Below are 72,089 nucleotides of genomic sequence, written 5' to 3'. Positions count from 1 at the left end.
AAATCATAAAATGTGTGGCAGACCTGGCAAATTCATCTGTTGTGCATTGGTGATGGAGCCATTGTCATCACCGTTGCAATATTTCTCAATTTCTTTTCATAACAATCAAATACTCCCTCTATCCAATTTTACTTATCACATATTGAATTGGCACCCCAATTAAGGAGTCAAAAATAAAATAGAAAAAGTATCATATTATGCCTAATTATTGTTAATTACCGAATGATCGAAATTAATTAAAGCTTACCAAAAAAAATGTGTAGCTAACTAATTAAGTAATGTGTTCCAACAATTCACATATTCCCCATAAAAAAATACTCATTCCGTTCACTTTTACTCGTCCACTTTGGACTTTTCACGCTATTTAAGAAAAAAAAAAAAAAGCGCATAATTTACCAATTTACCCATATTAATTGGTGCATATTTTTATTGGATTTGAATAAATGATTTGAAGTGAGTATTTAATACTGTGGGTAAAAGAGGAAGAGAAAAGTTATCTTATCTTGATATGCGAAAAATAACAAGTAAAAATAAAAATTTATTTTTGAAATAGTGGACAAGTAAAAATAAACGGAGGAAATATTAAAGAAAAGACTAAAGAGTGGAGCCTCGGGAAAAGCCAAGTTTGACTAGTATAATTCCAAAGTGTTAGAAAAAGAAATTGAAAATTTTGACTTATTAGCACAAAGGATAAAATAGGAAAAAATAGTAAATTATCTCTTGATTTTCTAAAGTGTATAAGTGAAATTCGATAACTATTTTTAGTATAGTAGACAAGTAAACTTGAACGGAGGGAGTACTAGTACTAAAATTTCCTATGAAATCTCCAAATAACCTGTCTTTATGTAATTTGTATTTCTTCAATTGAGAAATAAACTCATTCAAATCTGATCTTGGAAAACGAATTTATTCTGAAACTCCACTTAATTAAAATTTCTAGAATGTTTGGTTATTAGACTTAATAAAGTGAGACTGAAATAAGAAACACAATTAAATAAGAACCAATACAAATGTGATCCAGACCTTTAGATTGCCATTATGATCCCAACCTTTTCTTGAAAAGGTAAAGAAAATATGCACTCTCTCTCCAAATCCCAAAATCCACGGCAATTTTTATTTTCAAATCCCTTTATTTGAACTCCGAAGTTAAAGGGATATATAATAAGAGAAGTATAGAAGAAAACTCTGGAATTCATTAGGGTTTTTAATTTTTGTATAAACGCTCATTTCTCCTCAGTACCATTAGCATACATGGGATCCATTGCCAATGAAGATGAAGGTTTTATCTATACATAGAATATCATGCATATTCTATTTCTTTAGTAAGCATGAACTACTTACATCTGTTTCTTTCTTTTTGGTCTCTGTGTAAAGTCCATGCAGGATACAACATCTGTTTGTATGTAGATATTGGCTATAGTATACTTCGGATCTCTCCACCTTTAATCACGAAATAATGGTTTTCTAAAATCTAGTTCGTGCAAGTTTACATGTTAAGGCTGACACCGGCATTTGTATGTCGTTAATTACATCTGTATGGTACGTTGTTAAAATTCTTAGAAAAATAGCACTAAGTGCAGTGTTTAATTTTTGTGGGTTTCCTTTTATTAAGAGACTGTATATTTGTTTGTTTATAATTGTTATTAGATGGAACTCCATAAAGCTTATCCCTTTTGTTTGGTGTGCAATATATATAAATGAGAAGAGGTGACGGTTGAAGTTAGAGATGCTGAGCTGGTTTCAAGATTTTTTATTATATTTGTTGATGTTGATCTCATCTTATGATTTTGTTCAAAAGGCATGATTCCTATGTTATGATTCCATACATGTTTCCATAACCTTCTTACTTCCAAAAGTTAGAAGTTCATGATTCTTAAAAGCTTCTTATGATACTAAAGATGAGATGTTTTCTGTGATGAACATGATGATGATGATCTTAATTCTAGAAATTTCAAAGCTTATGATTGTAATGCTATTATGAGAATTTTGAGCTTATTTCATGATTATCTCGATTTTATTCATTGTTGTTGATCTCACCTTATAATAATTGTTCCTTCAAGGTGAGATATAGCGATGATGATTGCTCCATAATAGAAATCAAAGGTTACCGACCTTACGTCACTCTGATAGAGTCGTAGCTTTTATTTGTCTCTCATGCATGCTTTATATATATATATATATATATATATATATATATGTATAAAAAAAGTTTTTTTTCAAAAGGCTAAGCATGCATGACACCCGCCTTATGAGACATCCAGATATATAGGTTATCTCTCTTATTCCATGTTACCTTTCATATCTATATTATGTTGTTATTCATGCCTCACATACTCGGTACATTATTCGTACTGACATCCCTTCTTGTGGATGCTGCGCTCATGCCCGCAGGTAGGCAGGGAGACGGATCAAACCCGTAAGTGTTCTATCAGTGAATTCTCAGGAGCACTGCACTTACTTCGGAGCTGCAGTCTATTTGGTATTGGTCCTTATGATCATTTGTATTCTATGTAGAGGCTCGTAGACGTATGTGTACAGTTAGATATTTTATAGCTCCACCGGGTCATATTATTGTACAATATATTGGTAGCCTTGTCGGCTGGTGATGACGAGCATAATTGTTGATGACTATATAGAGATGTGCCATTATGTTATGGTATGCGTCCTTACAAGTTATGACAACCATGAGCTACCTTTGGAGTCTACCCAGAAATGATTATGAGAGGTATGCTTAGAGGTACTCGGTAGGTTAGCTCTGGGTGCCCATCATAGCCCCCAGGTTGGGTCGTGACAATAACTCAATCGTATTAAATCAAACCGCATATCCTTAGCACTGCGTACAAATTTAATTGTTATCTATTTTTAGGGTAAATAGTTTGGCACCCACGGTGGGGCCTAGGATAATAGTGGTGGTTTAATACGGGTTCTGATAACACTCGATATTTTTACACTTGTTCTTTGAAGTTTGATTTCAGGTCTACTCGATATGTTAGACTCTCATTCTGTCAATTTTCACGCTGAATCAAGCCACCACGAGGAAAACGACAATGGGGTACCTAACAACAACGTGCCCCTAGTCGATCCTGACAAGATCGGATCATCAGTGGGTGACGTACCAGTAGATGAGGATAATGGAGCCACGCTGCAACAGCTCCGGAACCAGTTGGACATGGCTATGGCCCAATTGCAAGCCTAGCAGGTGGTTATAGCACAACTGCAAAATCAAAATCGAGCACCCGATGCTACTCTATCTGAATAGACTGAGGGAATTGAAGAAAGGCACATTGCTGGGAACAACGGGCCCGGAAAAAATGTCGAGCTGATAAGAATGCTCGAAAAACTGACGAAACGAGTAGAATCTGAGGAAAAGAAGATAGAGGCGAACGACAAGAAGGTGGAAAACTATAACACGAGGATCAACCAAATTCCTGGGGCACCCCCGGTATTAAAGGACCAAACTCAAAAAAGATTGTTCAAATGTCTTTCCCACCAGTGCAGTGCCAAAGCCGATCCCAAAGAGGTTTCGCATGCCCGATATCCTAAAGTATAATAGGACCACTGACCCAAACGAGCATGTGACTACATATACATGTGCTATTAAAGGCAATGACCTAGCCGAGGACGAGAGGGAGTCGGTACTACTTAAGAAGTTCGGGGAAACCCTGTTCAAGGGAGCAATGATATGGTATCACAACTTACCCGAGCATTCGATTGACTCATTCACTATGCTTCCAAATGCTTTTGTCAAAGCTCATGCCAAAGCCATAAGGTTGAAACCAAGAAATCAGACTTGTTCAACGTCAAACAGTGAGATGATGAAACCCTCTATGAGTTTATGGCCTGATTTTAAATTGAGCGTATAGATCTGCCCCCGGCTACAGACGATTGGGCCGTTCAAGCATTTACCCAGGGACTCAACCCAACAAGCTCGATCACATCTTTGGAGTTGAAGCAAAATCTAGTGGAATACTTGGCAATCGCTTGGGCCAACGTGCACAACAGGAACCAATCGAAGATCAGGGTTGAGGATGATAAGATTTTGAGAACTGCATCGGGGTCGTGGCGTCCCAGCAGAGTGAACGATCGATCAAGGAGAACGATCGATCGAGAACCAAGACCATCACATAATAGATATTAGCCTTATCCACCTGAATGAAGGGGTAATATGCGCAACGGTGAATCAGGCAAAGCTGATAGAAGAAATGATCGCAGCCCGAGTAATCGAGGATTGATTAACAGGAATGCTGTCGATAGATCATCGGGAAATAAAGAAGCCTCGAGATTGTCCGAGTACAATTTCTGCATCGCTGTGGCGACCATAGCAGCGGCCGTCATCCGCAACAGGGAAACAAGGCATCTGAGGCCAATTCAGTCCGACCTGGATAAATGGTATAAGAGACTAATTTACAAGTACCATCACACCCACGATTATTGAACCGAAGACTGTTGACAACTAAGAGAGGAGGTCGTTCGTCTGTTTAATCTAGGCCATCTTTGGGAATTCCTGTGAACGGGCCAAAACCCATTTCAAGAACGTGGACGCCAACAAGCAAGATAGACAAGAAGAGCCTCACAAGTTGATCCACATGATTATGGGGAGAGCGGACATTTCCCAAGGGCTGGTAATGAAGCGCACTAAAGTTTCCATAACAAGAGAGAAGCGTATTCGGAGTTATGACCCCGACGATCCTATCTCGTTCAATGACGAGGATATAGAAGGCATCGTTCAGCCTCATAACGATGCACTGGTAATATATGTCCTTGTTAATAAATTTAGAATTAAATGTGTGCTGATTGATCCAGGTAGCTCAGCTAACATCATCCGATAGAGAGTCATCGAGCATCTGGGACTACTAGACCATATTGTGCCAGCAGTCCGAGTTCTCAACGGATTCGATGTTACACCCCGCACTTTCAGAAAATGAGAATGACATGTACATCACCGTAGCAACGAAGCATCGGAGATGTCCCATGATGTTTTGGAAGATACAGGCCATGGGAAGTATGTAACAACAAAATAAAAAGACAAATTACGATCTCGTAAGTCGTAATCGGGAAAGAGTATTTTGAAACACGAGAACATGGCCATTATTAGTATAATAAGTGATAAATATCATGTATGGAGAGTTTCGGAATATTTCGAGATCGAGCGAATTGAAGAAAATAAGTTCGACAAAAATTTGAGAAATGCTGGAAAGATTTTTAGTCGGATTTGGAGGGGTATATATCCATGTATATTTGGAGTTTTAAGGCGTTTCAAAAGCCTAAAATGAAGTTCATCGAGTCTAGTTTGTAATTCAACAAACCTCTTGTTGATAAGACCTCGGAGTAGAGAATTATAGACGTTACAAACTGAACTGTCGCGCAGAAACAGCACTGCTACAGTACCGCTACAGTACTGCAGCAGTACTGTAGCTACAGTACCGCCGACCCAATTATAAAAAGGGGTTAAAACCCCATTTTTCTTCATAAAAACCTTCCAAAATGCTCTGAAAATTTCCAGAAAATTCTACACAAAAAGGGGGCTTAAATCTCTCATAAAATTGAGGATTTTGAATGAAATTTGAAGCTACGAAGTACTAATCGAAGTCCGGGCAACGCATAGTCACAAATATGATTTCATTTTGGAGTTGGAGTGGCTTGTAAACGAGTAAATTTTGAAGATTTGGCTACCTTCATGAAAAACAAGGTATGAATTGTTGAATCTCTATCTCTATCAATATGAATTAAGAAATAATGGCAAGAATAAGGTGATAGTTTGTTGTATTGATGTTGTTGATTTGTGGGTTGAGATTTGAAGAGAAATTGAATGAAAATACACACACACACACACACACATATATATATATATATATATATATATATATATATATATATATATATATCTTGTAGGATGTTAGTATTAATTTAAACTTCTTTATGGAATAATTTGATATGGGAAATGATTTTTATTGATGTTGGTATTGTTATTGTTATTCTTATGAAGTTGGGAGGATTTTGGGTGGAATGATATATTAGTGGGCTATTTTGAAAATTGTGTTGAATTGATTATTGAAGTTATAGCATGGTTATTGGTTGGGTTGTTGTTGAATTGGGCCGAGCCATATTCTCGGGGGTGGCATATTTACAGGGGAAATGCTGCCGAAATTTCGGCAGACAAAGTGTTACCTTAAAGAATCAACTTCTAAAGGCTCTAATCAAGTTTTGGTAAACATGACCAATTTGTAGATTTTGGCGGATTTGCGACTTGAATTCAGGATAGCATACGGAGCGGCAAGAGGTATGTAAGGCTTCACCCTTCATTCTATGGCATGTCTTAGGCATACTAGGCTGGATACGAGCCTCAAGGACAACTCCATTCTCCGGAATCCGCACCTAAAGTTTCCCCTTTTTCTTTCAGTAGAATTGAACTAAAAAGTGTGCAAATGATGGAAAGACCTCTCAAACCCCTAGAACTTGCATAAGTGGGACCCGATTACCCTAGGACCCTCACAAGTAATGACATGACACGTAATATATGTAAATCATATACGTCACCCCATCCGGCCCGAGGTGGGCCCGCTACGCTCGGATTTTTCCTTGCAGTCTTGCTTGACTTACTTGAAGTGAATCCAAAGGGAACCTTTGATCCCGATTTCGTTACCAAATGATAAATACTATGACTCCTCTAACGAGGGCACTTCCATGACGATAATGATAACAATGATGTTAGATAAGAGAATATGCCTATGATACGTACTACCGGAACGACTCTATGACTAAGATGACTAAGCTAAGTATCTTATGTAAACATGAAAATGATAAACTAATTTTTGAATCTTATTTATATTTCCTAGCTATGACTTTATTTTCTAAAAGATTTCAAAGTCTATGAACTGTCATCTATGATGCCCCGATTTCATTCTACGTTTACTTTAATATTATTCCCCGTTGGTAGTCTCACCTTAAAATACTCGTTCCTTCAAGGTGAGACAAAGCGATCACGAGTATTCTATAATATAATCGGAGGTCACTGACCATTACGTCACTCCGATGACTACATGATTCTTCTTTGGGCTTTCCTGCGTGCCTATGAGACATATGTATATAGGATACGTAAATGCATATAAGACATGTAAATGTATGTAAGATATGTGTATATATTTTTAAAACATGCACATGACGAAAGAGCTAGAGTGCTATAGACGCTGATACATGCACATGATACACGTATATGTATATGATAAAAGCACCAGAGCGCTATAGACGCTGATGTACCTACACGACACACGTATATGTATATGATAAAAGAGCTAGAGCACTATAGACGCTGATATATGTACATGATATATGCATGTGTATACGGGGAAAATGGAGGTAAGGGCAGAGCGTTATGAACGCATATCCACCTGATCAGTTGGCATTACATGATATGATATCGTCCCGGACGCGGGATGTGTATATTTATGGTTAAATGGATCGGCTGCCGACGCCTCGGCAATATGAGATGTCCTATTTTATATGTATATGTATATGAACAAGGAAAGATTCTTAAAGGAAAGCTAAGTACGCATAGCACCTGCCAAGGGTATATATATATACAGGTTATGTTTCTACCTCAGGACATGTGCTATTATTCTCTTATGTCGTTATTTCCGTTTTATACTTTCTGTATGCTACTATTCATGCCTTACATACTCGGTACACTATTCATACTGACGTCCCTTCTTGTGGACGCTGCGTTTCATGCCGCGCAGGTTAGCAGACAGGAGGATTTGATCCTTAGGAGCCTTACCAGCAGTGTTGACAGCGCTCCAGTTATTCCGGAGTCTCACTTCTGCGGTACTATTTTGTGTATGTATATTCGGGCACGGCAGCACCCGACCCTTTCTATGTATAAGTGTACTATGTCTAGAGGCTCGTAGACAGATATGTACAGTCAGTTAAGTACAGTTAGGTATATGGTGTTTTGGCATGCTAATGTTGATGTATAAGTGATAACGAAGTTTATTAGTCTATGTTCAGAATGACGCCGCTAATGTTAATGTTCAAAAAACAAATGGCTCTATTTACATGGCTTGCTAAGAGGTAAAGGTAAAACGATAGACAAGGGGTGCTCGGTACAAGTATCGGGTACTCGTCACGGCCCCTAGTCGGGTCGTGACAAACATGGCCGGCGAAACGATGAAGGGTGAGATCAATTTACCAATCAACACAGTGGGGACCATGCAGGAAACCAAATTTTATGTGATAGAGGGAGATATGGCATACAATGCATTATTTGGAAGACCATGAATTCACAACATGAGAGCAGTGCCCTCGACTCTGCACCAAGCGCTAACTTCCCGACCCCGGAGGGGATCAAAACCGTTTATGGTGAGTAGCAAGCCGCAAAGGAAATGTTCACGATCGAAGAAGCGGTTGCGACAGCTAAGGCTCCAGTATTGAAGGACGAAAAGTCGGACAAAGAAGAAGAAACCAAATAGCAATCACAGGCCCCGATCCTAGTGTCCTCGAAAGACTGGGATCGGAACAGGCCAGATGAAGAGATCGACTTTGGAGTCGCGAGGTCTTTCGTGGTACTCGATGATTCAGATGCCACTAAATCCACGATCGAAGAACTTGAGCAAGTCATATTGTTTATTCATCTACCTGACAGAAAGGTATACTTGGGCACGGGGTTGACCCCCGAGCTCAGGGAAAAATTATTGAATTTCTTAAAAATAACTCCGATTGTTTTACCTGGTCCCATTTAGACATGACAGGTATCCCACCAAACGTGAAAATGCACAAGCTGAGTCTGGACTCAAGTTTCCCTCCAGTTAAACAAAAGATAAGGCCGCAACCTGAGGTCAAGCATGCGTGAGTCAAAGACGAGGTATCGAAACTCCTTAAAATAGGATCCATTCGGGAGGTTAAATACCCTGACTAGTTAGCCAATGTTGTAGTAGTACCTAAAAAGGGAAACAAATTTAGAATGTGCATAGACTACAAAGATTTAAATAAGGCATGCCCGAAGGATTCATTTCCTTTGCCCAGCATTGATCGCATCATCGACGCTACGGCAGGCCAGGAGACATTGAGTTTCTCGATGCCTACTCCGGGTACAATCAAATGCAGATGGACCCGGAGGATCGAGAAAAAACCTCTTTTGTGACCAGGCTTGGCATATATTGCTATAATGTAATGCCCTTCGGCCTAAAAAATACCGGTGCCACCTATCAGCGGTTAGTCAACCGCGTGTTCGAATATCAAATAGGAAAATCAATGGAAGTTTGTATAGCTGACATGGTTGTTAAGTCCTTGCAAGCAGAGGACCATTTAAAGTATTTGTAGAAAACTTTAGACATACTAAGAAAGTATAACATGAAGCTGAACCCCAAAAAATGTGCCTTCGTTGTCGGCTCGGGTAAGTTTCTCGGGTTCATGGTATCGAATCGAGGGATCGAAATCAACCCGGACAAAATAAAGGCAATTGAAGATATCACCATAATAAATGATATCAAGGGGGTGAAAAGGTTGACAGGGCGGATAGCTTCCCTGAGCCGATTCATCTCCCGATCCTCGAACAAAAGTCATCGGTTTTTCTCATTGTTGAAGAAAAAGACCGATTTCACCTGGACCCCCGAGTGTCAGAAGGCCTTAGCAGAACTCAAAAAGTACTTATCGAGCCTACCTTTGCTACACACACTAAAGGCAAATGAGCAGTTGTATCTATACTTGGCGGTGTTCGAGATAGCGGTAAGTGGTGTCCTGGTTCGAAAGGAAGAAGGTACACAATACCCAGTTTATTATGTGAGCAGGACCTTAGGTGACGCGAAAACCCGATACCCACACTTAGAAAAGCGAGCATTGGCTTTATTGAGTGCATCTAGAAAATTAAAGTCGTACTTTCAATGTCATCCGATATGTGTCGTAACATCATACCCATTAAGAAATGTCATGCATAAACCCGAAATCTCAGGCCGATTAGCAAAATGGGCTATCGAGATTAGCAGGTACGACACTGAATATAGACTACGAACCACTATCAAATCCCAAATACTAGCGGACTTCGTGGCTGACTTCACACCGGCCATGATCCCCGAGGTCGATAAAGAATTACTCCTTACCTCGGGGACTAGTTTGGGGGTCTGGACCCCATACACAGACGATGCTTCCAATGTGAAGGGGTCCGAATTAGCGATCGTTCTCAAACCACCCTCTGGTGACGTAATAAGACAATTTATTAGATCTGCTAATTTGACTAACAACGAAGCTGAGTATGAGGCTACGATTGCAGGTTTAGAACTAGCTAAGGGCTTAGGAGCCTAAATCATTGAGGCCAAGTGCGACTCCCTCTTGGTGGTCAATCAAGTGAATGGCACATTCGAAGTCAAGGACGATCGAATGCAGAGGTATTTAGAAAAACTACAAGTGGTCTTTCGTCAATTTAAGGAATGGACGTTGGAACATGTGCCTTGGGACCAAAATAATACGGCTGATGCCCTGGCAAATGAGTGAATAGTGTCATTGTGAAATATTAGTTGGATTGAATTATGAATATTGGTATGTTGTGATTGTAAATACGTTATGAATGACATTTAGAATGTGGAATAAGTATTATATTTTAGAAAATGCGATAATGAGCCACGACCATGATTATGGAGAAAATGAAGAGAAATTGTGAAATGCGGATAGTGTAGACGAATGATGATTGTTGTCTATTATTTTGTGAATATTGTTATGGTTGTTTGGGAGTTGATATAGAATATGGGAAAAGTTGTATAAACAAAGGAAATGCTGCCCAAATCTTCCTAGAAATAGTAATCACGTTTAAGTAATCGATTGGCTAACGTTCGTGCGACTTCTCTTGAAGGTAGAAACGTGGGCATCAAAGGACAACAAGCAAGTGATATATTAGTTAAACGACAAAGGTATGTGAGGCTAGCCCTTTCTTTCTAAGGCATGAATCTTATGGCATGAATTTCCTCCTTCTTCACGAATTTCCTATCTTCAAGAAAAAAACTAAGAGCCCTTGTTCATGATGCTATATACAACCTATTGATGTCGTTATTTTATACACTCACCTTATATGCTAATCTCTTCAAGGTGAGCCAGACTGTCAATGAATGCTCCATAATGAAATCGGGGGATCACGACCTTATGTCACCTCGATAAAGAATAACTATCCTTGAGCTATTATGAATGCATTATGATAATAGTATTATAGGCCTATGATATGCACATGATGATGATATTACACCGTTCCTATATGGCCGGGAAGACACTGCTAAGGCAGGCAGACACCGCTAAGGCGGGCGGACATACATACCACTATAGTGGGGAGCTTATACCCCGGACGCAGGCTTATACGTTACACACCGTACCTATATGGACGGGAAACTTACACACCGTACCTATATGGACGGGCAGCTTATTCATTATTGCATACATGAGATGATGGTGATTATGAGTGAGTCAGCATGTGCTATTTCTTCTATAAGTTACAGTCATATACAATTGCTCTTTATTGATGCTTCATTTATCTCATTGATGTATCATTATTGTTTACGCTTCTCAGACTTAGTACAATATTCGTACTGACGTCCGTTTTTTTTGGACACTGTGTTCATGCCCACAAGTAGACAGAGAGGCGATCCAGACTCGTAGGAGCTATAAGCTGATTTAAATAGCACTCCATTTTCCGGAGGTGCCATGGATTATTCTTTTGGTATATATGTATATGCATGTTTTGGGCACGACGGGGTCCTGTCCCGTCCTTATGTCTAGCACTCCAGTAGAGGCTCGTAGATACGCAGTGTGGGTTATATGGTCTCGCAAGGTCACTACTGTATATGTGCATATATGTGTATATTATCATTTTGATAGCCGAGAGGCTTATGTATATAAAAGTACTTATGTTCTCAAATGGAAAAAAAAAATTCTTATAATTTGCGTATCAATTTGGTAAAAGAGCATTATATGAGTATGATTAGTAATAGAACGAGCGGTGCTCGGTGGTTAGCCTCGGGTACCCTTGGCGGCCCCTAGTCGGGTCGTGACAAAAATGGTATCAGAGTAGTTCAGTCCTTGGAAGTGTCTCCGAGCTGTGTCTAGTAGAGTCTTGTTTATGGTGTGTTGCGCGCCACACTAATAAACAGGAGGCTACAGGGACCATCTTTCATCTTAAGTGATCGTGCGATAGAGCTGTGTTATAAGATTATCCCCTCCCTAACGGTGTGTTATAATTTCAGCAAAGCTGATGAAAGGAAAAGCTACGGCAGCCCAGAAGGGCAAGATAGTGGTTGAAGAAGGGCATGAACGAGAGTCGTCTATAGATATGGAAGAGGGTGAACCCCAGAAAAAGGCCCCACCTCGGTTTTCCCATATTTCGCCTACTTTAGAGGATCATAGGGGAGCCTTAATTTTAGCTCAAGCACCCCCGTTCCTCCACCAAATACCTCGGGCCAAGAGATAAGACAGGTTCTTTTACTGACTCAATTGTTAGCCGCTCAAGCTCAGCGGCAAGATGTGGGCCACGATAACAGTGGTTGGAGAAAGGGAGCTAATTCTTCAAGGTTTGATCATGAGTTTAGGGGTGCTCCGAGGCAACAATTCTTTAGGCACTCAGTTCATTCGACAAGTGGTGCTCCTCCGCAGTTTCTTAGACCCATATTTGATGGACCTACTTATTCAAGGTCACCCCAGAGTCTCAGAGTTTCCAGTTCTCGGATTCGGAGTGGTTCTAGTCAGATGAGATCCTCGGTACCGCGATGTACTCAGTGTCGCAAGTTACATTTTGGACCATGCCGTTCGGGCTCGGATGTTTGTTATACCTGTGCTCGGCCAGGCCATATTATGCGCGATTGCCCATGGAGGCGTGGTAGAGATAAGGTTCGACCTATGGGGTTAGTAGCTGGCTCTTCATCATTGATACGCCCCCCAAGGCCAAGGCCACAGATGTCAGTAGATGGTGATAGAGACCAAAGAGGAACATTCAGTCCAAGTGGATCCCAACATCATATCCATGCGTTAGCTGAGCGATAGGATCCTGAGTCTTCCCCTGATATTATTCCAGGTATATTGTTAGTATCCTCTTATGATATGTGTGCATCGATTGATTCGGATCCTATGCTTTCATGTATCACCCCCGTTGTGATGATTATGTTGAGGAGAAAATCTGAGCCAATCCGACAATTTGAGATGGCTACATTTGGTAGTAACTTAGTGATAGCCAAGATTGTGAGATACGAGTAAGCTGATTGACAGGGAGTGAATATAAATAATATGTGTATGTATATAGATATTGGAATCTTAGACTGAGTGTGCAGGCACAACTTATGAGACAAGCACTATTATTTATACCCTTTAATGGTAAGTGATCTTGTGTTGTTCGTTTACGTATTATGTGTGTTCCGATGTATGTCCCATTGAGACATCGGATGTGTTTTCTGGGCTATGTGCAGATTTGGGATTGTTATGTTTACAAGAGAAACTCTGTCGAATTTTTTTCTAGAATCTAAAGGAGATAAGATATAAGTCTGTAATATGTCCTGGCAGGAAAAGATGTTGTGCAACAAGGTAATGGCAGGACGAGATTAAGTTAGGAATATCATCAACAACTACAAGAGATGAGTTAAATACTATTGAATTGATAGTAATGACAATTATAAGACCAACATTGATACGGTAAAGAGAAATGCTAGACTAAATTCGGGAGATCGGTAGTGCTAAAACACGGCATAGGAGAGGAATGATAACTCTAATAGGGTGCGATACTGGAGTATTGATTGGATGGATAAGCACGAGTAAGATACGATAAGTTTATTAGCAAAATAAAGTAACAGCATGACTGAGGCAGGGGTATGAAATACGAAGGGGTATAACGAATGTAAATCCATTGGTAAAACAACTTATATGGTAAGTGTAATAGGGATAATTAGAAAGAGTAACAGGTTGAGTATGCTTATTTCGCAAGGTTTATTCTATTTTACGAGTAAGCTTGCGAACGAGGTAAGGAAGTGGCACTCTATAACGTTGATTATGATCAAGATATAATGAGAGCGTGGCAAGAACTGTAATACAATGTAAGTAAAGTATAGTGAGGAAACGACTAAAGATGTGACATGTTCTATATGAATAAAGAATGAATGCAAGTGTGAAACCAACAAGCGAGCCATGGGGCAGTAGATGAGAAAGCTTAAAATACCTTGTTAGGGGAAAGTCCAGCATAGGGATTCCTCAATGATAGAAATAATAGCCAGCAAAAAGGGGGAGGTCAACTTGAAAAAGAAATCGGAAAGAAGTGGTATGGCAAAGTAGTAGTAGTTTGTGATTGGTATAGTCGAGAGTATGAGTGATATCTTTAGCTGAATGTAAAAGACCAAGACTACAGAAAGATGAATAACGAAATAGGACGATTATCAGAAGGAGGATCAACACAGTGAGGGTGAGAGGGGATGATCAGGATGAACAGAAGAAGCCTCGAAAGCAAAAAGAATGGATTGTACAGAGGCAGTATATTCTAAAAGGCAAAGTGGTACTAAGTTAGGAATAGAGTTCCTCATGCGAAGAATAAAGGATTAACCATAAAAGGGGAAGGAAATAAGATTAATTGAGGAGGAAGGAATGTAAAGGAATAAGAATGAGAATAGAGAGAAAAGGAAATATACGAAGTACGCGCACTTAAGAAAAATGTATCTCCTACGAATATCATGTACCAAGTTAGAACGAGTAAAGTATATGAAGTAAAAAGTTGAAAAGAAAAAGATGATTATGAGTTATGAGTTTACTGTACGACAATAAAGCGATAGAGTAAAGCTATCATCAATGACAAGTATACTACGATTATCATTGGTTTTGAAATCAGTGTTGAGTGCAAAACAAGATTAAAAGAATATGAGGCATAAGGGGTATTAGGGGCGTATGAGACTTAGGCCCTGGAAAACAAAGATGACGTTACAAGTGAATTTTGAGCGCCGAAGAAGAGGGCAACTGACATTAGATGGCTGGTATGGATAACTATACCTACTACTAATGTGAGCATCCCTATGGGGCGGAAAGTTGTTAATTGGAGCGGATTTAGATATTGACTTATAACTACCAAATGAGCTAAGTAAAACACATTCTTGTTCGGATTGCTATGCCGGTTGTATTACTTGGTTACAAAAAAACTGCAAGATGAGTATGTTAAGGCCTCCCACCTGAATTATCGTACCTATAAATTATGGGAAACGGCATAAATGAGATGTAGTATAGTAAGGGATACATGAATTCAAGCTTTGAAGGTAAGGCAGCGGATTTGAGAATGGTACAAGTAAAACCCTTAAAGGGGGGAAGCGAGCAAGGAAAATACGAGTGTAGAAATTGAAACGATGAACACGATGATGTGATAGATATAGACTCTAAAACAAAAGTGAGAGTTATGCAGGAATGAGTCTAATAACCAGTAAATAAACGGACACGAATTGAGCGGACATCTGTGACTGTACGAGAAACCATTCGCGAAGACCTTGAGCCCCGTGATATTGAGAGTAAATAACTCAAGGGATATTGTAAAAGATGGCGATACTATATTAGAATAGAAGAAAAGGTACTAGCGGTAAAGTCATTGTTACTAATATTGCTACTTATAAGCGACAATTAAGAAAGAGACCTAAGGTTTTCTATGGTAGAGCATAAGATATGAAAATCAAGGAAAAAAATAAAGGAAGGAAGAAAGCACGACGAGATAAGTTGCTACGGATAGACAAAAGACTTTTGAGTGTGAATGATCACCGAGCCTAGTCATAGTCGGGTACGCGAAACACTGAACCTTTGTAGTCGGGCATGCTATGTAAATGATGTGAATATGAATATGACCATGGATACGATATGTAAATGAGTACGATTATGAATACGGATGCAGATATGGACACATGTACCTATATAGATGTGTATGTACACAAATCACGCAAGAACAATTATGTAACTTGCAAGTAATTATATGTCACCAATGAAACCAAGTGGGTACTTAAAAAGAGGAGTAAGAGGTAAACAAGAATAGTGTGGTCACGACACCCCCGGGTCAGTTGAAGGAAAATATATGGTAAATTGAGTTGAAATGTTGAGTTGGGATTATTGTTAGGGATAAATAAGACAATTACTTTGAATATGACAATAGGTACATGTTATACGCTTACTACAGTAACCCTGGGATGTAACAACTTACGAATGCAATAAGATCACTGAATGAAAGGGAAGCTTAGTCCCCGATGCATTAGGCCTTATGAGATTGTAGGCAAAATAGGCAAGATGGCTTATGAGTTAGATCTACCATCCATGCCTTGATGCTTCGTAAATATGTTAGAAATCCTACTAGGATCATGCCAGTAAATGATGTTCAAGTAAAAGAAAAGTTGACCTATGAAAAGGTACCCATTGCCACATTAGATAGGCAAGTACGAAGACTTCAAAATAAAGAAGTGGCCTCAGTTAAGGTCTTATGGTAGAATAACAACCGAGAAGAATGACTTGGGAAGCGGAAGAGAAAATGAAATCCACATATCCGCACTTATTCCAATCCCCTGAAGAGATTCAAGATGAAACACTAACATTATAAGGTATGTATGCTTACTTTTCATGCTTCTGGTCGTGTGTGGCCATAAATATATTGTTATTGTGTTGTGGCCCTGTGAGGCAATATTATTATGGGTTGTTGTGACAGGACGGTAGTGCCATGTTACAGGGGAAACTCTGGCTAAATTTTCGTAGGAATCCCGAGTATTTAACATTCGAGGACGAATGTTCCAAAAGGGGGGAAGAGTGTTACACCTTGGAAAATTTCGCGCTACCAAGGTCGTAGCCAGCGTAGTACGGGCCTGAGGAAGAGCAAAGTTATGCGAGGATTAAGGATAAAGGTTATATTATAAGAGTGTACTAATGGTATACATATGACATTTGGAGACCATATGGGTTGAATTGATTCATATGTCACTTGTCGAAAAGCCCTCGTTGCTGTAAGCTAAGTGGGGCCCACACACCAGAGTTGAGGAAGTATGACGAGATATAAGAGTAGTACATGAAAAGTTGAGGAAGTCCTAAGAAGGACCCATAAGCCAAATATGGGCATAAGCCACCCAAAAGGACGATTTAAGGAAACACTTTCGGATGATCTGACTTGGAGGGGCCAAAACACCATTATAAATTTGGAATTTGGAAAAACACTAAGAATTACAGTTGTAGCTAATTTAAAGATATTTCCAACCATATGTCGTGGGCCCTCACACGATATCGGGATCAAGAGTTATGACCTTTTTACTGAACGAAATGATGAGAACAACTTCGGAAGGAACTGTGAGTTCCACGACCACAACCACGGGTCGTGAAACTTTCCACGGACCGTATACTGGTCCGTTGAATGCCCAGCAGATATGAGGATTTCCTGGTGGTGATCCACAACCTGATCCACGAACCATACAATATTCCACGGACCGTGGAAGTGTCCGTGGAAGTCCCGACAGCCTGAACTAAGTTCAACTATCTAATGAAGTTCCCACATCATCTATTCCATTTCCACACTATTCTATCTCTCTCAAGGCTTCTAGAAAATTCCACACTCTTCATCCACAAGAACTCAAGAAATATTGGTGATTAATTTCATCAAACCAACAAGAATCAAGTGGAAGAAACACATTAAAGTTCATCCAAGTCAAGGAATTCCTATGGAAGTGAGTTAGGGTTTTGGAGCAACAAGAGAAGTTTCACTCAAGGGTTGTTCATCTATCATTTAAGGTGTGTTTTATGACCATTCCATGTTGTTTAAGGTATTGGAAGGCTAAGACACTTGAATTGTAGAAAGATATAGAAAAATGGGTTACAAATGAGTGAATAGTGTCATTGTGAAATAGTAGTTGGATTGAATTATGAATATTGGTATGTTGTGATTGTAAATACGTTATGAATGACATTTAGAATGTGGAATAAGTATTATATGTGAGAAAATGCAATAATGAGCCATGACCATGATTATGGAGAAAATGAAGAGAAATTGTGAAATGCGGATAGTGTAGACGAATGATGATTGTTGTCTATTATTTTGTGAATGTTGTTATGGTTGTTTGGGAGTTGATATAGAATATGGGAAAAGTTGTATAAACAAAGGAAATGCTGCCCAAATCTTCCTAGAAATAGTAATCACGTTTAAGTAATCGATTGGCTAACGTTCATGCGACTTCTCTTGAAGGTAGAAATGTGGGCATCAAAGGAGAACAAGCATGTGATATATTAGTTAAACGACAAAGGTATGTGAGGCTAGTCCTTTCTTTCTAAGGCATGAATCTTATGTCATGAATTTCCTCCTTCTTCACGAATTTCCCATCTTCAAGAAAACTAAGAGCCCTTGTTCATGAATAGCCATATGACATAAGAGATACATTGTGAGTACGATAACGATGATGATAAGTTTGAGTCTAACGAATCTAGAATCCATGATACGATGATCCTATAAAGCTAATGATGCTATCTACAACCCATTGATGTCTTTATTGTATACACTCACCTTATATGCTAATCCCTTCAAGGTGAGGCAGAATGTCAACGAATGCTCCATAATGAAATCGGGGGATCACGACCTTATATCACCTCGATAAAGTATAACTATCCTTGAGCTATTATGCATGCATTATGATAATAGTATTATAGGCCTATGATATGCACATGATGATGATATTACACCGTGCCTATATGGCCGGGCAGACACCGCTAAGGCAGGCAGACACCGCTAAGGCGGGCAGACATACACACCACTATAGTGGGCAACTTATACCCCGGACGCTGGAGGCTTGGACGCAGGCTTATACATTACACACCGTACCTATATGGACGGGTAGCTTACACACCGTACCTATATGGACGGGCAGCTTATACATTATCACACCGTACCTATATGGACGGGCAGCTTATAGATTACTGCATACATGAGATGATGGTGATTATGAATGAGTCAGCATGTGCTATTTCTTCTATAAGTTACAGTCATATACAGTTGCTCCTTATTGATGCTTCCTTTATCTCATTGATGTATCATTATTGTTTATGCCTCTCATACCCAGTACAATATTCGTACTGACGTCTGTTTTCTTTGGACGCTATGTTCATGCCCACAGGTAGATAGGGAGGCGATCCAAACTCGTAGGAGCTATAAGCTCATTTAAAGAGCACTCCATTTTTCGGAGGTGCCATGGATTATTGTTTTGGTATATATGTATATGTATGTTTTAGGCACGACGGGGTCCTATCCCGTCCTTATTTCTAGCACTCCAGTAGAGGCTCGTAGATACGCAGTGTGGGTTATATGGTCTCGCAAGGTCACTACTGTATATGTGCATATATGTGTATATTATCATTTTGATAGCCGAGAGGCTTATGTATATAAAAGTACTTATGTTCTCAAATGGAAAATGGTTTTTCTTATAATTTGCGTATAAATTTGGTAAAAGAGCATTATATGAGTATGATGAGTAATAGAATGAGCGGTGCTCGGTGGTTAGCCCTGGGTACCCGTCGCGGCCCCTAGTCGGGTCGTGACACGAGCCACTGATACCCATCGAAGTCAGTGAACCAGGTTTAAGATTTTCACATGCTACGAAATACTGGAACCGCGAAGCAATAACTACTAGTCTGAATCTAGTGGACGAGAAGAAGGAAGCTGCCTACGTCCGGTTAGCAGCTCAAAAGCAAAGGATGCAAAGATATTATAATCGAAGGGCCAACCTTAGGTACTTTCACATTGGGGACTTGGTCTTGAGGAAGGTTACACTTCACACCACGAACCCTAACGAAGGAAAATTGGGCCCGAACGGGGAAGGGCCATACATAGTCACTGGCATTACCTGGAAAGGTTCCTATCAGCTCCAGAGTCAAAATGGAAAACAACTTCTAAACAGCTGGAGCGTGGCAAACCTAAAATGTTACTATTGTTAAAGGTACAAGTAACCTTTTATTTTTCTATTCCTTTTAGTCTAACCATGCAGGCATACGTCGAAGTGGGCATCGGAAGCAGCACAATGGAAGCTGAGAAGTCATAGACTTGGGACTGAAAGCATGTGCTGCACTCTTTTTCCCTTCTATCGATTTTGTCTCGAAATGGGTATTCCCGCAAGGTTTTTAATGAGGCAACGTCGTACAGCGTGCTACTAAAATATATAAGACCGGTCAAGAATTGGGGACTGGAGATTCCCCACATCGGATCAATAGTACCTGAGCCCTCAAACTTCAGACATAAGTACTAGGGGACTATCATACCCCGGGCTAATCAATACCTATGTAAAGCCAAGGCTTAAACGATAGGATTTTATGTAAGGGCCAAATGATCGATCGAATCATATCCAATTAGCTTGTTCTTGCCACAACAACGATTGCAATTTTGTCTTCGGTTCCATCAATAAAATGAGAAAATTCCTCAAAAGCATCGTCTTGACTGAAACTGTCCTTCGCATTAATATTACATTTCATCGGACCCCCAAGTATTCGGAACGTGCAAACTAAAAGACTACGGTCTAAATAATTAAAGACTACGGTAAAAGACTACAGTCTAAATAGTTAAAACTACGGTTTAAAAACCCGAAAACAACAACCTAGATTGTCTAGCCAATTACGGGCAAAACGAGGACCGAAGTCATTTAGGATTTCGACCCAATCACGTTATGCGAATCAAGGACGTCTAAGTTCACAAACAAGGCCTTTTGTATGCCACATATTCATCAACTTGCTAGCAGTTAACGAACAACCTCGGTATCGTCATTAAAAATTGATACTAAGATGATATCACAACGGTGACACTCGATATCGACTCACTGCCATTCTAAATTTTATTTTTTTGCTAAGGCAATGATACATGTTGAGGCAATAGCGCGTATCGGACAAACATTAAACCAAGCTAATCAATGTTCTAATTCTTAAACATAGAATACAAGGCAATGATGAATGGTGAATAAGCTGAGCAAAATCTTTTTGTATATATATGTGTCAAGATTTACAAAGGCCCAGATAACGACCTCGAGTTTTAAAATACAAAAAGAAACCTAAGACTCCTAAGCTTGATCATCGCCCGAGCTCTCGGTGTCACCCTCCGCTGATTCGAGGTCACTATCCGATACCTCAGGATTATACACGGCCTTTACCTCTGCCTCGATCCTCTTTGCTTCCTCGATCTGACCCAAAAAATCCAACCCGATGGCATGAATCTCTTCTAGGGTCTCCTTCCGGGATAGGCACCGCATATACTCGGCCTGGGTGTCGCTAATCCTCTCGGTTGCGGTCACGTCGGCTTTATACTGAGCTAAGATCCCATCATAACTCGAGATTTGGCCCAGGGCCTCTTTATGCTTAGCCCACAGATTGGCAATATCCCGGCCAAGGTTGTTACGCTCAGACTCGGCCAAAGCAAGTTTAGACCGAAGTTTATCAGCTTGCTCTGTCACCACAAGAAGCTGATCCTTGACAGCGTCCCGCTCGGTGGCAACACCAAACATTTCATTCTTGAAGGCCACGAGCTCAGGCTTGACCTCGTTAAGCTCCGAACGAAGTTGGCTTATCTGGGTCACATAATCCCGGGCCTGAGAAGGAGTAGCGCTAGCATCGGCTATTAACTGCTTCCCACAAATTTCGAAAGCCCTTACCTTCTCAGCTAGGAGGTCATGTTCCCATTTGGCCTCGATGGCCTCATTCCGGGCCCTATCCAAATCTGACTGAAGGGTGGAGGGGTCAGGGAAGCTCAAGATGTAATTCAGGTTTTGCTCGTAGAGGTTCCTAAGCAATTCTGCCTCTTGAGTCTTCTTCTCGAGCTGATCTTTATGATGGTCCGTCCCCAACCTCAGTCGGTCAAAGCTTTCATGATGAAGCACGGAGGCCTGGAAAAATTAAGGAGCAGTTGTTAGAACAAGAAAGGAAAATAAAGCTAAGTATAAAAACGGAAAAGGGAAAAATGCATACCCGGTTCAAAGCTTATTGAGCCTCGTTGAAAAGACAGGATTCACCAACCTCCATCATTTTCTTCCGATCCTCTGCAGTCGCCAGAGGGTACAAATAACATGTTCATATCAGTCGGCACCGTAAACTAGACCTTCCTTCTTCGATTCGGGTCCACGCTTGGGGCCGAAAAAGATTTCTCTAGTCGAGGACCGGAATTAACCCCAAAATGATTGGCTACAGGGATGGGCAGATATTTGAACCCTGAATAGATCTCGACTGGGATATCATCTTTCTCGGGCAAATGACCGATTGCATCTTCTGGTGAGGTGGACCCTTCGGTCATCTTGCTTTTGGCATTAGATTTCTCGGACTGAATGACCATTGGTCGAGGCGGCGAGTCCTGTATACAAATAATAGTCTCAGACAAAGCCACAGCTTGTATCGGAAGGACGGAACCTATACCATATAAGGGTGGAATATAAGGTACCTTCGAGCCTGAGAAGGTAGGCGCCGCCCTCGATCTAGCCGCTGCGGCTGTCTCTCTCCCCGATCCTCAGACGGGTGAAGACTCAGAGGCAGCATCTTTATTTTTTTGAGCCTGGCGGCTCCTTATTTGAACTTTCCTCCAATGGTGGATTGGTTTCGGTGGAGCTTCTCAGCTCTTAGGTTGGTTTTTTCCTCAAAAGGCTGGTGCCTGACTAACGGTGTGCCCTCATCATCAGAGTGGTTCTTGAGCAGGTCAATGGCCTAGAAACCCAGAACACGAGCCCGGGCATCTTCCTCAGAGGCCACCTTATCGATAAGCCTCGATCTCTTTTTGCCCTCGGAAGGAGCACCAGAAGATTCGAAGGGTCGTCTTTTCCTCTTATCGATCCTATCTTCCTCGGCGACCTTAACCCGAGTTCGCAGATGGGTAGGGGGATTAGAAGGTCCTTCGGTGTTGGATTTATCATCCGAGGCCTCTTCTTCATCATGCCCCCAGATCTTGGTGGCCTTTGAAAGGCCTGCAAAGAAGGAAGAACAAAATTAGTAAGTAAAGTATGGTGTAATGTAAGAGAGAAGGTAGGAACCTCGGCTAGAAGCTCACCATGATTCTCGGCCTCCCATCGGCCTTGGATAACGAAGCTAGTTGCGTCCAGCGTAGGTGAGTTGAGAGCAGATAGTCCCATATAGGTCGTTATGGCTTCAGCGTGCTCAGGAATAACGACCTCCATATCTTTCCAACCGCAGTCCTTCTTGACCTGCTCGAGTTTATTTCGAGGAATCGTGCACATATAGTCTAATATATCAGCAAACCGTTCCCTTTGCTGAGAAAGCCTCTCGACCTTGAAATCCCAGGTCCTTACGTAGTCAGATAGGACAAAATCTGACAACTTCGATTCCGGTTTTGAAGCCGAAGAAGTCTCACCAGTTTTTGTTTTCGAAGACTTGGTCATTGTTCTGGAAAATAGCAATGTTTAAAGGTTTGGTATGAAGGTTTGAAGGTTTAGGAAGATCTGTTGAAGCTATGAAGTTGGGAATATGAATTTATGAACTTATGAGCGTATGCAAAGGCACGGTGGTAAAATTTTGGGAGTAAAATTTCTGAAAGTTGAAAGTGAAAGGAAAAGTTTGGCTTTTATAGAGGAAGGCTGAGACGGTTAACATTCCGTAACCGACTTCTCGCCCAACCGGGTCATGACGCGTAACTGGTGTCAGAGCGACGTGACAGATGGGACTCTGATATTATCCGTTTATATAAAACTTACAAGGGAAGGAACCGGACATGCTTCCGCTTCTCATCGCCTCGTGTTATCTAGCTACGGCGATACTTGTTCAACCGTGATCGAGGGTGATCAAGTATCGATCATAGCCAATTATGGCATGGACAAACTAGGAACACCGAGATGGAACAAGGAGCAGCTAAACATGGGGGGGGTCGTTAACAAGATGTTTTAATATTTCCCGCGTTACTTCAAAACTTACAAGTCAAAATAACCATGGGTCTAGCATTGCAAAAACATAAACAAGGGTAAAAGTTCAAACGGAAGACAGAAGTCGTATACATTCAACAAAGCCCGGTATCAGACCAGTCAACGAATTTCTATTAATTTGCTTCATATAACGAGTTCCCGATTTTCTCGGATACATCAGTCCAACAAAAGAAAAATGTCCTAATCTACGGCCCTAAACTAGAAACAAAAGGGAATCCCAAGTCGATATAGTAGGCGAAAGGTTGAGAACTTCGGCCTATACCTTAGGGTGCTAAAACAGTATGAAACATTGACTATACAGTCCAGGGATTGTCCTCGGGAGCAGCCGAACTGGGGATATTTGGGTCCGGAAGGTCTTCCTCATCAAGAACTACCGTCGATGGTGGTCCACCACGGGGTATCTCCGTTCGAGTCTCCCTGATATGGCGCGTTCTGACTCAAGAACCAATCCCTGAAGGAATGGCTGATATTCTTGTAGTAACACGTAAACTGGGCGTCCTTGCCGATGCAAACGACGCCTTTCTTCCCCGAACGGCATCCTCGATGCCCTCTTCGACAATGATTTTTCCTTTTGAAGATCTTTTTGTTGGGAGTCCTGAAAATCGAAGAATTGGGGTTAGAATACGATACAGAAAGATATGAAATCCCACAAACAGATAGAAAATTACCATGGTTTTTGCCCTTCCACCCTTCGAGTGCCATTCTCCTCCAAGAACGGCCTGAGTTACGAAAGGCTCTTAAAAGTGGGACTACCCATTCAAAGATAGTGATGACAAGCTCAGGTTCGATTGGATTAGGGGTAGGGTTCCATATCTCCGGGAAATCTGCGAATAAAAGGAAGTGAAGTTGGGCCTACGTATCATCACAAACCGATGTATCCATCCCCGGTCACAATCATTTTTGGGTCTATGAGGCCTCGAGTTCCTCGAATAAGCAAATGAACTATCCCCCCCTCAGATTATCCAGGGTACGTATATGTGTAACAAATGATCGAGGGTGAAGAGAACCCTGGCTAGGTTAGCCAATATTTCGAAGCAGTACACAAGCCTCCAAATTTGTGGGGCGATTTGGCCAATAAAAACTCGATATCAGCAACAAAAATCCTCGATCACTCGAGGAATGGGAAGAGAAAACCTGATGGCGAAAGGATAGGTATAGGTCATCGAATAACTGGCCACGTGATGATTGATCCTCATCCCTCTCTCAACAGGGCGGACATCGACATCCGCACCAAGGTTGCAATCGCCCCTAATTACGGGGATGGTAGCCTCGTCAATGAAAGTTTCGAATTTGTCCACAGGGTTGAGATGGAAAGATATTTTGCAGTCATTCTCATATCTCAATCCGACTGGAAGGATATCCGCAGCAAGTGATTTTAGGTCCTCCACAGAACCGATGGCCCCCGTCGCGGACAAAGGCGATGAATGTGATGGAGACACAGAATGATCCTCGCCTTGAGTTAATAGTGGTAGAGAAACCATGGCTAAGATTAACGCGTGATGTCTAGCGGAGGAAGATAATGTTTTAAGGAAAAGGATTCAGAACTGAAAGGATACGGAACTTGGCAGAAGAAAATAAAAGATATTCAAGAGAAAATAAGGTTTAGGGTTTAGAGTCAAAGTGCATGGTAAGGAGGAGACTTGTGGGCTTTATTAAAGAGGAGGATGCAAAATTTTTTTGAGGGATTCAAGGACTCTGACGACGGGCGGATTCCCAAGAAGGATTAGGCGGCTGAAATAATGATGGAATGGATTCTCAAGAATGATTAAGCGGCTGAAGCAATTATCAAGCTGACATCGGGCATAATGCAAGGATTTGAAAGGAACGACTTTTTCTGGACAGATATGCATGGTCTTGTCATGACCCGACTAGGGGCCGTGACGGGTACCCGGGGTTAACCACCGAGCACCACTCGTTCTACTACCCATTTGCTCTCATTCATGCATCTTATGCTCATAACCATGGTAATTATTATCATTTGAAACATATTTACTTTATATACATGAGCCTTTCGGCTATCAAAATAATATACATACATATGTATACAATGAGGAACTTGTGAGACCATACTACCCACACTGTGCATCTACGAGCCTCTACTAGAGTACTAGACATATGGACGGGACAAGACCCCGTCGTTCCCAAAACATACATATACATATATACCAAAATAATAATTAATGGCACCTCCGAAAAATGGAGTGCTCTTCAAATCAGCTAATAGCTCCTACGAATCTGGATCAAGATCACCTCCCTGTCTACCTGTTGGCATAAACACATCGTCCAAAGAAAACGGACGTCAGTACGAACATTGTACTGAGTATGAGAGGCATAAACAATAATGATACGTCAATGAAATAAAGGAAGCATCAATAAGGATCATCTGTATCTGACTGTCAAATATGAAGGAAATGATGCATGCTGGCTTACTCATAATCATTATCATATCATATATGCATAAATGTATAAGCTGCCCGTCCATATCGGATCGGTGTGATAATCATTAGCATTAGCCTGCGTCCAGGCCTCCCGCGTTCGGGGTACCATATCATGCCGCCCACTAGTGGTGTCTGCCCATGCCATCTGGCCATGGTGTATAAGCTACATGCCTTAGCGGTGAATGCCCAGCCATATAGGCATGGTGTTATATCATCATCATAATATGCTCATTATAATACATGCATAAAGACTCAAAGACCACTATACTTTATCGGGGTGATGTAAGGTCGTGATCCCCCGATTACATTATGGAGCACTCATTAACATTCTGCCTCACCTTGAAAGAAATAATATATAAGGTGAGTGTAAGCAATAAATGACATCACTAACGTTTTAGGAACATCATATCATGAACATCTAGAATCTCTATACTTTAACTCATCATCATCATTATTGGGCTCATAACATATCTCTTATCTCATGTAGCTATTCATGAACATAGGCTCACAGTTTTTCCGGAATGTAAGAAATTCATGAAGAGGAAGGAAAATCATAATATAGGGTTCATGCCTTAGAAAGAAAGGACTAGCCTCACATACCTTGTACGGTTAACTAATATATCACTTGATCATTCTCCTTCAATGCTCGCGTTTCTACCTTCAAGAGAGTTCGCATTAACATTAGTTAATCAGCTATAAGAACATTTTACTATTTCTAAGGAAAATTGGGCAGCATTTCCTTTGTGTCTACTACTTTTCCCACATTCTATATCAACTCCCAAACGTTCATAACAATATTCACAATATCGCAACAACAATCCTCAATCATCTACATTTCCCATAATTTACCATATTCCTTAAATTTCTCCACAATTATGGTTATAGCTCACTATCGCGTTTTCTCATATATAATACTTATTCCATGGTCTAGATGTCATTTATAGCATATTTACAATCACAACATATCGATAATCATGACTCAATCCAAATCTTTACCCAACAATGTCACAATTCCCATATTTATGACCCATTTTCTACCTCTTTGTACAATCCAAGTATTTCAACTTTTTCAACACCTTAAATAACATGTAAATACCATTAAAATCACCTTGGATGATGGATGAACAACCTTCGAGCGGAACTTCTCTTCTTGCACTAAAACCCTAACTCCCTTCTCTTGAGTTTTCTTGGCTTAGATGAACTTTTAATGGGTTTCATACACTTGATTCCATAGATTTGGTATAGTTGATCTTGGTTTTCCCTTGAATCCTTGTGGATGAATGATGGAGAAGGTTCTAGAGGTTTCTTGGTGTGTGGAGAAGTGAGATGAAATGAATTAAAATGATGGAGGGGTCCTTATATAAATTCTTAAAATCAGTCCCGACCGAGATATACGGTACGATCGACGGAGCGTCGATCTGGTCGTCGAAGTCATTAAATTTCCAGTGAGCAATCTGCCGCTTCCTTTCATTCTACGGTGAGAAGGACGGTCCGTCGAACTGATCGACGGAGCATCGATCTTTTCGTCGAATGGTCTTCGCTCTAGCTCAATTATACGGCACAATCGACGAAGCGTCGACTCGTTCGACGGTACAAAGAACGACCGTCGAACCCCCCTTTCACAAAACTGTGGTGAAGTTTCATTTAACGAACTTTTCTCCCTTGTCTCTCACTTCTTTGGAATCTTAATTAGAATTATTAAGTATCCCTTCTTACTTGTAGGGACATCACGTACACCTTAACTTACGTTAGTCCCTTCACCGCTCAGCAACCCAAAGTTCCGAGGTGTAACATTCTTCCCCCCTTTTTGGAACATTCGTCCTCGAATGTTATGTACTCGGGAATTCTACAAAAATTTTGCCAGAGTTTCCCCTGTATTATGGCACTACCATCCTGTCACAACAACCCATAATAATATTACCTCACAGGGCCACAACACAATAGAACTATAATTTGGCCACATACGACCAAAAACACGAAAAGTATGCATACATACCTCAAAATCTTGGTGTTTCATCATGAATCTCTTCTGGGGGTTGGAATAAATGCGAGTACTTGAACTTCATACTCTCTTATGCTTCCCAAGTCATTTCTTCCCGATTGTTGTTTCGCCATAAGACCTTAACTGAGGTCACTTCCTTATTTCGAAGTCTTCGTACTTGCCTGTCTAAAATGGCAATGAGCACTTCTTCATATGCTAGCTTTTCTGTCACTTGAACATCATCTATCGGAATAATTTTCGGGGGATCTCCAACAAACTTGCGGAGCATTGAGATATGAAAAACTGGGTGAACTGATTCAAGCTCTGAAGACAAGTCCAATTTGTAGGCTATATGACCCACCTTGCGGATAATTTTATAAGGTCCAATGTATCGAGGACCCAATCATTACCCCTTTCATTGGTGACACCTTCAAAAATACCCAATCATCAACTTGAAATTCCAAGTTTCGCTGGCAGTTGTCCGCATAAGACTTTTGGCGACTTTGGGCTGTCAGCAATCGATCTCGGATCACTTTGACTTTTTCTACCGCTTGCTGAATCAATTCAGGGCCTATTAGTTGTACTTCTCCTATTTCAAAGCATCCGATTGGGGACCTACACTTTCTTCCATATAGAGCCTCATACAGAGCCATTTGAATACTGGAATGGTAGCTATTGTTATATGCAAACTCAATAAGGGGTAAGTGGTCATCCCAACTACCACCAAAGTCCAAAACACACGCCCTTAGCATATCCTCCAAGGTCTGTATAGTACGCTCGGCTTGTCCATCAGTCTGCGGATAAAATGTCGTGCTAAGCTTCACCTGGGTACCTAAACCTTCTTGAAAGGACTTTCAGAACTTGGTTGTAAACTGTGCTCCTCTATCTGTAATAATGGATAGTGGAATATCATGGAGTCGCACAATTTATTTGAGATACAACCTCACATAATCTTCTGCTGAGTATGTGGTTCTAACTGGAAGAAAATGAGATGCCTTTGTTAATATGTCCACAATTACCCATATAGAATCATACTTGCCTCAGGAACGGGGTAATCCTACAATAAAATCCATATTGATCACTTCCCATTTCCAAGTAGGGATTTCCATTGCTTGCAATAATCCTCCTGGCTTTTGATGTTCGATTTTTACTTGTTGGCAATTTGGACATTGGGCTACAAATTCTGCTATGTCTCTCTTCATGCCATCCCACCAATATATCAATTTGAGATCGTGATACATCTTTGTTGCACCTGGGTGAATAGAATACCGAGAATAATGGGCTTCTTCCAAAATTTATCGGCGCAATTCTGCAACATTCGGAACATATAGCCTGCCTTGGTATCTAAGAATCTCATCCATCGAAGTTTTAAATGGAGATCTCTCTTTTTCATGAAGTGTGTCTCTATACTGGCTCAACTGAGGATCTTCATACTGACGTTTTTTCACTTTCACATTCAGGGACGAAACCGTGGGATTGTTAACACTAACTCCTACACTACTTGAATTGATTAGACATACTCCAAGGTTAGCTAGCTGATGGAGCTCATGAATCAATTATTTCTTCTCCGAAGGAACTTCGCATAAACTGCCCGTTGACCGGCGGCTAAGCGCATCAGCTACTACATTTGCTTTTCCAGGGTGGTACAAAATATTCACATCGTAATCTTTCAATAACTCTAACCACCGCCTCTGCCGCAGATTTAACTCCTTCTGCTTGAAAATGTACTGAAGACTCTTGTGATCTGTATAAATATCGACATTCACCCCATACAAGTAATGTCTCCACATTTTTAACGCGTGAATAACTGCAGCCAATTCGAGATCATGAGTTGGATAGTTCTTTTCATGTTTCCGCAGCTGTCTCGAAGCATAAGCAATGACTCTACCATGCTGCATTAACACACATCCTAACCCAACACCGGAAGCATCACAGTATACCACATAACCATCTGACCCTTCTGGAAGTGTTAAGACTGGAGCTGAGGTTAATCTGTCCTTCAACTCTTGGAAGCTGCGTTCACAAGCATCATTCCATTGAAATTTAGCTGACTTTTGGGTTAGGTTCGCTAATGGAGCTGAAATAGACGAAAACCCTTCTACAAACCTTCTGTAGTATCATGCTAATCCCAGAAAACTGCGAACCTCTGTAGGCGTCGTAGGCCTTGGCCAAGTCTTCACAGCCTCAATTTTCTAAGTATCAACTCGAATACCATCAGCTGAAATAACATGGCCCAGAAATGTTACGGAATTCAGCCAAAACTCGCACTTTGAAAATTTTGCATATAATTCTCGGGCTCAAAGAATTCCAAGTATGATACATAAATGATCCGCATGTTCTGATTCTGTGCGAGAGTATACCAGAATATCATCAATGAATACTATCACGAATAAATCCAAGAGCGGCCTAAACACATTATTCATCAAATTCATGAACACTACCGGGGCATTAGTTAATCCAAACGACATCACCCGGAATTCATAATGGCCATATCTAGTTCTGAAAGCCGTTTTGGGAATATCTTCTTCTCTAACTCTCACTTGATGATACCCTGACCTCAAGTCTATTTTAGAAAACCACTTGGCACCCTGTAGTTGATCAAATAAATCATCAATCCTTGCGAGAGGATATTTGTTCTTTATCGTCACCTTATTCAACTGTCTATAATCGATGCACATTCGTAGGGAACCGTCTTTCTTTTTCACGAACAAGACTGGTGCTCCCCACGGTGATGAACTAGGTCTAATAAATCCCTTCTCAAGCAAATCTTTCAACTGCGCCTTTAGCTCTTTCAATTCTGCCGGAGTCATTCGATAAGGAGGAATAGAAATAGGCTTGGTGTCCGGCAACACATCAATGGCGAAGTCAATTTCTCTTTCTGGAGGAAGACCTAGAAGTTCATCTGGAAATACATCCGGAAATTCATTCACTACCGGGACGGATTGGAAAGTTGGCGACGTTGTTTCGGTGTCATGTACTCGGACTAGATGATAAATAAAGCCTTTAGCTATCATCTTCCTTGCCTTAAGGTAGGAAATAAACCTACCTTTTGGATATGCTGTATTAACCCTCCATTCATGCACAGGCTTTCCCGGAAATTGAAATCGGACTATGTTCATTCGGCAATCCACATTAGCATAGCATGAGGCCAACCAATCCATACCCATAATCACATCGAAATCTAACATGTCTAGCTCAATTAAATCAGCTTTGGTCTGGCGATTGCATATCACAAGTATACAGTTTTTATACACTTATCTAGCTATCACGGGATCACCAACCGGAGTAGTTACCTCAAAAGGTTTGATTGGCTCAGGTTTCACCCCAATACGACCAGCAACATATGGAGTAATATAGGAGAAAGTAGAACCCGGATCTATCAAGGCATATACATCATGGGAAAATATGGACAATGTACCTGTAACCATATCTGGGGAGGACTCAAGATCCTGTCGTCTGGCTAAAGCGTACACACGGGGCTGAGTGGCACCTGAAGTAGATGCTCCCCCTCTGCCTCTACCTCTTCCTGTTGGGATCTGTGGAGTCTGCCCTACCGGGCGCACTGAAGATGAACCAGCTGCTGATCCTGTGGGCTGAACCCCAACTCTACCGCTCGTCGATGGGCAATCTCGCATCATATGCCCAACCTGACCATAGGCATAGAAAGCATCCGAACCTTGGCGACATTGTCCGGAATATAGTCTACCGCACTGGCTGCATCGCGGTACTGAGGGTCACCTCTGACTATAATCTCCCCTGAACTGAGAATCTGAGGCCCTCGAACTCTGACCCTGTCCTGAACGAAAGGAGCGATCAATCTCCTACCCGTAAATCGAGGAGGTGCACTAGTCACCGACTGGCCTGAATGTCTAGAATATGTCTGCATTGATCCCCCTCTATGATCACTTCCTGCCCCCATAGATCTATCCCTCTTGCTTTGCCTTCTATCGATATCACGGTCACCCCTTTGTGGTTGTTGTCGCCCCTCTAAATTCTGGGCATGGGCTTGTATTCGGGAAATATCCATCCCTTCTTGTAGCGAAGCCGTCAAACAATCATTGAAAAATTGTGGTCCCAAGCCACTCACAAACCTATGTACCCTATCTCCCATGTCGGCCACCATAGTCGGGGCATATCTAGCCAAAGAATTAAATTGCAGGCTATACTCCCGAGCACTCATACTTCCTTGCTTCAAATTTAGAAATCTATCCACTCTAGCTCGACGGACCTCGGGTGGCAAATAATGGCAAATGAAAGCATCTACCAATTCTTGCCAAACGGGAGGAGGCGCATTCTCTTTTCTCGATGCTATCCAATTATTATACCACAATACTGCCACATCTCGGAGTCTATAAGATGTCAACTCCACAGATTCAGTCTCGGAGGCATGAATAATCTTCAAGGTCCTCAACATCTCATCAATGAAACCTTGCGGGTCTTCATCCGGCTTTGACACGAAAAACTCCGGAGGATTTAAACTCATAAAATCACGGGCTCGGGTACTAGCTGACCTATCACTTGACCCGCATTCTGCCGCTGTGACTTGGTGGCAACCAACTGTGTCAATAGATGAATGGCCTCGATCACTTGTTGACCTGAAGCAACTGGTGGAGGAACTAGAGCTGAAGTTCCTCCTTGTTCTTCTACATTAGGCGAGGTGGAAGAAGTATTGGATGGGGCCTCATTATATGACTCGCCCTCTTCTACATTCATTGGCAGCTCTCTTTCTACCCGTCTTTTTGTCGTAGTCTTGCCCTTCTGAGCGGCTATAGTTTTTCCCTTTGGCGGAATTTCTGAAATCATAACACACTAGTAAAAGGGGAAAATCTTATAACACAGCTCTATCGCACGATCTCTTAAGATAAAAGATGGTCACTTTTCCTAAATGCCCTGTAGCCTCCTGTTTATTAGTGTGGCGCGCAACACACCATAAACAAGACTCTACTAGACACGGCTCGTAGACACTTCCTAGGACTGAACTGCTCTGATACCACTTTTGTCACGACCCGACTAGGGGCCGTGACGAGTACCCGGGGCTAACCACCGAGCACCACTCGTTCTACTACACATCAGCTCTCATTCATGCATCTTATGCTCATAACCATGGTAATTATTATCATTTGAAACATATTTACTTTATATACATGAGCCTTTCGGCTATCAAAATAATATACATACATATGTACACAATGAGGAACTTGTGAGACCATACTACCCACACTGTGCATCTACGAGCCTCTACTAGAGTACTAGACATATGGACGGGACAGGACCCCGTCGTGCCCAAAACATACATATACATATATACCAAAAGAATAATGAATGGCACCTCCGAAAAATGGAGTGCTCTTCAAATCAGCTAATAGCTCCTACGAATCTGGATCAAGATCACCTCCCTGTCTACCTGTTGGCATAAACACATCGTCCAAAGAAAACGGACGTCAGTACGAACATTGTACTGAGTATGAGAGGCATAAACAATAATGATACGTCAATGAAATAAAGGAAGCATCAATAAGGATCATCTGTATCTGACTGTCAAATATGAAGGAAATGATGCATGCTGGCTTACTCATAATCATTATCATATCATATATGCATAAATGTATAAGTTGTCCGTCCATATCGAATCGGTGTGATAATCATTAGCATTAGCTTGCTTCCTGGCCTCTCGCGTCCGGGGTACCATATCATGCCGCCCACTAGTGGTGTCTGCCCATGCCATCTGGCCATGGTGTATACGCTGCCCGCCTTAGCGGTGACTGCCCAGCCATAAAGGCGCGGTGTTATATTATCATCATAATATGCTCATTATAATACATGCATAAAGACTCAAAGACCACTATACTTTATCGGGGTGACGTAAGGTCGTGATCCCCCGATTTCATTATGAAGCACTCATTAACATTCTGCCTCACCTTGAAAGAAATAATATATAAGGTGAGTGTAAGAAATAAATGACATCACTAACGTTTTTGGAATATCATATCATGAACATCTAGAATCTCTATACTTTAACTCATCATCATCATCATTATTGGGCTCATAACATATCTCTTATCTCATGTAGCTATTCATGAACATAGGCTCACAGTTTTTCCGGAATGTAAGAAATTCATGAAGAGGAAGGAAAATCATACTATAGGATTCATGCCATAGAAATAAAGGACTAGCCTCACATACCTTGTACGCTTAACTAATATATCACTTGATCATTCTCCTTCGATGCTCGCGTTTCTACCTTCAAGAGAGTTCGCATTAACATTAGTTAATCAGCTATAAGAACATTTTACTATTTCTAAGGAAAATTGGGCAGCATTTCCTTTGTGTCTACTACTTTTCCCACATTCTATATCAACTCTCAAACGTTCATAACAATATTCACAATATCGCAACAACAATCCTCAATCATCTACATTTCCCATAATTTACCATATTCCTTCAATTTCTCCACAATTATGGTTATAGCTCACTATCGCGTTTTCTCATATATAATACTTATTCCATGGTCTAGATGTCATTTATAACATATTTACAATCACAACATATCGATAATCATGACTCAATCCAAACCTTTACCCAACAATGTCACTATTCCCATATTTATGACCCATTTTCTACCTCCTTCTACAATCCAAGTGTTTCAACTTTTTCAACACCTTAAATAACATGTAAATACCATAAAACTCACCTTGGATGGTGGATGAACAACCTTTGAGTGGAACTTCTCTTCTTGCACCAAAACCCTAACTCCCTTCTCTTGAGTTTTCTTGGCTTAGATGAACTTTTAATGGGTTTCATACACTTGATTCCATGGATTTGGTATAGTTGATCTTGGTTTTCCCTTGAATCCTTGTGGATGAATGATGGAGAAGGTTCTAGAGGTTTCTTGGTGTGTGGAGAAGTGAGATGAAATGAATTAAAATGAGGGAGGGGTCCTTATATAAATTCTTAAAATCAGTCCCGACCGAGATATACGGTACGATCGACGGAGCGTCGATCTGGTCGTCGAAGCCGTTAAATTTCTAGTGAGCAATCTGCCGTTTCCTTTCATTCTACTGTAAGAAGGACGTTCCGTCGAACTGATCGACGGAGCGTCGATCTTTTCGTCGAATGGTCTTCGCTCTAGCTCAATTCTACGGCACAATCGACGAAGCGTCGACTCGTCCGACGGTACAAAGAACGACCGTCAAACCCCCCTTTCGCAGAACTAACCAAAGCCCAGCAGAACTTCTTTGGAATCTTAATTAGAATTATTAAGCATCCCTTCTTACTTGTAGGGATATCTTGTACACCTTAACTTACGTTAGTCCCTTCACCGCTCAGCAACCCAAAGTTCCGAGGTGTAACAGGTCTACTCAGTTTTATCTGAATCCATTTCTCGCAGTTAATACTTCCCCTCAAAAAATGGAGGGACTATCTGTATACGGGTAAAACCGAGGACAAGGATATCCTCGGTTTCCCGACATAGGAATTGAGTTCGGTTCGGTTGGCTCCGGGTTGTTGAGTTCGGTTGGGGTCATGCACCGAGGTATGATGAGAAGGTAGTTGTTCGCCATAATGGAAAGGCCGAAATATCCGCCACCAGCCGAATATTCCAGCACCGATCTCTCCTATCAGATAACGGAAGATTGCATGCCTTATTTAGACTTGTACTAGGGTTAGGACTCCTCTACTATATAAAAGCAAAGTTTCAACAGTTTTTCCTCCATACGCGCACAAGTACAAAAACAATATAATTGTTAGAAAAGTGTTCATTCATCTTTCTAAGTGTTTCACTACTGTTCACTGTCCATTACTCTGCCATTGTGGTTCGATCTCGGTTCCCAGGACCCGAGGCCGCTCATTGTCCACTGTGGTCAGATCTTTTACATTTGTGTTTACTTCATTGTTTATCACATAATAACTCAATCGTATTAAATCAAATCGTTTATCCTTAGCACCGCGTACAAATTTAATTGATATCCATTTTTAGGATAAACAAGATTACCTAAAGATCCTCTAATCTTGAAGCATTTTATTCAAATCCCCTTAAACTATATATATTTGGTCCTAGTTATCCCTATACTTGACTTTTTTTTATAATCGTTACCCCCTAAAACAATAACTGGTCCTAATATTCTGTCTTTTACTTTTAATGAAGTAAAAACTCTTTGGGAGATCGTAATTTCTTATTACCTTTAAAATTTAGAAAATACAGGGCAGAAAGTAATAATGATGACTTTGCGAAAGATCAACTTGACGTTAAACATTCAAACTAATTGTTTAGTGTGAAACAGGAAAAATAATTGACATATGCAACAAGATGAAGGAAAACGATTGGAAATTGTAGTCAGTCGTGTTAATGAATTTTAAACATTTTATAGTATCAAAGATTACTGTCCAACCTTTGTATGCATGATCTATCTTGGTTTCTTCATTTCATTAAGGATATGAAAGTTTGATGAATTGTTGGACATAATGCCGGAAAATGATAATCTATCCTGATGGGAACAGAAGCGAAAAAGGAAGTGAACATATTTCAGTTTACTTGGCCATTTCGGGGACAAGTTCCCTGCCTGCTGGTTGGGGAGGTCAATGCTAAATTTACCTTCTTTTTGTTCTATCAACTCTGTAACAATTATTTTACAGTGCGAGGTACAATAGTAGTGTGTTATATATCTTATGCCCTAATTTTGGTTAAATGGATATTATTATCTTTAACTAAAATTGATTGATGATAGGCTGAGTTGACTCTACTGTTCTGCCTTGATTTAGGAAAAATGCAGCGCTTGCATTCCACCAAGTCCGAATGGGGACTTCCCAAATTTCTTCCTCACAAAACATTTAACGAGGCTGGATACCTTGTTGCCGACGACTGTGTCTTTGCAGCAGAGATATCGGTCAGCCAAGGCAGTGGGTCGGTCCGAGTGGGGAGGGAAAAAAAAAACGAGTTAAACCTATCCAAAGGCAACCTGTTGGTGAATGTTTGTCCATGGTAAAATCTAATGACTCATTTAAGAGTGAATGGAAGATCAATAATTTCTCAAATCTAGGGGTAGATTGGTATTCTGAAGAATTTACTGTGGGAGATCACAAATGGTAGTTCCTTCATCTCCTTGGCACATTGTTTTCCACCATCACTCATTTTGAATTTATTCTTTGCTGAACACTTATGTTTCTTGTGTAGGAAGCTCTGGTTATTTCCTAAAGGCAACCAGCAAAATAGGGGACATAACATCTCCATATTCTTAGTTTCTGTTCATTCCAAGGACTTTGATCACTATCAAAAACTGAAGGCAAACTACAGCATTTGCATCAATGATCAGATAAAGGGTGGAGGTCATAAGCGATTTTGTAAGACAAAAAATTGAGCATTACATGAACTTTAGTTCTTCTTCACATGGAATGTCTTTAATATCTCAAATCTTTTGTTTCTGTGAAATTCTTGCAAGATGAATACCATTTTAATTCAATGGTTAGTTTTCTTTTTAAAAATTAAATTCCTTTTTACATGTCTAATAGTTTCTTTATTTTATTTTATTTTTTGTTTTGACAGGTTGTACTTGGTTTTCAACTACAAGGACGATGAATAATGGTTATCCTGGTTTTATGCCTCTAACTCAGTTACATGATGAGGAATGAGGTTATATTGTCAAAGATTGTATCGCGGTGGAGACTGAGTTGGAAATCGTGTTTAAGCATAGGGTTAAGAGCTTAGTTATCTTAGACTAAGGTTTATTGTTTAGTAATAGCCGCAGGTGTCTCCCTATACAGTAGATGCAGGTTCAAGTTCTCCTTGGCCTTCTATTTAATCGGGAAAAAAAGGCTATCTTCAAGTTGGCTAGTTATAGGAGTTGGTGGACATCTATGTTTGATTCACAAACTCCTTTTCAACTTCTATTTTAAATACTTTTTCTTTCCCCTTCAATTCAGATATTTTCGGAATGCCTAATTTGTGTTTATTTAAGGAAAAATGCATAATAATAGCCTCAGACTTGTGTTATGCTTTGTGGGAATCCTTTTACCCCCTTGTAATATCTCAACCAGATCTGTGATAAGTGAGTGAAACACATGCACGTGAATTTCCACTTAATAATTTTTTCATTTTCCCGCGTCTTCCCTGTTTCGCCATTTGCGTACCTTCTTCACCATCGAAGACTATCCAGGAGCCAACTCCAAAAAATCTGAAGAGTTTGACATAATTTTTTTAAAACCTTTTTTGCTATATATCTGTGTGAACATAATTATATCTGTTGCTATTTATTAGTGTTTTATGATGATATCTTGTTTTAAAACCTTTTTTGCTAATCGAAAAGGCTTATTAGATATGAAGTCGCATGTTTGCATTATATCTGTTGCTATTTATTAGTGTTTTATGATGATATCTTGGTTGAAGATTTAAAAGAAAATCTTGGCTGAAGGTGGTGTTTGAATGGTACCATGGTTTGTGATTGTATAAGGGAATGAGGTTCAAATCTACTCATTCCCTTCTCCTCAATCGAAAAGGCTATCTTTCAGTTCGCTAGTTATGATCGTCAAGTCTTGTGTGAACTTCAACTGAGTTACATGTTCTTTCAAATGTAACAAGCCTTATTAGATATGAAGTCGCATGTCTAGCATTTCTAGATATGAAGTAGTTATACTATGTAGGAATTGGTGGACATCTATGTTTGATCCTCAAACTCCTTTTCATACTTTAAATATTTTTTCTTTCCGCTTCAATTCAGATATTATTGAAATGCCTAGTTTGTGTTTATTTAAGGGGGGAAATGCATAATAACACCTCATACTTGTGTCAAGTTCTCAATTACACATTCGTACTTTGCAGGAGTTTTATTACCCCCATTGAACTTTATAAAAACGAAATAAATACCTCCTTAAAACACCAACCAAACAGATCTGTGATAAGTGAGTGAAACACAAGCGCGCGTTGTATTTCCCACATAATTATGTTTTCATTTTTACCCTTCTTCTCTTTTTTCACTATTTGCATACCTTCACCATCGAAGCCTATCCCGGAGCCAACTCCAAAATATCTGAAGAGTTTGGCATAATTTCTTTTTGACCTATTTCACTAATTATGTCTGTTGTTATATTATTAGAGTTTTATGATGATATCTTTGTTGATTGTAAAAGAAAAATCTTCGCTAAAGATGGTGTTTGAATGGTGACATGGTTTGTGATTGGGGCCTGTTGGTGGTCTTGTTTGAGAGAAACAATGTCTGTTTCTTTGGTCCAAAATTTGGAACGGGTGAAGAAATTAAATGCCGGGAAGGATAGGGTTTTTTTTTTTTTTAAATATAGAAAAAAAAATTACTGCCGGACCTCCAAATTGATGGTGAAAATGCAATAACAATTGAAAAATAAATTAAAGAAAATAAATATCTTCAGGCGCAGATATCTCTCTCTTTAAGGAGATTCAAGTCCACTGTAACAAACCTTTACCAGTCAGCAGTAATCTTCTTGATTTGTCCCTTCTAGGATACAACAGTCCGACAATATCGTACTACTCAACATACTTTGGACAAGATTTTGAGGCATCTGATTCCACATGAATGATCATTCCTATTAATATCCATTAGTGATTCATTAAAGGCTGAACTCATCGAAAGACACTTGTGGTTGGCAAGATCTTTCACTTAGACACCTCAACTAAACCTTGTTCGTATTATGTACTCAGACTACATTGAATTTGTTCCAAGTAGATACATTCTTGACAATCAGCTAAAATTACAAAGTGTGTGGGATACAACTCACGGGCAACTTGACATGATGACTAATTAAAAGAGGGCATGTGACATTTGGGTGCAAAATAATAATCTATCTATCATACTATATTAAAAGCATGAAGGGCCTTAGAAATTGTTGATTAAAATTTTTGTCCTTCATTAAATAACTCTACAATAGACAAAATAGTCATTTAATAATTTTTCTAATATTTAGAACTTAAAAATCTATTAAAATTTGATTATTAAATCTTTTCTTATTTGAATTATGTACCTAAAATTTAGGATTACTATAAATTATTAAGATATGAAGTCAATAAACATCTAAGTATTTTTTTCTACTATTAATAAGTGAAGGGTTGGGTATGACAAAGGGCATATAAGTCAATATCAATTTTTTTTCCTACTGTTAATAATCAAACATGTGTCCCACCTCCACGCATTTCTTCCAATGATCTTTATATATTGAAAAAAAAGGAAAAACGGCTCTCCTTACAAATTTTAGAAGCTACCAGAACATCAGATCTATTCACCCTCACTTCATCTTCTCCGCTTCTGACATCGTTACTGCTCCTCAATACAGACCCAATTTCTCTGCTTTGGTTCGACTTAGTCTTCGGTGGTGTTGTATCAGTGAGTTACAGTAAGTTATTTTCCTTCTATTCTTGGTAGTTAATTTGATGCACAAGTAAGAGTGAATTATTCTTGGTAGTTAATTTGATGCACAAGTAAGAGTGAATTGATGACTAAAATGAATACCTAAGTTCATAGACATGCACACCTAATAACAATTTCTTGTCGTACAAAGAAATTCACTGGTGTTATGACTGGGTTGTAGAGTGTATTTCGTGAATTTGTATTTTATTTAATCCATTGTATTATATAAAATTACCTACTTTTTCCATCCATTTAATTGGAATATAATGGTCCTACAATTTTGTTTCACATTAATAGTAGAAATAAGTAATTTTCCATGTCTGTGTCTTTCAACTCGAGCTCTTTCATATTGAATAATACAAGCCAATTTCCTGGAAATGTTGTTGGATTATTGAGTGGAGAAGTTGGATTTTCAAAAAACTTCCATTTGTTTATGCTTGCTGATTTTGGGTGAGTCTCCTATTTGATTGATATGAGTTGGCTTCTTCATTTGATATTTTCCTCTAAAAGATGGCCTGTTTTTGCTTCTCTGTGATGGTGTTCTGTTCGCTGGTTATTTCTATGTGTGGTATAGAATAAATATTTAAACTTACAAATTAAACTTTAATATATAACTTTATAAAGCACTTGAAAAGTTGATGTATAACAATGAAAGAACGGAAAAGGTCCAAAAATACCCTTAAACTATTGAAAAAGGCTCATAAATACCCTCCTTCCATCTTTTGGTCTAAAAATACCCTTCCATCCACCTTTTAGGTCTAAAAATACCCTTAAGGTTTGTTTTTGGCTCAAATATACCCTTTAAACTAACAGAATATGTTTTTTTGTTTTTTTTTTTCGGAAAAGGTCCAAAAATACCCTTAATCTATTGAAAAAGGCTCATAAATACCCTCCTTCCACCTTTTGGTCTAAAAAAATATGAACGAAATATGTTTTTTTTTTTGGGTTTTTTTTGCATTTCATGAATAAAAAAATGAAATAGGAAATTATAATTTTTTTTTTACATTTCGTGTATTAAAAAACAAAATAGGAAATTATAATTTTTTTTTTCATTTCGTGTATTAAAAAACGAATAGGATAAAAAAAATTAATTTCGTTCATATAAAAACGAACTTGGAAAATATATATACCAACGAAATAAAAAAAAATATATATATATATATATATTCCAATTTCGTTTTTATATGAACGAATTTTTTTTTATCCTATTTTTTTTTTAATACACGAAATGCAAAAAAAAAAATATAATTTCCTATTTTATTTTTTAATACACGAAATGCAAAAAAAAAATTATAATTTCCTATTTCGTTTTTTTATTCATGAAATGCAAAACAAACCCCAAAAAAAAAACTTATTTCGTTCATATTTTTTTAGACCAAAAGGTGGAAGGAGGGTATTTATGAGCCTTTTTCAATAGATTAAGGGTATTTTTGGACCTTTTCCGATAAAAAAAAACAAAAAAACATATTCTGTTAGTTTAAAGGGTATATTTGAGCCAAAAACAAACCTTAAGGGTATATTTAGACCTAAAAGGTGGATGGAAGGGTATTTTTAGACCAAAAGATGGAAGGAGGGTATTTATGAGCCTTTTTCAATAGTTTAAGGTGGATATTCAACACTAGAATTGGATTGCTTAAAAGTCTTTGGGGGGACTTAAATATGTGAAACTTACAGATTCTCCTGAAAGCAACTATTGTCAAAGAATCTACAGGACTGTAAAGAGCAGCTTCTGAGTACCAAAATGGACCATTTGTAGTTTGTTTATGGTATCCAAGCCCCTTTTCCAGACAAGTTATAGCATCATATACTTGTAAGTATAGTATGTCTTTTTCCTAATATCATATAATTCTACAATTTTGATCATTTTGTTCTGTTGTTATGTAGTATGAGAATAATGTACACCTTGAATACCTGGAAAATTGTGGAGGATTCCTTTGGGGACACCATTGGCTCATGCCAAAGAAAACTCTCCTGAAGAAATTTTAGAGAGCCATACTTACAGCTTTGTTTATCCCTTCATCTATGAGGAAGATTGCATTGGTTTCTATTGACTTAATAATTCTACCGGAGCGATAGACCAAAATGTTAAATTCTATTCCCAAGTTGGCTGTGGCTTATGTTTTTGTTATCCTATTTTGCGAATATTAACTTTCAGTTCTACCTTTCGGTTGTGATTGCTATGTGAAATTAAAAAGCTACTAACTATTCATATAACATATGTAAGTTATTACTTGCATTTACATTTTTCATCAACCTTACTTGCCTCATGGTCATAGACCAATCACTCAACTATCTGGAAACTTCCATTTTCACAGTTTAAGAATAATCTTCTAAGTTTTACTTGAATATACTCTTGATTTATCTTTAAAAAATCCTTAAATCCAGTATTAAATCATAGATGCTTACAGGTGAAAGACCTCAGAAGTCAATTGTTTATGAAAGCGAGAAGATGTGGCATGACTCCGAATCATTACTTGAGGAATCAAACACAAACATCATAGAAGGCGAGGAGACAAATTCTAGATAATCAAATGGAAGCTTCTATCGCAAAATTGCATTGCCAACAAATTCTGCAAGAAATCGGTCTAATCAAAGGGAATGTTAAAAGTCTATGGGCTATGGCACTGAATAGTGAATACTTCGAGGTTAGCAGGATTCCTTCTCCTTATAGATTATTGATTTTTCGTTCTAAATGATTACGTGTAAGAATAAAGTTGCGCATTATTACTATGTATTCGTTAATCCATTGGTTGTTGACCTTATAACATTTGCATTTCTCTCTCTGCCTCCTTCCTATTTGAACTTGACAGGGTATTTAAGATGAACGTTGGCAATATTTTTAGTATTTGTTGAGGAAAAAATAGAACCATGTTTTTCCTGCGAGTTTCCCAGAATAAAACAGAGGGAAAGTGTATTCAGAAGTATGACTTATCCAGAAGGAAAGTTGTACTTTTCTATCTTGGGATAGGATTGCAGCAATCAATTGTTCAGAAAGTAATCACTTGAATTAAAATGAAAAAGAAATAAAAGTGCCTTTGTTCTGTATGATTCTTTTTTGGCAGTACAAGTGCCGTTTCTTTTAGCATAGACATGTTTAGTCAACTTGATATTAAAAGTTCTAAGCTTTTTGGAATACAGGGATGCTACCGCCCCTTTTTACTAACTTGCAGCCTATATATGTCCTCTCTATTTAATGAAGAGAGAAAATCACTCCATTTATGTTAAGTAAACCATTGAGACTATTTAAATCCTATCAAATGTACGTGCCTTTCTTAGCATAATTTAACATCCTACTAATGTAAGATTTCCTCTGATGTTCTGCTTTGTTCGTATTGTTTAATTTTTCTTCGGGTTTTATATGTATATAACTATGGATACACTTTCCAAAATAGACATACTCTTCCCTTATAAATTTATAGACTTAGCTCTTTGCTTTTTGTGACTTTAAGCATGATAATTGATCTTTGTTGCTTTTTGACAGGATCTGTTTACCGAGCTGATGATTGATGACATAAAAGCAACTAAGCAACTTAAGGTAAGCACTTAGTTTGCAACTTATGCGTCTTTCCAAGCTTAGCAAAAGTTAGCAGTGGACCCTAAGCGTGTTTGCGGATAACCATCTTTAATTGTAATTTTGTTGGAGAGCTTTATTTGGAGGTATAAAAGCAGAAGTTAAATGGAAACGTACACTTAAATAAACAAATGATTGTTACGCCGAAAATAGTAGTTGTTGATATAAGTGACGAGCTTACAGACAATTCTCTCGCACAGATTACTACTCTGTTACAGCGAGATCATACAGTCAAGACTCAGCCTAAATTTATTCCTGTTTGTATTTAGGCGAATAAGTAATGGTGAAGCAACTTCGTAACCAAATGATTTCCCTCCAACATTGTTACCAATAATCTACTCAGCATTGAACAACATTTATTTATTTTGTTCTTATCCCAGAATCACTTGAAAATGTTGAAGGGAAATTAGTGTTGTGTGGAACGCAACAATAATTCCAAAAGGACAGCCAGTGAAAGAGGCTGCTGCTGCTGCTATGATTCTAATAACCGAACAAATTGAAGGTTACACTATACCTGCACGCGATTATTTTCTTCCAGCAACACGCATTAGCTATGCAGATGCACATAATCTCATAGCCTATATAAACTCGACATCCTCCCCTATGGCCAGTATTTTATTCAAGATGTACTATAAGGGGAGAAAACATGCTCCTATTGTCAGTTGCTTTCTTTTCGTCCAGTGGCGCAAGCTAAGCAACTCCTGAAATATTAGAACCAGATATTATTGGGCTCCAGATTCAATCTTCTTGCAGCTTGCAATCTGCTGCTTCATAAATTTAGTGTAAAGGTGGTGGAAATCTCCTCTTAATTTGAATATAGGCGGTCAAGACTTATTTGACCATTTAAATTTGATGAATAACTACCAACAAAATGCCCAGAGACAGACTTTATTGCTATAAGAAGCTAAAGTTTTGGTTTGGCCTTTCCTGTGTCTTTTTAAAACTAAGAGGGACTCTATATCTTGTCGCTTCCTCATTAGTGGTATTCTACCTGTTCACTATTGTCATACATCTTACAACACTACCCCTGTATGTAGGAGGACGATGCAAATGAACCTACTCACTCATTTATCTCATTATTAGTTCCTCTACAGCTCTCGCTATCTTTTATCTCATGATTTGTTCCTCGACAGCTCTCGCTACTATCGTCCGTTGATTCCCCTTTATTAACAAAAATATGTTTCCAAATTCTTTATGCAGTCCGTGTTGCTTTAAATATGTCCTAAAAATATATAGTGTCTTCTTTGTAATGAATACAATGTTTTGGTGTTTGTCTCTGACAAGTTCTGCTTAAAGTGAGCCCAATGGTGTTATCAGTGGCTTTTTAGTTTCTCGCAGCAGAGAAACAGGAAAATGGATAGTTCTATGTAAGTAATTGCTACATTTGCAGTTATTTATCCAGTTTTGTTTGTAAACCCATGATTCTCGCTAGAAAAAATTAACAGTCCTTGGCTCTTTCTCTTTGTTTGGCATTGATACGTTGTTATTGTTGATTTTTTATTACGTGATCATAATCTTTATCCTAATTTCGCAGTCTTCCTCGGTTATGACGGTTTTGCAACCAGATTGGTCTTTAAATTTGGTCTGCCTTTACGCTTTTCCACCATTTTGCGGATTTTAATTTCTGAATACATGATATTATCCGATATTTGTGATTTATTTAATTGAATATATTGGTCTGAATTTTCTGATAGCACAGATGTTTTGCAGGTGAAAATTGCTGGAGATGGGGGAAAAAGAGAGACTGCTTCGACTGGACAAGGTAATTTCTACACTTTTTTGCTCTGATGTTACATGTTTAGTTAAATAAGGCTAAATGGTTGTATTTTATAAGTGCTGTATATTGTATGTGTGTGCTTTGGGAATAAATGTTAAGATTACAAAACTTAAGACTTCAATGTAGAAATTTTATGAAACGCTTGAAAAACTGATGCCCAACAGCAAAATAGACAAAGCACAAATTGAACTGGCGCAGCAATATCCATATTTCTGTGCCAAAATAGTCCAAAAATGAGTACACTGAATGGCTCTAGCACAAAATAGACTGCGGAATTGTGGTTGTCATCCACATACATCCTACAAAGTAAAAAGTGCATTTTCATCAACACTTCGTTTGAGTAAGAAAGAATGCAACAACTGTTTTCTCATGCTCATGCATACCTTTTAAATTAAGAATGTGTCATTTTGCAGCAGCTGCTCTTATTTCTGAAGTTTCTTGCGACGGTTTACTGCTGCTGAAGACATTTTACTATAGAATATAGTTTTGCTATTATTTTGGGATGCAGTTCGAGCATCTTTTTGCTGCTGCTTCGGGATACAGTTGAAGCCTTTTTTATCCTGCTTCTTCAAGTCGCTTTTTCCTTCTGTGATATTAGGTTAGCTCTCCAGTATACTATCTTTTTATGGTATTGTCCACTTCTCATATTACTCTACTATCTCATTCGTTGCGGTTTATTATCATATACAAGGAAGTGAAATTTAGACAGTACAATGCTTCTGAGGCTAGAAAAGTGGTGTGGGAATTTCTAGAATGGAGTTGAAACCTTTGACTTATGGCTTCTAACTATTCTGTTTATGGAGAAGCATGAATGAAATTTATATAAGAGGAAGCTTACTTTTCAAAACATCCATTTCCATGAGAGAATGTGTAAAGAAATATCATAAGTCCCATTCTTCACTATTGTTTTTCTCGGTTAGCTTTGGGCTTCTTTCTGAAATTCGTATGCTTAAACAAAAGTTGTGGCACTAAAAATATAAAATAAGAGTTGTGAATAGTTTTGAGTATGCTCAAGTCATGTAGTATGAATGTTGCTACAAAGTAGTCTCTTGCTCGAGTCATTTACTGTCTTCATAGCATCTTATTTTTGAGCTGCTTAGGTCATTCCGAGCAAATCTTCTAGAGAGTGTACCCTTAGTTTCTACTGTCTCTCTATTCTAAAATGAAAAATCGAAAAAAGAAAAAGAAGCCAACTTTTGACAAACATAACTTATAAATATTGGAGTTTTTGAACCATGCTAAATTTCAAGTTACTGGCTTTTGAAATCACGACTTAAAGTTGTGATTTTAACTAATAGGTAATGACGTATTAGTTTACTGAGTTAAACAAAGTGATCCCTTCCGTCTCACTATTTACTAATAGTAGCTACTATTTTTGAAGTCAAAGAGGTTAGAAGACAGAATAGAAACAAGGTTACAAAAGCTAACTTTCCATGTTTTAGAATATTTAAGAATTGATAAAGAGAACTTTGATTCTTTTGACCATTACTGATGAATTTAGCTGCATTCCCTTCTATGCGAAGATATATGATGGACTGAATTCTTTGACTTGCTTGAACTTATCCATGATAAGTCTTCTCTGACTTTTATTTTTCTCATGTGTATCGAATGGTATTTAGGTTCTAATACAACTTTTGATAATGAGTAAAACAGCATCTGGCGGAGCTCATTTTTGTTGCGAAACATGTGTCTTATTGTTATGGATCATTATTGTTATAGATCATTGGAAGTGTGCCGGTTATTTATGTCGTATCAGTATATTCGTGGATGTAAGTTGGAACACGGGTAGAGTTCGACGTGCTAAATGCAGTCTGTGAACTACCTTTTTGATATTTATAGTAATTTGAAATTACTCTTTTGGTTTGTATAATATAGCTTTCTGATTTTGTTATTTATCTTAACAAAAAAGCATAAAGTTTAAAGCATTACTTTTATTCAAATTGCGCACGGGCCAATAGCTGTTAAAGTGCATATTTCACCCAATTGTAGCATAACTCATGCATAAGTTGGACTGACAACCTCACTGTTTTTGTCTTTCTAGCATGATATTTCCTTTTCTTTGGATAATGTTTTGTCTTTCTAGCATGATATTTCCTCTTCTTGGGATAATGTTACAACACAATTAGAACCACCACGAAATTCCAATATTAGATCTTATATGTACAGCGATGTTGGGGAAAACCCCATGCCCATCACGGGCACGGTTGGTGTAATGATATGTTTCTTTTCTGCTTCTTCCTTATATTACACACAAAAAAATTACGGACTTAGCTCTTTTGTTTACCACCAAGTTTTCTACTGCAACATCATCCTTATCTGTGATGCAGATCAAAGTCAGACCAAAAGAGTGTCTCTTCCCTTTTAAAGCTCAAGTCAGCATATAATGTTACTTCAAGTAAAGGTACACATTCATCTACTTGTCTATTGAAGATGAGTCTGAGGTTTTCTGGTTGCCTAATTTTAGATATACGATCAGTATAGATTTTGGCATGAAGGTATACTTCAATGTTTGTAAGGATGGAATATAAAATTTGATATCTAGCATGTATTTAAAGAAATCACTTTAAAGAATAAAATTTAAAGTTTATTAGAGCAAATTAAGGATAATCTTATTTCTAGATACCAAGAGAGTTCAGAATGTTGAGGAAAAGGTATGCAAACTTTTATAGAAGTTTGAGCACGTCTGGGTTTTATGTAGTGCCTAAATTAAAGATCCTGCAGTTGCAACTAACCTTGAAATGTTCATGGAGATAAAGAGGATCTTTGATTGAGATGCCACATGGATTAGAATGGGAGTTCAGTTTTAAGCAGAAGATTGTTTACCATGCCTTACCATGCCTGCTCACACAGGTGCATTAAGGCAAAATGAAAGAGTTCCAGTGAAGCGCCATGAAGCGTCTCAGCAGTGTATAAATATAAATGTGAAACTTTAAACCCGTATATGCTGAAAATGGTAAGGAAAATAAGAAGAAGAAGACAGAGATGTGTTCCTCTTTACATAATCAGAAAGCTCCTGGGAATTTTTTTTCTTAATTTTTGGCTCAAACGAGACTAGACTTTTGGATGAAATGTTGTTAAACATTAGATGGAGGAAAGAGTAGGAGTGAAAACTTCAGTCTTGTGAATTTTATTGGGATAGCTCTCACTATGCAATAAAGACACCAGGTAATAAAAAAGTTTCCACCGCCTTTGGATTTAAATATGAATCCGCCCCCTTTTTTAAGATGCACAGCCTCACATGGGACATGGAAGTCACTTGAGTACTCATTTGATAAAGAAAGAAAACAAATGTAAAGCAGAGAAGGGATTAACTTAGAGTTTTATCTTTATTCCCCCAAATCAGACACAATGATGCCCATTAACTCTTCTGGAAGCTTGTGATAACCAATCTTTTTATGTGTAGGGCTGGACCATATAATATATGGGTTCACGTGAATCCAATATGTTTTATTCATACTCTGTTTTTGTTCCCTTAATCTAATTGTTGCAAAGCACAAATTTACTTTCCTCTCCTAGAGTGAAGCTCTTTCTAAATTTTCCAGTGTTGCAAATTTTCTATATTTGCTTTTGCATTTGGTGTAAGGAGCAAGAAAATATTAAGTAATTAAGTTTCGACAACTCATTTCATCTGGTATTAGCAGTTTCCAATAGTCATTGGAATGATTTATATAACGACATCAAGTTAGCCACAAAATGTGAATTATAGAAGGGTAATTCTATCTTATCTGCACATACATGTCTGAAAATAGATGACTTGTGTATGTGTAATTCTATATTATTTTTATTACTGATCAGTGACACCTTTTCAATTTTTGGCACTAATTAATTACTACAAATCGATATGTCCATACAAAAATCTGTTGTATCAAGCTTGTTCTTGGCTGGTTGATATATGTGCATGTGCAAATTTTCCTTCTTTATTTGTAGATACAAGTTTCGAAATATATGCCTAGATGCATGTTTTTGGTTTTTCATTTTGGTTCTACAAAATTCAAAATGGTATTTGAGTACATTGGTTTGGAAATGATGAAAAAAATTATGGACTTAGCTCTTTTGTTTACCACCAAGTTTTCTACTACAACATCATCCTTATCTCTGATGCAGATCAAAGTCAGACCAAAAGAGTGTCTCTTCCCTTTTAAAGCTCAAGTCAGCATATAATGTTACTTCAAGTGAAGGTACACATTCATCTACTTGTCTATTGAAGATACCATGCTTTCTATTTAGTTGAGTCTGAGATTTTCTGGTTGCCTAATTTTAGATATACGGTCTGTATAGATTTTGGCATGAAGGTATACTTCAATGTTTGTAAGCATGGAATATAAAATTTGATATCTAGCATGTATTTAAAGAAATCACTTTAAAGAATAAAATTTAAAGTTTATTAGAGCAAATTAAGAATAATCTTATTTTTGGGTTCACAAAATGAATGTATTAGTTATGACTTGTAACTTCGTATGCTTCGTCCTCCTTTTTCAAGTAATACCTAGATGAATCACATGCTGCCAACAATCGCTGCTACAGTCCAGTTACATTTACAATGTAGTACTATAACTTTGTTCCACTATTGAATGTACATAATATGAGGCATACTACATTAATTTTATTTAACTCCTACTAAACAATTAAAACAAATAGGGAATTATCTTCTCAAAATTAGATCTGTTTTACATAATATGTATGTTGCTTTGCTGCTTCTATTTCTTGAAAATTTGCAGGGAACTTCCCTTAGTTCGATAATTGCTACTCAATTAACTTGGTTTTGGTTTCATTCTTCACCTTTTAATTTGGACAACTCTTATGGTTTGTTAATAGAATCCTCATACTGCTACATGATTTTGAACTTTTATTCCAACTCTCTCAAAGATTGATGGTATACCTTAAACATTGCATTAAAATTTGCAGATTTATCGGGATACTGTACAAGTTTCTCTTCTCTTTTCCACAGCCGATAACAACTGGTTGAATCCAGATTGTACCCGCTTATACCAAGAACATCAAGAATTTCACAACTTTTCTCTTTCTAGCAAGCTTGGCAATGTAATAATATAACTTTGTTCCGCACAATATGAAGCATATTATGTTATGAGTAATATTTAACTTAATGGTACCGGTTCCTTTTTTTTAGTTAAACTCCTACAAAACGAATAAGGAAGTACCTTGCAGAAGTCGGACCACTTTTATATAACAACATTCGCCCATAATATTTAGGCCTTCCTTCCCTACCTTTTAGGTGTAAAAGTCAATTTTTTCCACCGTGTACAAAAAAAGTCTGGCTTTTTCACTTCTTTTTGGATTAGGAGTCCTTTTCTCCTCATATTTAGAGCCCATTTGGATTGGCTTATATGTCGCTAAAAACAGCTTATAAGCTGTTTTCAGCTTTTTTGAGTGTTTGGCTGGCCAGCTTAAAGTAATTTTATGCTTAAAATAAGCTCAAAAAAATAATTTGGCCAGTTTGGCTTAGCTTATCTAAAGCAGCTTATAAGCTGAAAATAGCTTATAAGTCAAAAAAAAAAATAAGTTGGCCTACCTCAACTTTTTTTTTTTTTGGCTTATAAGCTGCTTTTTTTAAGCTCATCCAAACAGGCTCTTAGTATGTTTACATATTCGTTTGTTATTACATTTGAACAGATTACAAATAAAGACCTATGGTCTATAATTAAATGCGAAAACAAATTTGAAAGAGTTTATTAATAGATTTTTACATTGTAATTTATTCAGTAAAATAGTTTTACTATTTTTCTTAATTAAAATAATAGTAGAAGAGTAGTAGAAAAGCGTATACTAGTACAATCTAATTATATTTATTAAAATAATTGTGATAAAATAAAAACAAAAACAAGGGAGGTCAACAATAATTGACGAGGTTGATTAGTCCAATTATAGTTTTATTGATTAAGAGTAATAAATAGATTTAAAAAATTGTAATAAAATAAATAAATAAGGGAAGTGTGATATTGTAAACCGCAAGAGAGGTTACTAGGTAGTAAAATCGAGGGAGGGGGGGGGGGGTGTGAATAATGATTTAGCTATGAATTATCAAAAGAAATTCTTAGCGATGAACAATTTAGCGACGAAGTTCGTAGCTAAGTCCAATTATTTTTTTGTAATGTTTATTTTCAAATAAGGTACGCGCTTTTGTGACGCGCAAAGTACACTAAACTAGTTTTAAAATAAATAAAAAGGAAAGAAAAAACTATTTTTCAGCAAATAAATAAATAACCTATTTTCTAAATCCTGCCCCACCCCTACCGGACTACTGCCGGCAAACCACTAAAACAAGTTTGATGCCTGCAAATTCTGGCCAGCTACAATGTTAGATCAATTGTGTAGATGTTCTTACACAATCTACATGTTGCCGTTCTTGATTGCCACTGAAACCCTAAGGTTTCTCCGTTCCGCAAAGGGAGTAAAACGGAGGATCCACGTTTCATATGGAGGACGAAAGAACGGAAACAATGGGGTTCTAGGACGAAACTGGATATCCGAATCGGATATCCAATTTGAAACGTGTTCTAGGATCCCTTTTTGGATTCGTTAAGCTCCGACTTGGAACTCGTCGGACTCCGATATCTCTTTTTGCCTTTGAATACTTTGTTAATTGATAGCTTAATTATTATTTAGTGCAACATTATGTTGCAGAATCCTTATTAGTATCAGAATAAGGAATAATAACCAGTTGGTAAGTTAATTTCTATGCTAAAATTGAACACAAGAAAATTAATGTATGGTAGATCTTAGTAGGGGTGGGCGTTCGGTTCTTCGGTTCGATTCTTTCAAACTTCAGTTCGGTTTTCGATTTTAAGTTTTTCAATAGTGTGTACCGAACACCAAACCGAACTAATTCGGTTCAGTTCGGTTTTTTTCAAGTTCGATTCGATTTAATTCGATTTTTAAATTCGGTTCTTCGGTATTTATTTGGATGGAACAACTAAGTAAAAAATTAAGAATAAAACATAATAGCAATTGTGTTCTGAAATTACAGAAGTCCACACAAATAGCAATTCAAGATTAACATAATTTAATTTCTCCTCTACCTTCACATATTTGCATCCCTCAACTTTTAAGCAGAATACCTTTACAGTCTCACCATATGCAGCCCTTGAAATTGAAAATTAAGAGCAGTAAGAGTCAGCCATCTCGAGTCGCAATCGCCTTCGCCCGTCGCCCAGTTGTCGGCTTCAATTCTTCACAGTTCACTCACTCTTTAGATGTGAGCTGAGGAAAGAATCGTTCAGTAGAGGGCAACAACTAGGGTTTATTTTAGTCGAACAGGAAATAAGAATTAGGAAAGAGAACTAAAGTCTAAAGGGAATTCAGGAATGGGCTTGGGTTGCAATGGATCTGCAAAGGTTATTTAGGAATTGATTGGATTGGTCCAAGATCAGAGTAGTTGAGTGCCTATTTTATTAAATTATGTTGTAAAATTTCAGTTCTTCGGTACACCGAAGAACTAGTACCTTAAAACCGAGAACCAAACCGAAATACTGAAATTATAAAAAAATAAAATCGTAACAGAACCGAAAAAACAAAACAGAAGAACCAATTAGTTCAGTTCGGTCCGGTTTTGTCATGACCCAAACTGGAGGGCCATGACGGGTACCCCGGCCCTACCTGCTAAGCACCGCTAACATATTTTCCTACTATAATCATAAACAAGATAGAAGTCTGCTGAGTCATATAAGAGATATGCTAAAAAGGAATAGGCCCATAAAGACATAATATACAATCATATTGGACAAAACTGCACAGTAAAATATAAAACGAGTCTAACTGTACCATGACCGTCTACAAGCCTCTACTAGATCATCTGTCATAAAGAAATCGAGACAGGGCCCCGACACACCCATATATACACAAAAGAATGTCATACCAAAACACGACAGCAACTCCAGAACAAGAGGAGTGCTTCAACGTCAGCTGAACAACAACCTACTGAGGCGGATCACCAATCTATCTATTTGTACCTGCGGGCATGAAACGCACCCCCCCCCCCCCCCAAAAAAAAGGGACAGTAGTACAGACAAAGTACTGAGTATGTAAGGCATGAGAGTAATAAGAAAGAGACATAAGAGACACATAGGACGTAACGAATGCAATCTGTATGTCTGACCTGCCTCTGTAGACCAATGATGTACATAAATGCGGTGCATGCATGCATGAGGTCATACATATATATGTGCATATATAATGTCTGTCAAGCCACTGTGGGCATCCCATCGTGTTGTATCGGCCTCTGTGGGCATCATCATCATCATCGTCGTCGTAGTGATCATATGACCAACTGATCAGGTGGTAGTCTGTATATGTATATGTATAAATGCAATGCCATGCAATGCAAAACATGATAAGAGTACAAGTAACTCTAGTGATCATACTGAATATGAAGGAAGACTTTCTGAAGATACATTATGGAACATGAATCAAATGGATCATTCCTAACTCTAAGAATAAAGTCATTATGGATTAACGTTACGTGTTGTTCATACAGATCATGCCAAAAAGAAAGGAAGGAACGGCCTTAACATACCTTGTCGTCTACTTAGCCACTGTTACACTCCATAATAATCCGTGCTACTATATTAAAATAAGAAAGAATGAGTTAAGAAGGTTCAAGGAAAGTTAATCGAGTTAGTAAGAATATCGTTATATATATGGTTTTCTTAAGTATCCCAAGGTGACACGGTTACCTAAAGGATTTGAAATCACGCTATGAGTATGTATATGAGGTAATGCGAGTGACCTTTTAAAAGTATTTGATATTATTAGTAACGATATAGAGGATGGACAAAAGATATGAATATACTTTTGCGATTGGAGTTTCGTCGAAGCTTTGTGAGTTCTCTAGTTATGTTTAAGGTTATTGTGATTCTCCGGACCCTTCGAGATGCGTATATGGATTTTTATGGATGTATATAAGTGTGTATACATATGTATAAGAGGTTACATGAGGTTGGGAGAGGACTAGAAGTTAAACGAAATGAATCGGAACAACCTCAGAAAAATCTCGGACCCGATTTTAGCCTATATTGTAGGAGGCATATCTTCTAGTATATAATGAGTTTTAAGGTGTTTCAAAAGGCTAAAATTAAGTTCATCGAGTCTAGTTTACAACGCAACAAACCGCTCGTCCAAATAATATCGGGATAAGGAGATATGGACGATGCAAGTTGGATTATTAAGTGGGGATTAAGACTTAAATGTATACAAATTTTGCACTAGTGGCCGTGTGGGCCCCACTACCACATGACAAAATCAGATTTTTGCCATACTTTAATGGGGGAAACGTTCAAGACAATATTGGGCAGAAAAATGGTCTATTTTGTTTACCAAAGTTGCATGCCACAACTCACTTCCCAATCCCACAAAGTGAACAAAAATCTGCCCATTATTTTAAAGCCATGTTTGGCCGTGTAGAATAATGAAATGGTCAAAGATTCTTGACCCAAGTTAGTGTGGTACACATGGCCAAAACATGGGGGGAATACATAATGTGAAAAATCTGATTCACAATCAACTCACAAGTTCATTTCAACACTTACAAACTAAGAACACTTAGAGAGAGAAGGGAGCTCTCGGCCAAGAACTAGCCGAGAGTGAGGTCCAAAAATTTGCTCCAAAATTTCAGTCTTCTCCATCTAATTTACTCCTCATCTAGTGTATAAGAAGGTGTGTTAGTTGTTTAAGAGAAACAAGAAAGTGAAGCACCCAAATAGAGTTGAAAATTCGTTCAAGGGAAGCACAAGATTGAAAGGTAAGAATGTTTGTTGTTTCTTGTGTTGCATGATGATGTATAGTTCATACATGTTGTTGTTGGATGGTGGTTATAGTTGAAGTAGAGAGTGAGCCGTGTGAGAGGTGAGTTTATGACTGATTTAATTGTGCATGTATTGTTAGTGAATTGAATATGTATCAACATATGTAAATGAACAAAGATTGTGGGAGTTTGGTTGTGATGTTGCATGTTGGCTATTGGACTGTTTTTGCTCGAAATTAAAATGAATCATGTGTTGAAGATTCTGATGAAGTCATGCTTAATCTTGTTGAACATGTATTGGAAATGAATTGAATGCATTGTAGTTGGATAAACGAATGAAAATCATGAAGTTGGAGTAGTTGTGATGAAACCGGGTAGGGGGCTGTTTTGGACGAATTCATGGACTGTTTTGGGCTATAATTTGATTGTTGTTGTTGTGGACATTGTAGTGTATTGTATGCATGTTTAATATGTAAATTAAGGTGTTCAAGAAACGAATTATGTTGAGGGGTAAGGGCAGTCCAAAAACCGTGGACAGTTTTAGGGATTAGAAGTGAAATTGTGTGTGTTGAATGTTGGTTTTTGTTGCAAACGTGTAGTGAATGTAAAATGCCATGATTCAAGTTAAAACTGAACTGATTGTGGGCTGTTGTAAGAGTGAAGATGATGCTAAAACAGTTCCAAGATTTCATGAAGGTAAAGTCATGAAAAGTGTTGTGTTGTTGCAAGTTAAAAATTGGAAAATTGCTAAGTAAGAATGGAAATGATGTGTGTGTTGGGTTGCCCTGTGTATGAGACTGTTTTGGGTGGTGTAGGGACTGCCCAAGTTCCCTAAGTCATGCTTAAACAAGTTTTGATCAATATATGAAAGAACGACTAGCCATGTTAGCTTGTAACGCTAGTTGGGTTAAATGCGAACGAAACGTCGTTTAATTGTTAGAAAGGAGTTGTGAATGTCACAATACGTGTTGAATGCCCTTGTAGACTAATTGTAGTTCTTCACATCTTGATATAGGATAAGTGTTTTTGGGCAGCAAGTACAAGTTAGAATACAACTAAACGCAAAAGGTATGTAAAGCCTATTCCTTCTTTCTTTTGGCATGTCCTAGACGTAAGTATGAAACGATATGAACCTTGGGGTAAATTCTATTCTCTAGTTCCATGCATGACTTATGATTCTATATTTCCTTAATGCTATTGTCACAAGCCTACTATATGATTGACTAATGAATGATGTATAGAAGTTCCTACTCTTAAAGAATTGCACAACTAGAGACATACTTGACTTTCACAAGCTATACCATGTTGAAGCGATATACGTACATGAAATCTGAAACGTTTCTTGTAATAGTTTGTATGAGACTTAAGATGAACTGAATATGAATATTATTTTTACACTTTAGAGCTGGTTAGTTGCTTATCCACTGAGTCTCAAAAAGATGAATTGCATATATGTGGTTGCTATTTATTCTGCTCGTGCTTACCGCTATATCCTTCACTGAGTCCCGGGCCAGGACACGTTCTCGTGCGCATATTTACTATATTAATCACCGAGTCCCTCACTAAAGGGCCGGGACACGTTATATATCTATGTATATGATGATATGATGACATGATGATATGGAGATGGTGGCCAGGAGGGCATATTCCCTATTACCGAGTCCCTTATTAAAGGGCCGGGACACGTCTATGTTTATGTTTATGATGCTATGATTTTAATTACCGAGTCCCTCATTAAAGGGCCGGGACACGTTATATATGTTATATACAGAATGATTTTGCAACTTTGATTACAAAACTCTATAACGATATTGATATGAGAATGATACAGATGAAATATGTCCAAAGGCAAGTTTTATGAATTTCTGATTGCTGCATTGGGTCCTACATACTTTGTCTCCTTATGAGTCTATTACTACATTTCATGCTTTACATGCTCAGTACATATTCCGTACTGACCCCCTTTCTTCGGGGGGCTGCGTTCATGCCCGCAGGTACAGACGCTCGTTTCGGAGATCCGCCAGCTTAGGACACTATTTCGGCTATTTTGGACTGCTCCTTTGTTCCGGAGCTAGCTTGTGGTATAACTCCCTTATGTTGTATTCGTAGGTGTTTATTTGGGTATGGCGGGGCCCTGTCCCGCCACATAATACGGTCATTACTCTTAGAGGTCTGTGGACATCGGTGTGGGTCTGTTTGTAGTTGTTGATGCGTTTTATGTCTATGACTTATGTTTGGGGCGTACCCATTCGTAATGGCAGCCTTGTCGGCTCGCACATGTATATGTTGTTCTGTTGGCCCTGTGTGGCCTTTGTTGGAATTTGCTGTGTACAGGGTTATTTTGGATAGTCCGAAAAACAAAGGAAACTCTGCCGAAATTTTCTTTGAAAATCTTATAAATTTGAAACACCGCCTTGTCGGCTTCTGTTATATACCTGGATGTGTTTGATATAATCTAAGGCAGCGTTTGATATTTGTGTCAGTATAAGTCATCTGTTTGCCGCCCGGATTTGTGATTGTGTTCGGGTGCCCAATTCGGGCACTTGTCACGGCCCACGGGGTTGGGTCGTGACAGAAGTGGTATCAGAGCGGTCAAATCCTCGGAGTGTCCACAGACTGTGTCTAGTAGAATCTTGTTTATCGATGTGTTGTGCACCACGTTTATAAACAGGAAGCTACAGGACATTTAGGGTGTTTCCTTTCTTGAAATCTTAGATCGTGCGATAGAGCTGTGCTATTAGGATGACTCTGTTCTGATCAGTTGTTGTGTTTTTCTTTCAGTGATGCCTCCGAAAAAGGCAACGGCTGCCCAGAAGAAAAAGGCGGTGGTAGGAGAGACTAGCCGGGCTCGAAAGGGTACTCGGACCCTTGCTCAGATAATGCGTGATATTGCGCCCCGGCCAACAGACTCTGCTACGTCATCATCATCAGAGGAGTCTGGAGCACCAGCCGCTGCCATTAGGGATCAAGGGACGGCTTCACCATTGACTCCAGAAGCTCCAGCGCCCGAGCCTCCAGCTCCTCAGCCAGGGGCGGAGGATAGGACATTGAGGGAGGCTGTACAGTTATTGACTACTTTGGTAGCGGGACAGGTTCGCAGACGCGGGCAGAGAGATTATGATGATGATGACAGGCGTGATAGCCTGAGGGTTCGTGATTTTCTGACATGCCGTCCCCCAGAGTTTTTCGGGTCTAAGCCCGAGGAGGACCCCCACGACTTCATTCGGGGAGTGCGGCGCTCATTGGATTTGGTCAGGGCTTCAGAGACCGAGTCCGTTGAGTTAGCCTCGCACAGATTACGAGATGTTGCTGCCAATTGGTATGAGTCTTGGGAGCTGTCCAGAGGTGAGAGGGCTTCCCCAGCTACTTGGGATGAGTTTGTGACTGCTTTTCTCCGCCACTTTCTGCCCCCGGAGTTACGGCGGGCACGGGTTGATAAATTTTTACAGTTGCGGCAGAACGGCCGGAGTGTTCGCGAGTATAACCTGGAGTTTGATTCTTTGGCTCGATATGCCCCTGCTATAGTAGCGGATATGGCTGACCGTATGCACCGGTATGTGATAGGATTGGACCGCTACTTGATTGACGGTTGCATGGCGATGGCGTCACAGACAGATATGGATATCGCCCGGTTACAGGCCCATGCCCAGGGTATGGAGGACCGATACAGGGCCGATTATGCTGGTAGGGATCAGTCGGGCAGAGATCGTGATAGGAGACCGCCCAAGCGGGCCAGGTCAGCTGGGTATTTTGGTGAGTTTCGGGGCGGGCAACCCCAACAGCAGCATAATAGCTACCCTTCTCAGCCGGCACAGAGTGAACCTCCACGATTCACTGGTAGGAGGTTTGATAGCACAGGGTATTCGGAAGCTGGTCAAAGCTCCATGACTTCAGGTTTCCAGATGCACAGGGATTCAGGCCAGGCGAGGCCATCTATACCACAGTGCCCTCGATGTGGCAGGCGCCATCTGGGGGAATGCCGCCGCATTACTGGTGCTTGTTTCTCTTGCGGACGTCAAGGCCATACTATGAGGGAGTGTCGATTTGGGGGTGGTGCAGGTGGTGCAGCTCAGCCTACGGGATCAGTTGCTGGTTCTTCTTCTTCAGTTGCCATGCGTCCTATGGGACAAGGTATTCCGATACCAGCAGGCCGTGGCAGAGGCCGTGGAGGGGCTTCCAGTTCTGGCGGTCCTTCAAACCGCTTATATGCTTTAGCTAGCAGACAGGATCAGGAAGCGTCGCCAAATGTGGTCACAGGTATACTATCGATTTTCTCCCGAGATGTATATGCATTGATAGACCCAGGATCCACACTGTCATATATTCACCCTTTGTTGTTAAAAAAAAAAAAAAAAAAAAAAAAATAATAATAATAAAAAAAAAATATATATATATATATAGGGATAAATTATGACGAGCTTATAGTAAAAGGAGTAGTAGTATGATTAAGATGAGAGTACGGAGGAAAATGAATTGTGACGGATGTGAATGTATTGGTAAGACAGGCTGTGAGGTAGTGAAGGATAAGATTTACTAGGAAGGGTAAAAGGTTAAGTATGCTTATACAACACTAATGTAACATTCGAGGACGAATGTTCCTAAGGGGGGAAGAATGTTACACTCCATAATAATCCGTGCTACTATATTAAAATAAGAAAGAATGAGTTAAGAAGGTTCAAGGAAAGTTAATCGAGTTAGTAAGAATATCGTTATATATATGGTTTTCTTAAGTATCCCAAGGTGACACGGTTACCTAAAGGATTTGAAATCACGCTATGAGTATGTATATGAGGTAATGCGAGTGACCTTTTAAAAGTATTTGATATTATTAGTAACGATATAGAGGATGGACAAAAGATATGAATATACTTTTGCGATTGGAGTTTCGTCGAAGCTTTGTGAGTTCTCTAGTTATGTTTAAGGTTATTGTGATTCTCCGGACCCTTCGAGATGCGTATATGGATTTTTATGGATGTATATAAGTGTGTATACATATGTATAAGAGGTTACATGAGGTTGGGAGAGGACTAGAAGTTAAACGAAATGAATCGGAACAACCTCAGAAAAATCTCGGACCCGATTTTAGCCTATATTGTAGGAGGCATATCTTCTAGTATATAATGAGTTTTAAGGTGTTTCAAAAGGCTAAAATTAAGTTCATCGAGTCTAGTTTACAACGCAACAAACCGCTCGTCCAAATAATATCGGGATAAGGAGATATGGACGATGCAAGTTGGATTATTAAGTGGGGATTAAGACTTAAATGTATACAAATTTTGCACTAGTGGCCGTGTGGGCCCCACTACCACATGACAAAATCAGATTTTTGCCATACTTTAATGGGGGAAACGTTCAAGACAATATTGGGCAGAAAAATGGTCTATTTTGTTTACCAAAGTTGCATGCCACAACTCACTTCCCAATCCCACAAAGTGAACAAAAATCTGCCCATTATTTTAAAGCCATGTTTGGCCGTGTAGAATAATGAAATGGTCAAAGATTCTTGACCCAAGTTAGTGTGGTACACATGGCCAAAACATGGGGGGAATACATAATGTGAAAAATCTGATTCACAATCAACTCACAAGTTCATTTCAACACTTACAAACTAAGAACACTTAGAGAGAGAAGGGAGCTCTCGGCCAAGAACTAGCCGAGAGTGAGGTCCAAAAATTTGCTCCAAAATTTCAGTCTTCTCCATCTAATTTACTCCTCATCTAGTGTATAAGAAGGTGTGTTAGTTGTTTAAGAGAAACAAGAAAGTGAAGCACCCAAATAGAGTTGAAAATTCGTTCAAGGGAAGCACAAGATTGAAAGGTAAGAATGTTTGTTGTTTCTTGTGTTGCATGATGATGTATAGTTCATACATGTTGTTGTTGGATGGTGGTTATAGTTGAAGTAGAGAGTGAGCCGTGTGAGAGGTGAGTTTATGACTGATTTAATTGTGCATGTATTGTTAGTGAATTGAATATGTATCAACATATGTAAATGAACAAAGATTGTGGGAGTTTGGTTGTGATGTTGCATGTTGGCTATTGGACTGTTTTTGCTCGAAATTAAAATGAATCATGTGTTGAAGATTCTGATGAAGTCATGCTTAATCTTGTTGAACATGTATTGGAAATGAATTGAATGCATTGTAGTTGGATAAACGAATGAAAATCATGAAGTTGGAGTAGTTGTGATGAAACCGGGTAGGGGGCTGTTTTGGACGAATTCATGGACTGTTTTGGGCTATAATTTGATTGTTGTTGTTGTGGACATTGTAGTGTATTGTATGCATGTTTAATATGTAAATTAAGGTGTTCAAGAAACGAATTATGTTGAGGGGTAAGGGCAGTCCAAAAACCGTGGACAGTTTTAGGGATTAGAAGTGAAATTGTGTGTGTTGAATGTTGGTTTTTGTTGCAAACGTGTAGTGAATGTAAAATGCCATGATTCAAGTTAAAACTGAACTGATTGTGGGCTGTTGTAAGAGTGAAGATGATGCTAAAACAGTTCCAAGATTTCATGAAGGTAAAGTCATGAAAAGTGTTGTGTTGTTGCAAGTTAAAAATTGGAAAATTGCTAAGTAAGAATGGAAATGATGTGTGTGTTGGGTTGCCCTGTGTATGAGACTGTTTTGGGTGGTGTAGGGACTGCCCAAGTTCCCTAAGTCATGCTTAAACAAGTTTTGATCAATATATGAAAGAACGACTAGCCATGTTAGCTTGTAACGCTAGTTGGGTTAAATGCGAACGAAACGTCGTTTAATTGTTAGAAAGGAGTTGTGAATGTCACAATACGTGTTGAATGCCCTTGTAGACTAATTGTAGTTCTTCACATCTTGATATAGGATAAGTGTTTTTGGGCAGCAAGTACAAGTTAGAATACAACTAAACGCAAAAGGTATGTAAAGCCTATTCCTTCTTTCTTTTGGCATGTCCTAGACGTAAGTATGAAACGATATGAACCTTGGGGTAAATTCTATTCTCTAGTTCCATGCATGACTTATGATTCTATATTTCCTTAATGCTATTGTCACAAGCCTACTATATGATTGACTAATGAATGATGTATAGAAGTTCCTACTCTTAAAGAATTGCACAACTAGAGACATACTTGACTTTCACAAGCTATACCATGTTGAAGCGATATACGTACATGAAATCTGAAACGTTTCTTGTAATAGTTTGTATGAGACTTAAGATGAACTGAATATGAATATTATTTTTACACTTTAGAGCTGGTTAGTTGCTTATCCACTGAGTCTCAAAAAGATGAATTGCATATATGTGGTTGCTATTTATTCTGCTCGTGCTTACCGCTATATCCTTCACTGAGTCCCGGGCCAGGACACGTTCTCGTGCGCATATTTACTATATTAATCACCGAGTCCCTCACTAAAGGGCCGGGACACGTTATATATCTATGTATATGATGATATGATGACATGATGATATGGAGATGGTGGCCAGGAGGGCATATTCCCTATTACCGAGTCCCTTATTAAAGGGCCGGGACACGTCTATGTTTATGTTTATGATGCTATGATTTTAATTACCGAGTCCCTCATTAAAGGGCCGGGACACGTTATATATGTTATATACAGAATGATTTTGCAACTTTGATTACAAAACTCTATAACGATATTGATATGAGAATGATACAGATGAAATATGTCCAAAGGCAAGTTTTATGAATTTCTGATTGCTGCATTGGGTCCTACATACTTTGTCTCCTTATGAGTCTATTACTACATTTCATGCTTTACATGCTCAGTACATATTCCGTACTGACCCCCTTTCTTCGGGGGGCTGCGTTCATGCCCGCAGGTACAGACGCTCGTTTCGGAGATCCGCCAGCTTAGGACACTATTTCGGCTATTTTGGACTGCTCCTTTGTTCCGGAGCTAGCTTGTGGTATAACTCCCTTATGTTGTATTCGTAGGTGTTTATTTGGGTATGGCGGGGCCCTGTCCCGCCACATAATACGGTCATTACTCTTAGAGGTCTGTGGACATCGGTGTGGGTCTGTTTGTAGTTGTTGATGCGTTTTATGTCTATGACTTATGTTTGGGGCGTACCCATTCGTAATGGCAGCCTTGTCGGCTCGCACATGTATATGTTGTTCTGTTGGCCCTGTGTGGCCTTTGTTGGAATTTGCTGTGTACAGGGTTATTTTGGATAGTCCGAAAAACAAAGGAAACTCTGCCGAAATTTTCTTTGAAAATCTTATAAATTTGAAACACCGCCTTGTCGGCTTCTGTTATATACCTGGATGTGTTTGATATAATCTAAGGCAGCGTTTGATATTTGTGTCAGTATAAGTCATCTGTTTGCCGCCCGGATTTGTGATTGTGTTCGGGTGCCCAATTCGGGCACTTGTCACGGCCCACGGGGTTGGGTCGTGACAGCCACTCAACGTCTATTGTCCCGAGATTATAAATCTACATTCAAGATGATTCATACTAAGGTTAAGTCATTGAAACGCTTATAAGATCAAACTAAACTATTGAGCTAACGAAATTTGGGCAGCATTTCCCTATATCACCTACTTCCACCAAACTTCAAATCAACTCCTAACATCAATAACAACATCAACCATAGTCAAAATATTACATTCAAATTACACTCAAATCAATCCAAAACTTCTTTTCAAATTCAATCCATAACCAATACTTCAACTTAATACCTTATAACTTCTTTACTATGATTCCCTTCAATTTTAAGACTTGCTAAACCTCCCAATCAACTCAACATAAGTAATAAAGTGAACAACATACCTTATACTTGAAGAACATAGCCACATACAACTTTCTCCCATATTTAATCACCACCAATCCAACTAGAAGCAACAACACACACTCTTTTATGAACTAGCTTAGGGTTTCAAGGTTAAATCTTCTCTTGAAATAGCTTGGAATGTTTATGAGTGTTTGAGAGAGCTTAGAGGGTCTAGAGAATCTGTTTTTGGTGAAATAATGACCCAAGGTCGTGCCCCTTCAATTTATAACAAAAAAGAGATTTTCCATCGCCTCAGTTCCACGGTCACTTTCACAGACCGTGAATAATTTCACTGGCACTGAAAATGGCCGTGAAATCAGTCTAGTGGCTCCTCTCCACTGCCTCCAATTCACGGTGGCCTAACGCCATTTTTACGGCCCGTGAAATCATGAAAGTGGGCGTGAAATGGTCTCCGTCCAGTTTTTCGACGAAACGTATTCTTTCCGATTCGTTTAACGTCCAACCTTTATACTTTTTTTCAAACATGTTTAAGAACTTATACATCTCCGAGATACACCCATAGTCCTTATACATAACTCTCCGATGATTTCTAATACAAACCTACGATGACCGACTTAAAGCGAAACTTTAACGTTTGAGAAAGAACAAGGTGTAAAAGGTTTTTTGGTTTTCGGTATTTATGACTACCCCTAAATCGAGAAATTTCAATTCTATTTAGACTTTTTCTGTTAGTTTGCATGGTCGTTACCCATGGTTTCATAATGTACATACGTATTGTATTGTACTGTATTAATTAATACAATATTTTGATAGACCGTATCATTCGTTGTAGTTTAATGATATTTTTATTGTTTTATTTGACTATATGGTACTGTATAACAGCTCGTAAATTTACTAAAATACCTGTAACCCTTAATTACAAACTATTTTATAGATACTAATAAAACTAACGTAAATGATAAGATAGGAACTTTAAAAAATAAGTAGGTAGTGGGTGGGGGTTGTCATTGGGTGGGTAGTATGGTTGTGGTGGATGGTGGGTGGTTGGTGGCAGAGGATGGGGGTTGATGGGGTGGGGTAGGGTTATAGGGCTAGGTTGTGGGGCAGGGGAAGGGGGTGGTGGTAGGGGTATAATGGGAAAATGAAATACTTAACCACGCAAAAACCATCAAATTTGTGGTTACAAACATTCCATTTTTTCATTGTTATATAACCACGAAATTATAATAGGTTTACAACACTATGCAACATAATTTTAAAAACCATAACAACGAACATGGTTTCATGGAAAATAATACAATAATGAACCACGGGAAACAACCATCCAAACAGGGGTTTATAGGAAGATTGTTGTTCATATCACATACTTAAGGCTTATTTATTTGTATACCTGCACTGTGTTTAAAAATGGGGAAGAAGAAGAGAAAAAATAAAATAAAAATTGGCTAAGTAGAGCGTCTCCTTGTAACTAACCTTCCGGTCGTTATGAGTAATGTAGGATCAACCCACCAAATGTAACCTTTCCAAGGGTAGAACGAACCAGTAGAACTCAATCATGTAAGCTTATGAGCTGAAACTTGACTTGTTTGTGGTTGTTACTTGATTTCCTTGAGTCCGTCCGGGGGTAACGTAGAAAATTAGAACTCCGTTGAGAATTCTGAGGCCACGGGTGGATTCGTAGGGTGTCTCTATATATATGTACATGTTTGCTTTGTGTTTTTGAGGTCTCGGATGAAATGTTGGATGATAAGGGGGAAAACTGGACAAAAAGTCGAGCTCACTGTCCAAAATGGACCGCTGCAGCGGTGGGGGTACCGCTACGGCGATACCCTATAGCGGCATCTTGACCGCTGCCAGCGTCCATCCATGTTCTCGGTGGTATCTGTGGCGGGTAGTGGACCGCTATGGCGGCACCGCTATAGCGGTGGACAGACCGCCATAGCTGTCAAGCGGATCTCTTTGGTCCTGACCACTATAGCGGGACCGCTGTAGCGGTCGACAGAAAATAGTGGCCCGAATTTTTTATACTTAGTCTCATATTCTGTATTCACAAAACACCAACACACTTCCCAAAAAGCACCTAGGGTGAAATTTCAAGCTAGGGCAAGAAACTCTTAAGAGGTAAGTTCCATCTATTCCATTCTATCATACCATTCTCCCTCATGATTGTTATCCCCTTGGTGGGTATTTAATGGTGAAATTGAATTAGAATGTCACGATCAAAGCCGATGAGCCGCGACGAGTGCCTGATCTCTGGTGACCAAACACCCTTATACTCATATCTGGATAACATTACATACTATGGGCCCACAAGTAACTCAACTTGGACTAAGCTGACTCATGAAAGGATAACATCAAAAACCATGCATAGGTGTATATATATATATATATACACACACTGATGATAACAATGTAAGCCAACTAGGCTGCCACATGACCTGTACACAAAAGAATCTGAGCCGACAAGGCTACATCACATGTCATCTACACATAACTGTCTACAGACCTCTAATGGAATAAAAGTTGTAGAGAGGACGGGACAGGGCCCCGTCATACCCATATACATGTCTATATCTCAAAAGTAGCATACCAAAATAAACTGCTGCTCCAGATCAAGTGGAGCGCACTGACCACTGCCAGACGAATGTCCTACTAAGTTGGACCGCCTGTCTGTCTACCTGTACCTGCGGTCATGAACACAGCCCCCGAACATCGGGGGATTGAGTACGGACTATGTACTGAGTATGTAAGGCATAAGAGGAACATACACATAAGAATCATGGAGGGAATCTGAAACTCATAAACGAACTGACTGTCTGAATACATCTGTAAGACTGAAGATATTGTGTAATATGCATGCTCTTCTTTAAAAATCATATCATAGTGCCGAGGAACGTACGACCCGATCCATATCTCATCTAATTCCGCGTCCGGTTATCCCGCGTCCGGGAGGATAATCATCTCACGTCGCCCACTAGTGATGCTGCCCGGCCATATAGGCACGGTGTAATCATACCTCATTATCTATAAGCCGCTCACCGTAGTGGTGCTGCCCGGTCATATAGGCAGGGTGTGAGAAAGATAGTTGTATACATAAGCATGTATATAACTAATGAAACCTTATGAAGGACATACTCTAGATAACCGAGATCTCTAAGAGTCATGAACATGAATATAAGGAATCAAGGAGACGATGAATCCTATACCATCTAAGAGTAGAGTCTTTGGAACTTGCTCGCTTACTCGTTCGTTCAGACAATAAAGATCATGCCAAAAAGAATGAAAGGCACAACCTTAACATACCTTGAAGCGTATCTACTCGTCCAACATTTACTTCTTGAACTCGTAAGTCTACAACCAAGATAACATATGCTACAATTAAACCCTTTATAACACTTACAATCCAATTCAAGTGAAAAGGGGACTTAACGAGGTCCGGACAACATCCCCTTCATAACTCAATAATCCCTCAATTCCAATTTAACTTAAATATAACAAAATAATACTAACAGCAACCATGTCAATACTTACATATCAAAATAAAATCATTTTTTCTCCAAATCACCCCTCCAACATAGCCCTCAAGTCTAACTCTACTCTTATTCAACTTACAACTTTCATAACTATAATTCCCTTTTCTTAAAACCACCAAAATTCTTGATAACAACTCAAGCACAAGGATAAGAATCATGTACATACCTGGAAGAAACTAGGATACCAAGAATCAAGCTCTAACTCCAATTCCCAAGCTCAACAACTTCAAAGAAACCCTAGGAACAACTTTCTCTTCACAAGCTCGGGTTTACGGGGCTCCGATCTTACTAAATCTTCACTATGATGATGGAAAATATTAAGAGGAGTATTCTAGGCCCTTCTCTGATTTGGGAGTGAAAATAATGAAAATAAAACGTGAGGATCAACTATATATAGATGGAACTAGAAAGTTCCAGAGGTGCGGTTTGACGTGCGGGTCGACAGCCCGTCGACACGTCGATGGCCCTTCGACTTGCGCTGTTGACCAACCATCAGAGAATCAAAAATGGTGGCATGTTGGAGGCGTGCATTGATGCCACCATCGACACGTCGACGGTCTATCAAAAGGGACTGGTTTTCTGCCAGTTCCCTGAGTCCATTCCGCTGCAACGATTCAATTTGTTTAGCTTTAATCCTATCGTATTACGAAGAACATATATTCATACTTTGGTACCCGTGAGGTAAAGCACTTAATGCCTCAAAAACTTGGGTGCAAATCTCCATACTAAGGGTATAAACCACTCATAAGCCAAGGACCGCTTGCAACAAAAACGAGAGGTGTAACATTCTCCCCCCCCCCCCCCCCGAAACATTTGTCCTCGAATGTTCATACAGGTCATGGGCTATAAAAATTTTGGCAGAGTCTCCCTTGTAAATATGCCAATCCATCCTGTACACAGCAACCCAAAATAATGCCACACAGGGCCACATGCTAAAATATACAACACCATGGCCTCATACGACCAATCACAATAAATATAGATGAAATCAATACCTGGAGAAGATGATGCCTCAGACTGAGCCTCCTGAGATGACAGAAATAAGTACGGGTATTTATCCTTCATTTCCTCTTCAGCTTCCCAAGTTATTTCTTTAACATTATTGTTTCTCCACAGAACTTTAACGGAAGCCACATTCTTAGTTCGCAATCGACGAACATGTCTATCCAATATAGACACAGGAATCTCTTCGTATGATAATTGCTCGGCTACCTGGATATCATCTACCGGCACAATCCTCGAAGGACCTCCTATACATTTATGAAGCATGGATACATGGAATACTAGGTGTACAGACTCCAACTCTGAAGGTAGTTCCAACTTATATGCTACCTTACCCACAGTACGAGTGATTCTATATGGCCCGATGTATCGAGGGCTCAACTTACCCTTCTTACCAAATCTCATCACTCCCTTCATAGGTGAGATATTCAGGAAGACCCAATCTCCTACCTCGAATTCTAGCTTGCGCCGCCGGTAGTCTGCATAGGACTTCTGTCAACTCTGCGCTGCTAGTAGCCTCTCTTGAATTACTTTTACCCTGTTAACTGCTCGTTGTATTAAGTCTGGGCCTGCTAACTTATTTTCCCCAACATCGAACCACACTATAGGTGATCTACATCTCCGCCCATATAAAGTTTCATAAGAAGCCATCTAAATACTAGAATGGTAACTGTTATTATATACAAATTCAATGAGAGGCAAATGGTCATCCCAACTTCCTCGGAAGTCAATCACGCAGGCTCTTACCATGTCCTCAAGTGTCTGTATAGTACGCTCCGCCTGTCCATCTGTCTGCGAATGAAATGCAGTACTAAGACTCACTTGAGTCCTCAATCTATTCTGAAAAGACTTCCAGAAATTAGCTATGAACTGCGGGCCTTTATCTGAAATAATAGCTGTAGGAATACCATAAAGTCGTAAAATCTCCTTAAGATAAAGTTTCGCATAATCTTCAGCTAAATAAGTAGTTTTGACAGGCAGGAAATGGGCTGACTTTGTAAGCCTATCAACTATGACCCATATCGAATCATACTTCCGCGGAGTACGGGGCAAACCTGTAATAAAATCCATATTGATTACCTCCCATTTCCATGTTGGAATCTCCATAGCCTGCAATAAACCTCCGGGCTTCTGGTGCTCTATCATGACTTGTTAGCAATTCGGACACTGAGCAACAAACTCTGCTATATCTCTTTTCATTCCATCCCACCAATAAACTTCCTTGAGATCATGATACATCTTTGTTGTGCCAGGGTGGATAGAATACCGAAAATAATGAGCTTCTCCCATAACCTGCTGACGAAGTCCTGCAATATTGGGAACACATAATCTACTTCGATACCTGAGTACTCCATCTCCTGTAATTACAAAGGGTGTCTTTTCTTTCTGAGGAGTCGTATCTTGGTAATGGGCTAGAATAGGATCTTCGTACTAACGTTCTTTTATCTCCGCTACTAAAGATGACATCGTTATATCCTGGATCGTATTTCCTGCACCACATGAATCTAACAGCCGAACTCCAAGGCTGGCTAGTTGATGAACTTTGCGGACTATCTCCCTCTTCTCTGGTTGTACATATGACAGGCTACCCATAGATTTACGACTAAGAGCATCAGCCACTATATTAGCCTTCCCAGAATGGCACAGAATATCCACGTCGTAATCTTTCAACAACTCTAGCCATTGTCTTTGACGTAAATTCAATTCTTTCTGCTTAAAAATATACTGGAGGCTCTTATGATTAGTATAGATATCAACATGGACACCGTATAGATAATGCCTCCATATTTTCAGGGCATGAATCACCACAGCTAACTCTAGATCACGAGTTGGATAATTCTTCTCGTGCTGCTTCAACTGTCTAGAAGCATAAGCAACAACCTTGCCATGCTGCATTAATACACAGCCCAAACCAAAACCTGAAGTATCACAATAAATCACATAGCCCTCTGTTCCTACTGGAAGATTCAAGATGGGTGCTGAGGTCAACTTGACTTTCAATATCTGGAAACTCCGCTCACATGCATCCGTCCACTGGAACTTAGTTGACTTCTGAGTCAACTTGGTCAATGGGGCTGAAAGAGAAGAAAATCCTTCCACAAACCTTCTATAATATCCAACTAGACCTAAGAAGTTACGTATTTTTGTTGGTGTCGTGGGCCTTGGCCAATTCTTCACAGCTTTAATCTTTTGAGTATCCACTCTAATGCCTTCATCTGAAATAATATGACCAAGAAAAGCCATAGAGTTCAACCAGAATTCACACTTGGAAAACTTCGCATATAATTCTTTATCTCGAAGAATTCTAAGCACTGCACGTAGATGATCTGCATGGTTAGCCTCTATCGGTGAATAAACTACAATATCATCTATAAACACGATCACGAAAAAATCCAGGATGGTTCTGAATACACGATCCATCAAGTCCATGAATACAGCTGGAGCATTAGTTAACCCAAATGACATGACACAGAACTCATAGTGTCCATATCTAGTCCTGAATGTCGTCTTCGGAATATCTTCCTCCTTCACCCTAACCTGATGATATCCCGACCTCAAATCTATCTTCGAGAAATATTTAGCGCCTTAAAACTGATCAAATAAATCATCAATCCTCGGATTATAGTCACTTTGTTCAATTACCGATAATCAATACACATTCGTGAAGAACCATCTTTCTTTCTTATAAATAATATCGGCGCTCCCCATGGTGATGTGCTAGGCCTAATAAAGCCTTTCTCGGGTAAATCCCACAATTGCTCCTTCAATTCTTTCAATTTCGCAGGTCCCATTCTATAAGGAGGAATAGATATTTGCTGAGTATCTAGCAATAGATCACTAGTAAAATCAATCTCCCGTTCTGGCAGAATGCCTGGAAGCTCATCTGGAAATACCTCTAGAAACTCACTGACCACAGGGACAGACTGAAGGGTCGGTGAATCTGCTTGCATATCCTAAACTCGAACTAGGTGAAAAATATACCCTTTTCTGATCACCTTCCTTGCCTTAAGGTGGGAAATAAACCTACCCCTCGATGAAGCAGCATTTCCCTTC

General features: G+C 39.1%; 2 protein-coding genes across 5 annotated transcripts; both read left to right on the top strand.

Annotated features, from left to right (window-relative positions):
• The first annotated feature begins 36,883 nt into the window (after positions 1-36,883).
• LOC132605116 (MATH domain and coiled-coil domain-containing protein At2g05420-like) lies at positions 36,884-38,301 on the top strand. The gene is made up of 3 exons (XM_060318379.1): positions 36,884-37,385; positions 37,474-37,640; positions 37,843-38,301. Exons 1-3 carry the CDS (start codon positions 37,279-37,281, stop codon positions 37,926-37,928), a joined length of 360 nt encoding a protein of 119 aa, XP_060174362.1. The 5' UTR covers positions 36,884-37,278; the 3' UTR covers positions 37,929-38,301.
• Positions 38,302-40,467: 2,166 nt separating this feature from the next.
• On the top strand, positions 40,468-64,003 carry LOC132606239 (uncharacterized). 4 transcript variants are annotated; one of them, XM_060319644.1, is made up of 9 exons: positions 40,468-40,655; positions 43,078-43,314; positions 44,151-44,204; positions 45,940-46,002; positions 46,431-46,615; positions 48,345-48,418; positions 50,122-50,195; positions 57,769-60,031; positions 63,589-64,003. In XM_060319644.1, the coding sequence occupies exons 8-9, from the start codon at positions 58,558-58,560 to the stop codon at positions 63,621-63,623; spliced, it is 1,509 nt and encodes a 502-aa protein (XP_060175627.1). In that variant the 5' UTR covers positions 40,468-40,655; positions 43,078-43,314; positions 44,151-44,204; positions 45,940-46,002; positions 46,431-46,615; positions 48,345-48,418; positions 50,122-50,195; positions 57,769-58,557; the 3' UTR covers positions 63,624-64,003. The 4 variants fall into 4 exon arrangements, 3 of the variants coding, with proteins under 3 accessions (XP_060175627.1, XP_060175629.1, XP_060175628.1); XR_009569647.1 differs by lacking the exons at positions 57,769-60,031; positions 63,589-64,003 and adding an exon at positions 50,923-51,122 and having other exon boundaries at positions 45,951-46,002; positions 46,526-46,615; XM_060319646.1 differs by lacking the exons at positions 40,468-40,655; positions 43,078-43,314; positions 44,151-44,204; ... (2 more) ...; positions 48,345-48,418; positions 50,122-50,195 and adding an exon at positions 54,575-56,842 and having other exon boundaries at positions 57,769-57,855; positions 58,556-60,031.
• Positions 64,004-72,089: the final 8,086 nt, after the last annotated feature.

The sequence above is a fragment of the Lycium barbarum genome, chromosome 8, assembly GCF_019175385.1.
Source record: "Lycium barbarum isolate Lr01 chromosome 8, ASM1917538v2, whole genome shotgun sequence".
NCBI lineage: Eukaryota > Viridiplantae > Streptophyta > Magnoliopsida > Solanales > Solanaceae > Lycium > Lycium barbarum.
This window is presented reverse-complemented; position numbering and strand designations above follow the sequence as displayed.

What these genes read in the sequence shown, in the direction of transcription:
- LOC132605116 (XM_060318379.1), top strand. Translation starts at nt 37,279, where the DNA reads ATGGTAAAATCTAATGACTCATTTAAGAGTGAATGGAAGATCAATAAT. An exon ending in ACTGTGGGAGATCACAAATG is followed by an intron (nt 37,386 to 37,473) that starts GTAGTTCCTTCA and finishes TTTCTTGTGTAG; the next exon opens with GAAGCTCTGGTTATTTCCTA. An exon ending in TGGAGGTCATAAGCGATTTT is followed by an intron (nt 37,641 to 37,842) that starts GTAAGACAAAAA and finishes TTGTTTTGACAG; the next exon opens with GTTGTACTTGGTTTTCAACT.
- LOC132606239 (XM_060319644.1), top strand. Translation starts at nt 58,558, where the DNA reads ATGCCTCCGAAAAAGGCAACGGCTGCCCAGAAGAAAAAGGCGGTGGTA. An exon ending in GTCGCCAAATGTGGTCACAG is followed by an intron (nt 60,032 to 63,588) that starts GTATACTATCGA and finishes TCATGCCCGCAG; the next exon opens with GTACAGACGCTCGTTTCGGA.